This window comes from Choristoneura fumiferana, chromosome 23, assembly GCF_025370935.1.
Source record: "Choristoneura fumiferana chromosome 23, NRCan_CFum_1, whole genome shotgun sequence".
Classification (NCBI taxonomy): domain Eukaryota; kingdom Metazoa; phylum Arthropoda; class Insecta; order Lepidoptera; family Tortricidae; genus Choristoneura; species Choristoneura fumiferana.
Window position 1 is genome coordinate 19,549,100 of NC_133494.1, and position 72,089 is coordinate 19,621,188.

The following is a 72,089-nucleotide window of genomic DNA, read 5'->3' on the forward strand; positions in this document are numbered from 1 at the left end:
TCCTCTGACACTTATACTATTTAATACGAGAGCGAGAGGGATGGTACGATACGAACTTCGAGTTTCGAGTTTCATAGTAGCCGCAAGGTTCGCCGCATGTTCGCCGTGAGTAGTATAGGTTTATACAACGTGCCTACAATTTGTATGGCAGTCGCGGTAGAATCTGGACGAAGCCGTCCGCTTCCATGAGCAGCCGAGGCCCGCGCCAACCAGCTTGCGGTCGTAGTACGAATGTGAAATCCGCTCAGCAGTGCTGCTACGAAACTCGAAGATCGTGGGTTGCGGTCCCTCTGACACTTATACTATTTAGTACGAGAGCGAGAGGGACCGCACGACACGAACTTCGAGTTTGGAGTTTCGTAGTATCCCTGCTGACTCGGCCCGACTCCGGCCGGTCGATTAGTGTGTGGTAGGTACTTACCGTTTAGGTACTCTAATGCTTCTCATATGTGCTCTGAGTTCACTTAGGCGTTTCCTCTTTCGCTTAACTTTTTTAATACTGCGATTACCCATATTATTTGCTCTCAAAAGTAGTACTAGCGCGTTAGAAAAATGTGCACAGGTCCGTCGTCGACTACGTACACGCGTGTACTGGCGACTGGGAAATACTTGGCCGCCGCCGCGCGCTAGAACCGTTTTATTTTGCCAAAGACGAAATAAATTGGTATGATTGATGTACTCAACCTATTGAAAATCTATGAAGCATAAATCTAAATCTACTAAAAACTATTTAATAAAGCAAATTTTGTGTTGATATTCATAATAGTTTTCATAATATTTGGTTTAACGTGTAAATGAAGGCTCTTTTTCAAAAAAATAATCTATCGAGGTTTTTGTCAGCAATCGTGTTTTTGATGAAGTCAAAAACTAGCTAATAGACTGAAAATATACATATAAAAAAATTGCAGTTGTAAGTATTGTGTAAGTATATTTTAAATCGTTTCTAAAATTGTAGTTTTCACTACGTACAGCGCCTTAATGAATCTTAGATTCAATTTTTGAAAAACTCCACGAAGTCGCGGGTAGGTACCTAAAGGCTCGTATTTATGCTAGTGCTATGTTTTTCAATCTCTTTGTAAATTTATTTACTAAGCGTCTGGTTATAATTTAGAAACTGGTAATTTTTTGTACTTTTCGGAGGCAAATCAAATTTTGAAAAAAAAAATGTTTGCTCCGCGTGTTATTTATATCTAACTAAGGAGAAAACACGGGCATACGATTACATGTAACCACCGCCTCCGCCTTCAATAGACAACAAGGGGGGAAAACAACCAATATCACGCGAGATAACTTGGCACCCGAGCAGAGGGTGCCAATATTTCGAGTGTAATATCGGTGTTTTTCCCGAGTTAAACACTGCTTTTTATTTCGACTACAAGGAAATTAAAAAAATATACATTATGTGTAAGTATATGAGAAAAAAAATATCGAATAAAAAAGACTAAAATGAATAGAAAAAAAAATACAATTCATGACAAGACAATGGCACTTTTTTAGGCATATGTCGAAAGGTCAATGAGTCATTTAAAAAAAACCAATTGATTTTATTGTTAAGCAATAAATTATTCAACAAGATTTGAAATGTTTAAAATAATGATTAGAGACAAACAGTCTTTGATGAACGAACTACTTGATGATCGAAGCAAACAGTAGATAAAATAGGAATTTTAGTCAATTTATTTAAGTTATCATTATCAAATTAAACCAAAAGGAGTTATAAGCTGTAGAAATCGGCTGCGTGGGTGGACATATACCATATATCATACCGATTTTTTTTTTTTTTTCTTAACAAATTTTTAACTTTTTCGTTTTATATGTCTGCGTATATGAAAGTAAGGAAAATGAATAAGGAGTAAGTAGGTATGAGTCATGAAAACTGTCATCCTGCCTTCAGGCCGCTGATTTTGACATTAAATGTGTGAAAATACAAATTGAAATATTACCCATTAAAAATGAAAATGAAAATAATTTATTGCATAAAAAGCTTATAAACAAGAGTCTACGGCTCTGGATCCTGTGCTAGTAGTCCCTGAGTTACGGATCCAGGTTCCAAGACATAACTACTACTAATTACTACATACCCGCTACTGCTTATAAGTATACTTACTATAACCTAACTAACGGTTATTATTATATTATTTATGCTTCGTTTACTCAGGATTTAGCTCAAGTAAGCAGATTATCAGACAACGGTCGTGACATGTCACAGATAAGGCACTACTTACATCACGTTGTTGCCAACGTGAGATCCAAGAACACGTGGAATACATCCACGAAGTCATTGTACCAGCAGACGTTATGACCTTTCCAGAAGCTTCAACTGATGTCTACATACTGTACTTCTTAAGCGCCTCATTTAAAAGTAGTTTAGCTAGAGTGATGATGATGATATTGATCAATCCTTATTATTCCTTCAAAACAATTCCATCCAGTGTCCATCGTTGAGTTAACTTGACGATTAAACCAGAAATCTGCTTGGTTACAAGAACTTACGAATTGGCTCTACCTACTAATAGAAGCTTGCGCGCTAGCTCAGGATATGCCAGTTGGCTAAACGCATTGCATGAAACTTGTGGACTGGCTTACTTAACGCAACTTCAAAACTTATGGGCTGGCTCAGCAGTTATGAAGTGGCTCAACTCAGCGTAAAAGTTTGTCTGCTGACTCAGCATCACTTAAGTCGCCAGTACGCTCGCCGCTGATTGCATTTTCATACAAAAGTAGTTTCGTTCTAATTACACACTTACAAACAACACACTGTAACAAAATAAAACTTTGCGACTATAATGGGAGCAGCTATTTTGATGCTTATAATTAGTTTTCGTTCATATTCAATGTAACAAAATAAAATCACATTCATTTTAAGTTTCCGTTACATTTTATTTCAACCAAACCTAATTATCATCATCCCAGCCTATATACGTCCCACTGCTGGGCACAGACCTCCTCTCAGAACAAGAGGGCCGTTACGATACGCGGACGAAATAGTTTACGTAGCAAACCTACACTCACAAAAGTTGTTGCGCAAACTTTCCCCTAGAGGCGCTGTCCGTGTTTCCATACAAATTGAAGAAATTGAGATTGAGATTTTAACGCGAATCGTGACGTATTTTGTGAACTGTCGCGTACCGTCGCGTCGGATTCACTCCATTGGGCATTTCGGCTACCTACCGCTTCCGAGGCGTGCTCGAGGAGCCGGTGCCATGCCGTGGCAGCCGACTCGCGCCGTCCGGTTGGAGGACGCCGGTCGGCTGCCTCAGCGTGCTCGAGGAGCCGGTGGAACGCGGCGGCAGCCGATTCGGCCCAGTCCACTCAATGTGAATCGTACTTTAGTCGCCTTTTGCGAGACCCACGGGAAGAGATGGGTCCTTCTAAACCGGGCACGGCACAGACTGAATATGCGAGTTTGCAAAACGGAATATATAAGTACAAGGACATATTGAATGACTTGCGTGTTAGCTCTACAATGTAGAGCCCGAATTTTTTAAATCGTGGGTCTAGAAAAACTAGCTAGTAACTTGAGTAAGTACAAAAACTAGCTCTACGACACATGACAACATGCAAATAAAGTGTCGGAGTCCCCAATTTAAAAAGTTGTGAGTTCGCTCAACGCAAAGAAAGACACAAATAAAAAGTTGATCTGTTTAAGTAAATCGTTCTGTTGTGAACCCCCGTCGCAAAAAGAGAGGTGCGGTAAGGTTGACGCCAATGTCTATCTGTGGCATCGTAGCTCCCAAACGATGATGATGGACGAAGATAGACAGTTTTCGATGCGGTTTTTTACGTGAATGTGAGTTTCCTTGCAGTGGTTTTAGCTACATATATATATATAATAATACTGAGCGGTAAAAATCTGGCCCTCAATTGTATGCAGTAATAGGTAATTTTGTATGTAGGGTGGGCCAAATTTTGTGCCGCTGAGTATATGCTTGGTAAAAATTGGTTTAGCCGTTTTTGAAATATTGCACTTAAAATACAACGTCGGAGGGTTATCAGCTTTTATAGGTTGACTAGGTTATTATAAAATATATTCTTACTGTTTTGTTTTGCCTTAGTTATTATTAAACTTTGAAATGGTTTTTACATATTTATACGAATATTAATTAATCCATACTAATATTATAAATGCGAAAGTAACTCTGTCTGTCTGTCTGTCTGTCTGTCTGTCTGTCTGTCTGTCTGTCTGTTACGCTTTCACGCCTATACGCTGAACCGATTTTGATGAAATTTGGTACAGAGATAGAATAGACCTTGGGAAAGAACATAGGCTACCTTTTATCGCGAAAAAGAGGCTTTAAGGGGTTGAAATAGGGGATGAAAGTTTATATGGTGGAAGTTCGTCGCTGTCAAAGATAAAACTATGAAACTTGGCATTTAGGCACTTAATAAGAAATAAGTCTATATTTGTTTGAGTTTTTTTGAAAATTCGACCCTTTGAGGGGTGAAATACCCCTATTTCACCCCTCAAAGGGTCGAATTTTCAAAAAAACTCAAACTTTCATCCCCATGAAAGTTTATGTGGAAGGTCGTCATTATCGAAGATAAATCGATGAATCTTTATTAAACTTGCCATTTCGGCACAAGAAAAGAGATAAATAGATATTTGTTCCCACGTTTTTTAAAATTCTTCGTGTGAGGGGGTGAAATAGGGGATGAAAGTTTATATGGAAGATCGTCATTGTCGAAGATAAATCGATGGTTCTTTATGAAACTTGGCATTTGGGTACGTGATAAGAGATAAATAGATATTTTTTCGCGCGTTTTTAAAAATTCTTCCTGTGAGGGGGTGAAATAGGGGATGAAACTTTATATGGAAGATCGTCATTGTCGAAGATAATTCGACGGTTCTTTATGAAACTTGGCATTTGGGCACGTGCTAAGAGATAAAACATATTTGTTCGCGCGTCTTTAAAACTCTTTGTGTGAGGGTGAAATAGGGGAATGAAACTTTATATGGAAGATCGTCATTGTCGAAGATAAATCGATGGTTCTTTATGAAACTTGGCATTGGGCTACTTATATTTAAATATTTATGTTTTACCAAAGAACATCGGGTGGATGGATGGATGGAAGACAAAAAAATAGTTATATTTATAGCAATGTATTAAAATAGGTTATTTTCGGTAAACCGTAGAAGTTTCTATGTACTATATTGGCAGAATAGGTATCCTAAATAAATTAAATACTTCCCAAAATTACTATTCCACGCGGACGAAGTCGCGGGCAAAAGCTAGTTTTATGATAAATCATTTTTTTTTACTTAATTATTATTTTAGAACTTCACACACACCACAGCATTTAAATTGCTTCCCACGTGTGTACAAGTTTCGTCTATAAGAAAATACGTAAATAATTGGAAAGTAAATAGTTATTTTATTATGGAGTTAACGCCCGCCACAGTACTGTATTTAACCGACTTCAAAAAAGGGAGGAGGTTATGAATTCTTTTGTATTTTTTTTATGTTTGTTACCAGAACTCCGTCATTTATGCACCGATTTGATTTTTTTTATTTTCGTTCGTCTAGGAATTCTTTCAATTTGGGCACATAAGCACCAAATCAGGATATGATGATTGGATCCTAAGGAAATCGAGGGAACTCTTCAAATACCGTAGGGATGCCTATGGTAATTTTAATTTTGGCATATTTAGTACTCGCAGTAACTCGTGCATTTGCTTTTGAAAATCATCATTGGCGAAGTGAAACTGATGATGAAGACCACGTTTGACCAACGGAGCGACTACTCAATAACAAGTACTTCACGGGTTGAATTTCAATTACTTTACCATAGTTGCCAAGCAATTTAAGCTCGTTGTAATGTATATGGTGAAATGGAACGGGTGACGAAGCACCAGGACTAATCAATAATGAACGTCTCTACATCGGAAAAAGCAGTTCGTCAGAGGTGACGAGCAGTTGAAATTAAACTATTGCATATTAGATTTTTAATACACTAAAAAGCGTGGAAATTTTTTTTTTAACAAAAAATTGAACCGACTACAAAAAAACATGAAAATAATTTTCTGCCAGTCTGACTGAAGTCGGTGCTTCAGCACAGCACGAGCCAGCAGAAGTAAATTGAAGCACATAATATACGCGTATAGTGCGTAGGTAGGTGGGGTAGACGACTATAGGTCCACTACTGCTTTCTCGTGCTGACGCACCGACTTCAGTCAGACTGGTAGAAAATATTTTCATGCTTTTTGTAGTCGGTTCAATTATTTTTTTTATGCATGACCCTCGTCTTATTATAATCGGACTTTTCCCGCACTAATGACAGTTGTAGAGACGCGCGATCAGCTGACAGCTTAGTAGCGTGGCAGTGGGGCGTAGACGCGGATTGTGACATGCGCACTCGGCATGACGCCACACTGTCGATGTGCGTTAACGACGTTAAAGTAACGTTATCATAAAAATAGCGTATGTTATTTTAAATAATACAGATCTGTAAAAATGAATTAGCCCCTTGTCCAGAAATATAGACAGACTAGGTAAGTATGTAAATAATGTAGAATTTTATGATTATTAGATGTGACAGTGAACAGAACTCAGGTCTTGCTAGTACTTTAACTGACTGTGATAAAGTCTGTCGTCCGGATCGCTACCACTATTTTAGCCGCTAATCCTGCCATCAAGTAACAGTTTACTTATGCGCTGTTGCGTTCCTGCGTAGAGAGTAAAATGCTGGTGAAGTTACTGGCACATGGGTTTCTATCTTAGCCCTCTAGTTTTAGCACCCACGTAGGTACTTAGCTGTTCTCACTCACCATCAGACGAACCACTTAGTTTTCACCAAACTTATTTGACATAAAAAAAAACATTTTATACATACAAATATAAACGTTTCACGCGTTCTCTTCCACAGCAGTTTCTGTCTGTTTCAGTGCTTAGCAACGCTAATTTAACGAGTTATATTTAACGTTATTTGAGAGCACGACACTAGCGCGCCACAAATATAAACGCACGTGCGGACCAACGCTCAACGATCAGTTCTGTTTGTGTGATCAGTGTCAGTGCATCGCCACCGGATAGCGCGCAGCCACAGGCAGCGATCTTTTTTCTTTTTTATTTGGCTTCTAGCCGTTGTATGGGTGAGTTTCATACACGCATATAAACACAAAAACATTCTCTATTTATCCTTATAAATAAATTTAGTAATTGCTATCTGTGTGCGTGCGTAATGATCGGTATTCGAAGCGCAACACGGATTGTTTTACTTGACACGTAAACAAGGCCCATGTTTGTTTTCTTGACATTCTTTGTGAAAATTGTGTTGTAACTAATTGATTTTACATTTATCGATATATTCACATTGCATTACACATTAAGATAGACGGATATTCGATTGGCAAGTCGTTTTTCATGCCGCGTTTGCGATTTTACGCTTTTTCGAGCGTGCATTGCATCGCCGACATTGCCGTGGTATTTTATGCGTTTAGTGATTGTATTCGCTGGAATGGCATAAGTACATTTGTTGTCATAAACGTAGCGTGACTTTTTTGTATAAAGAGCTGACCATACTTTCACTACACCTTTCATGACATACTTTAAGTACCTACCGAATTAAGACGCAATTTCGTCGGACGTAGGTACCTACTTATTAACAAATACATTATAAATAAATTGTAAATCTAATAACAGAATTATTGCGTGTCTTAATTATACCAAAAATGCTTGCATTTTAACTAGGTATACTTATGGACTTTGAATTTTTATTCCTAATTTTATATTTCTAAATTTACAATTCTAAATTGATTAATTAATGTACAAGTCGGGAATAATAATAATAATAATATGACATCTATTTAAAATATTTAACTAACAACTTTTTGTGATCTGGGTTAAATTATTTTTTAATATAGTTCAAGAAATAACGGAATTATCAGATATATCTTCAAGATCTGATAAAGATAATTCAGTTTCTAATTAAAAAACACTGTCCAAGTTGTAGCTTTGTCTCTTATTTGTATAACTGCCGTCGTAATAGTTTTTAATGCACTAGGTAATTAGGCTCTACATTTTGCGCAAAAAATTAATGAACCTATATAAGTATACTAACTAACCACGACAGAACCACGACCTCATGTCTGGCAGCAAATAGATATATTCATCATCATCATCCCAGCCTATATACGTCCCACTGCTGGGCACAGGCCTCCTCTCAGAACAAGAGGGCTTGGGCCATAGTTTCCACGCGGGCCCAGTGCGGATTGGGAACTTCACACACACCATTGAATTGCTTCGCAGGTTTGTGCAGGTTTCCTCACGATGTTTTCCTTCACCGCAAAGCTCGTGGTAAATTTCAAATGTAACTCCGCACATGAATTTCGAAAAACTCAGAGGTGCGAGCCGGGGTTTGAACCCACGATCCTCTGCTTGAGAGGCCATAGGTCAAACCACTCGGCCACCACGGCTATAACTCGGACTCGGACTCGGATTTTTACCTTTTCCTATTATAATGAAATGTAAAATGCCATAGTGTGTAGGTATAGGCAAACCGCGTAACTGAGTCCTCAAAAATAGATACATTAATCACATATTAATCATGTCAATAACTCGACAAAAATAAACGGCAGTAGATAATTACTTTTAGATCGTATCAGCTCCTATACAAATTAAGCCTGGTCTGCTACCGTGCGTAGATAAGGTACCTTTTTGATTTATTTTCAGTCATTTAAGGGTCACTGTTATAATTTAAGCGGATCTGCCCTATCTCATTCGCGTCGCACGACGAATACCTATCGTAATCGATGATTTGTACGCTTATCAAGATACGGCGTGTTGATGACCGCGTACCTATATCTTTTAGCGTAGAAAATGACGAAGCACGGTGCTCCTCAAAAATTATACAAATATTAGCTTGTGCCCGCGACTTCGCTCTGTCACTCTCTGGCCCATAAACTATGTCTATGCCAAAATTCTCGTCGATCCGTCGCTCCGTTTCGACGTGAAAGACGGACAAACATACAAACACACTTTCACATTTATAATATTAGTATGGATGGATCTATCATAATTGTTTTTATATCTTACTGCCCGGTGACCACTGACACGGTGAACATTTTTCCTATGCGCGTCTGAGATTCTCGCCATTTTTTAGGGTTCCGGAGCCAAAATGGCAAAAACGAAAACCCTTATCATTTCGCCATGTCTGTCTGTCTCTATGTTTTCTGTCCGTCCGTCCGAGCCATTTGCTCAGACCCTTATGATTGAGTCTGTCTGTTAATTCCGTCGCGATATTTATTATGTAAACTAATTTTGCACGACAAAATGTTACAATAACAAAAAACAACAAAAAAAATTTTTTTGTATACCTCCCATAGACGTAAAGTGGGGGTGATTTTTATTCTCATCAACCTTATAGTGTGGGTATCGTTGGATAGGTCTTTTAAAACCAGGGGTTTGCTAAGACGATTTTTCGATTTAGTGATTTGCAACTTTAAAGTGCAAATTTTCATTAAAATGGAGGTCCCCCCCCCCTCTCTAAAATCTAAACCGGTGGGTGGAAAAATTTGAAAAAATTCAGGATGGTAGTAGGTTCAAGGAAAACTAGAACGGCTAAGTTTGCTTGAGAATTATTAGTAGTTTATGAGTAAATAGCAGCCTAAGGTATAAAATATACCTAAACTTGGAAGATTCCGTATAAAATACGAAATTCTTAGAAAAATATTACTTAATTTTTTCGTAATGGCTACGGAACCCTATTTTGGGCGTGTCCGACACGCTCTTGGCCGGTTTTTTTACCTAGTAGGGGTCAGCATCAAAAAGTAGCTGCATACTTTTTTACTGTGTTTCACAGCAACGTACTTAACACCGTACAAATTTTTACAAATGTGTTAAAACGACAGAGTAAAAAAGTGTTCCGCTACTTTTGATGCTCACTGTACAGTCACCAGCATTAATATCTGCCACAGCGGAGCGTGCAGAAATATCTGACACGTCCTTCCGGCCCTAGAAATAGAGTCGTATCAGATATTTATGCACGTTTGTTGTGTCAGATATTGGTGCTGGTGACTGTACTAGTACATAAATTGTTACCGTTCAGCCCTTAGTCTCATACTGGGGCCTCGCATATCCAGCGACGATCGAGTATCAAGGTTTTTCAAGGGCATTGCCAGGCTCCGACCATCCTCACCAAAGTATGACGTAACCTGGGACCCATCAATACTAAATTTCTTAGGCACCCAATACCCAAATGAAAAATTAAAATAGAAGAACTGACCAAAAAATGCTTGACACTGCTCACTCTAGCGACAGCGCACAGGGTCCAAACTCTTGCAAAAATTAATATCCACAATATTGAACATTTTTCATCTCATTTAGCTATAAAAATACCTGACCAAATTAAAACTTCCAGGCCTGGTTCCAAAACAACCGATTCTCATGTAATAAAACGAATGAACAGAAAACAACCGATTCTCACATGAACAGCTACTCACGTGTTTTATCGGATAACTAAATAACTGATACTTCATTATTACTATCTCGCTACTTTTCTGCCTCGTGACATAATTTATCTCGTCTCGTAGGCTTTTACGATATAAATGTAGATGTAAAGTTTACATCATCTCACCAGAGAAACTGATTTAGCTTTTCACAGAACTATTACCAACGAAAACTGTGTAATGTTTGCAACAAACACTTTACATGCATTCAAGGAAAAACTTTATTAGTACCTATGTAAATCATGAGTCATGTCATGTCATGACGTAGGCAAGCCGGCTACGAGAGCAAAGGTCAGAGACAAAACGCACCTTGCTACTCCCACGCAGCCAGCTGGCGGAGGGATGTGGGAGTCTGGAAGTGCACCAGTAAAACCTCTAACCTTTAAGCGTAAGGGCCTGGGGGTAGAAGCAATTAACTAGCTGGTTAATATTGTAGGAAAAAGGAATACATGAGGGATTTACGTGTAATAAATATAAAGAAAACATGTATTAGTAACGTTACAGGAGATACAACAAAAATTTAAGAAATAAACTTGGGAACAAATTGTAACGAAATTAAAACAAAACTCGGCAAAAGATCTCGGCAGAAGATGGTATTGTGCTACAATATCTTCATTGATATTGATTATATTGATTGAATGTAACGTCTGAATTAATTAATTAATTAAATAGCGTAAAATAAGATATTACAATATCTTAAGAAGCTCCGAAAGCAAATTTAATATTTTGCTTAAAATATTTGCTGACTTGATAAATATTGCTAGTTTTAATAATTATATGTCATTCAAATAGTTAAATACAAAAACATGTTACAGGCTTTCGTGTAAGAAACTACAAGAGCTACAAAGCTACCTCTAAGATACAATAAAACTGGTCAGTTTATTAAAAAAGTTTTTTGAAAATCAATAAATTCCTAAGAACCGCGGAAAGGACAAAAGGCATGGAAAACCATTAGGTAGACTTTTAAGGCCTTCGCAGGAAAATTCAATAAGTTTGTAATTCCTCAATTTCCAGAAAACAGTATTACGGGGGCGGTCCCCAAACCAGTTCAGAAGTGGATCAAAAGCTTCCAAGATTTGACCCAAAGAAATAAATAAACAAACAGGGCAAGCTAAAGAAAAGCTGTAAAATAGTACGATCATATGACTGCTTGTGCTTGTCTATATAAGAAATTATGACATTTCGCACACATCTTAGAACAATATTAATTGTCTCGTGAAGCAGCTTCACGATTCACACTCATACGTAAATAGCACGCGCACACTTCCGCATCAGATTACTATAGTTATTTTGGTGGTCACGCTTTGTTAATTATAATTAGCTTTTACCCGCGGTTTCGTTTACGTAAACGATTAACACAATCATCAAGAAAATCTTACAAAAAAATCTACTTATCTACCTCTTCGTATTTTACTAGATTTTATGTTGCAAGCAAAATAAAATCTCTGAAAACTTAGCCTTATTTCGGGAGTTTACATTGGCACATTCCAATCTTGATAAATCGAGTCTCGAATTTTACATTTGAAAATTTACTCGGAACTACTTATTAAAGCTCTTATGAGACATGAATGACATGATATTACTTAAACAAAGAAATTAACCCGTTCAACACACGCTCACGCAGCGACTAGATTAACCTGGAGCTCATGCTATACGTCTCTACTTTCTTGTGAAAGCCTTGTGCAATGTCAATGCACTGAGCTAATTTTGTCTGTTTGTAGAGCAACGTGCTTTGTTGCCATGTAGATCTGAAACAAATACAAACTTAATTTTCCAAATTCTTTTTATCATGGAAGACTGAGATTACACTTAACATATCTCAATGGCATTTTGCCAACAGTATTTCATCTCATTCCTTACTCTGATTTGAACAAAGTAGTTTGTTGCTAGGTCAAAACATTTCATGTCGTAAAATTAGACATCCCTTTGGTTATAGAACCAGGAAAAACCACAGCAGATAGTCAGCAATCACGCATATTCACGGAATTTCTTTTTATCTTTAAATACTTATCTTGAATATGTTATATATTTCTAATTACCCGACTGCAAGGAGTGGTATTGTTTTTTTAATAATTCTCATTACCTACGTTAGTCAAAAAAAATGTGATTGAGTTTTCAGAATCTCTTAGGATTATTTTTTCTGAATTGTAATCAAAAAGCATAAGTTAAATATAAAATATGACGGTACGACGTACGACCTCAGCAATCAATTTAAGTTACCATGGGGAAAAGAATAAAAGTTTCGATTTCAATCCGATCAAAGCAGATGAATTTATAGATAACAATTAATTGTTTCTGTCCGGTCAAAGCCATACACATCGATCTTCAGCTGTCTATTAAACAGCTGTTCACATTCAAAACATTCACGTGGCACGGGCAGTCGGGCAGCACGCACAACGACCTACTTAGCGGGTCACGTGCACGCTCACGTTTCGCCCAAATCGACTTAGAATTAGATAGAACCAGAACTACAATAGAAAACAAAGTAGTGTTCCATTCACGGATCTAAACTATGAATTGAATGGTGATCACGTGAGAAATTTAGCGACGATGTTTGGACGTTTATTACTCAATTGTGCAATAAAATCTAAACTGATAGTGAAATCTGCTCTATCTATCTCTCTCTCTATTTATGCTCTATCGTCTGTTTTTTTCGTGTAATTGTCACGACTAAATGTTTATTTATTTCTTCTTTCTTTCAAATGAACGATAACACACGAGCTCACGTCTTTAATCGAGTTTAGCTCGATATCATCATCATCATCATCATCAGGATGCCCTACACTACGTTTTCCCGTCCGTGGTTCTGCATTTGAGGACTCGTCTACTCAACCGACACCGTTAGCTCGACATGTTTCGGACTAATTCGCAACCCTCCTCCTCTCCGAGCTCCGAGAACCACAAATTAGTCCGAATCAATTCGAGCTAAACTCGATTAAAGACTATGAGGGAGTCTCTCGGTAGTTTAATGTCCAAAATCTGAATTGATTTAAATGAAATTTGATGTGGAGATAGATAATTTGATACCTTGGGTAGGACATATAGTTACCCTGGAATACTTGCACAGTTCCTACGTGATAGCGATACGGTTGAGAACTAGTCAATAATAAAAGCTAAAGTAAAGAATACGAGTGTATGACATATTTAGATCAACAGTATCAATAACGGAAGGAAGTGATGAGCAAATTTCAAAGAAATGTTTTTGGTACCTAGGAAATCTTGGCGTCGTGTCAAATAATACGAACACTGACGGCTAGAAGATAAGTTATTAGAACAAGAGATCGCAGAACTGAAAGCAGCTGGGCTACTACGAAAATCGAAGTTCGTATCGTACCGGCCCGCTTATAATACGAGAGTGAGAGAGACGGTACGATACGAACTTCGATTTTCGAGTTTCGTAGTAGCTTAGCCAGGACGTGCCAATGATTGATCTAACGGGAATACCAACTGGTTTCAACCAAATTTTGTGAAGTATTTTAGTTCTCTGAAAGGATCTTGTCACCGACAACTATCCTAATCTAATCTAACTACTTAATATTACTTATACTTAATATTAATTATAAAAGCCGTGGTGGCCTAGTGGTTTGACCTATCGCCTCTCAAGCAGAGGATCGTGGGTTCAAACCCCAGCTCGCATTACTTTTGAAATTTACCACGAGTTTTGCCGTGAAGGAAAACATCGTGAGGAAACCTGCACAAACCTGCTAAGCAATTCATGGTGCGTGTGAAGCTCCCAATGCGTGGGAACTATGGCCCAAGCTCTCTTGTTCTAAGAGGAGGCCTGTGCCCAGCAGTGGGTCGTATACAGGCTGTGATGGAATATTACTTATGAATGCGAATGTGAAATTGTTAGTTTGGGCTCTATATCGGCTTGCATAATTGTTGAAAGTCATAAATGTACCTATAACGTTTGTAATAACTCTCTTTTTTTCTCTGAATCTATTTGATTTTTATAAAATTTTCCTCGCGGATTATTTTTTCAACGAGCAAATGGGTCTCCTGATGGATAGATGGGGAATTAAAGTGAACCCTAACACATTATAAAACCAAAAAAAAACTGGCCTGGAATCGATTTCAATCGATCCGCGATCGGATCGGTGTTATTTACAAAACAAAAATTATGTTATGTTATTCTGTTTTTGTGTAATTTATTTCTGTTAGCTAGGTTAAAACATTTAAGTTTATGAAACATGCTGATAATAATAACCAAAGCGGAATAGAAATAGCCTCGTCCCGAACTTCCGAAAAATGAACGAAGAGCAAATCAATTTGAATATTTTGACGAATTAATCAAAGTTTTTCTCTGTTTCCGTTACAGCCATTACGTTAGAGTTCATTTTTCGAATCTTTCATATTTACCAATGATTTTCACATGTATAGTTATATAGAAATATCATGTTAATTTTATGGTTTACGTAGCTGTTGCCTATTATTCCTGAAGATTTCTTTTATCGCTATCCCTTAGAGACTGTGCAATTTTCCGGGATAAAGAATATCCTATGTGTCTTTCCCATGGCCTCAAATCTTTCCAAATTTTATTTAGACAGACAGTCATTGTCACATGACAATATAACTTATACTTATATCTATATTATTTTTTTCCTACCGGTCTACGGTAGACTCGAACGAAATGCACATCAAATTGAAGAGCGTAAAAAATAGTCGATCCGAGTCGGCCACTTGTATAATAAATATTTCCTTCTCTTGTACCATTACTTAAACCACCTGAAACTCGTATTTATAATTTATTCACAACACAAGATACAACAATATGATAGGAAACATTATGATACTAATGAATTTTTTCCCCCTACACAAAGAAGAAAGTAAAGAAGTAAGAAGGATGGATATAGGAAGAGTCATTCACGATGACGCGTGCCGTGGTCCTTATTGTAATGTCTAATTTTGACAAAATCACGGTCTTCGTGGATGGCACTAGGTGTACCTATAACAAAGTAAAGAAAGAAATAACTCGTAAAGGAACTATAGGAAATACTCCAATTTTCTCCGAATAAAAATACATTTCCTGAGGTTCCATTACGTATTCATTTATTAGCATTAAATTAATTTCGTAGACATTTTTCGTAAGTAACATTCTCTACTTACAGAATATTTCGCACTCCTGGATCGAACAAAAGAGTATTTCAACTCAAGCTTTTAATTTTAATTTAGACCTTCCAGAAATTAAATGGTCTAAAACGAAATGGCGTATTATTTTGAATTGATACACTTGATTTAGGAGTGAAATTTTATAGTAGACCTTGATTTCGATCAATCTACACACAGTTCAGACGATACGCTACATTTTGGTAGCGCTTCTTATTTCCCAACATAACGTAGTAAAATATATTAAGTACAGAGAGCTGCAGTGCAGTCCTGTTTTGCCGCATACAGCCGCCATTTGTGAGAGTAGGGACCGTCCCTCACCCTCTCGACGAACCCTCCTGTTTTAGAGTTCCTCAGACAGACAATGCATATTTTAATGAATGTTCGGCTACTAATATACAAGGTGTCTTCAGATTTTCCAGGAATATTTCAGAAGGTGGTTAGGTCCGTTCGAATCAACACACCACTCACTGGTCAAGAGTGCGTAGCGACTTAGGAGAGGGATATACTTTATTGGTTAAAGATTATGTTTATTAAAGTTTTAACTTGTAATTTTATACTTTTGATTTTACACTCACTTGGTTACCATTTCCATTCACCTTTATTATCTTATCTGTGTCATTAATTCGTCGGTTCAATTACCTGAAAGACCTTCATTGTTGCTACCAACCAACCAACCAACTGGCCAAGTGCGAGTCGGACATGCACACGTAGAGTTCCGTACAAATTTGTAATCTGAAATAACAGAGGAGATCAAAGTGTACAGCCAAATTTAGTTATTTTATTTTAATACCTGTAGATCTGCCCGTCGGAGGTCAACTTTGCTTTGTCTAGAGGGACAAAATATGAGAGAAAATGGTGGATGAACGATGACAGCACAAATCCAGCAGCCAAATTATTATTATTTTTAAATTAATGTCTTTTACTCTTGCCGTTTCAGCAAGACGTAAGTATTTTACCAATGTGGACGTAAAGATATTACACACAAGAGGAGACTGTTTAGTTTATGAAATTTTGATCTCGCGGGAGCAAACAGCCAAATTAAAAAGTAAAAAGAATTTGACAGATTCATTAGACGGACAACAGACATACGTCATTTGAGACTAGGCTTAAGTAGCTAATCGTGCTAATGAGCATATTTCCAACACATGATAATAATGATAAATATAGCAGCTCCCAAACCAGAGAGAGGGTTGCGTAACGTTTCTGACACTCGCGATCACAATAAAATGACAGTTTTCGTATACAAAAACGTTATTTAATTGTGATCGCGAGTGTCAGGAACGTTACCGTTAACCACCTCGCCAACCACGTTACGTTACGTTATAACGTAGCCCTCTGGTAGTAACTTTTGTCAAGGAAATCATACTTAGTGAAATTAATTATTAAAAGGTTTCACCCTGACCATGAATCGGTATGTTCGACTGTACATTGGCAAGTAATATCTGTAAGCTGCTGCTTACTAACCAGTTTGCATCAGTATGAACCAGCGATGCGTGAATCAGTCAGTGTCCGATGACGTCACGCCGTACGATACAACCAATATCTTTGTGAGTCACTGCCAACCTAACAATGACAGTGTACTTAGTTGTATCTCTATAATACAGAACAATTGAAACGGCAACCCTTCATCATGCATTTTGGAAATTAAACCTCCTCAAGGGTGAAATGAGGAATGAATTGGAATTATGTATGGAAAATTTAAACCACTAACGCTAAGCTACAGATGTCAAATAACAAATGTCAGTTTATTATTGTAAATGAAAAAATATGCCATTCAACGCTTTTTGTAAATCAAGCCCTATATGGATTTCGCGCTGTCATCGTTCATCCACCATTACCTCTCATATTTCGTTTTCTAGATTTTTTTACCGTACAACGGCAAAAACTACTAGACACTGGCAAAATTGTCCTCCAATGGACAGAGCTATATTTTTTTTAAAGCAACAACAAACCCTATATTCGAGCGTTGTGACCGTTGTTAAACGTCATCACCATCCTATAGATTTGCACAACGGAAGGACAAGTCGCAAGTAATTTGGTGACGCTAGATTTAGCATCGGTATTGATTAGTTTTCATACAAAATGAACACTGTGCTTCATCTATTTTATTAGTAGTTGCCAAAACGGTACTTAATGAGGAAAAAAATCGCAACAATAACGCTGATAGCGCTAAACCGGCGGTGCAAGGGATTCAATATTTTCGCAGTAGTTTCGCCTATAGAACCCGAATCCCACCGGCTTGCCCATATTTACGAAATAGGACAACAAGACGTTCAGAATTTGTGAAAGAGTAAGCGATTTTGCTTCGGCTTTACCATGGAAACATCTGACGCTTCGCCATTGCTAGGTACTTAGTTGAAAATTAGAAGGAAGTTGCAGCGGAAATTGTGGTTCAAACAACGATTTGACATTGGTATGTTGGGTGCGCCGAGTACCGTGGAACAATAGGCCGTTGACGTTATATAAGATCACTATTAGACATGCGCATGCGATCGGTTTACGCGAAAAGGTAAATATCACGGGCTCTTGACACTTAGTTGACATTTGTGCTGGTCATTTCTAAAAGTAAAATAAGTTTCCGTTAAAAAGTTCATTTTTATTACCTTACCTACAAACTTTTTTTGACTGTAGATACTTGCATTGTCATCCAATATATTTCAGGTCTACCTGAACCCTGGAAATGGGTCTTGCAATTGGCAAGTCAAATAAAAGCTTGTAGAAATAGCACATTTTTGTAGTGGCTGGAAAGTACATAACCAATAGATGAACGAGTTACATAGTTCGAAGGCCGACCCAATATGAGTTTATCTATTGCGCTTTAGGCCTAAACTGGGCTTTAGAGAACAGGCCAAACCCTCACGTAAAATGCAACAAAATTATGTAAATTTCATTAATACAATTATTTCTGTTCTGACCTTCCATTCCATTCACCGCCTTTCTAACCCGTACCTACGAACTGCCTGGCAATAAAACTAATTGCAACCTTGTTCCGGTGTTGTCAACATTCCAAGTATATGTATGTAATTGGGGCAATGCGCGAATTATGTTGGCATTACGCATTACCTACCTTACCATATTTTCACGATATTAAACAATTTAATTTGCCTACAGTTCTTTAAAAACAATAAATTTAAAAATCAAAACCCGACTGCGTTAAAAAATACTAAAAAGAAGAAAACAAGACGTGGGCGTAGTGGGCTAGAACTCTGTTAATTAGCTAACTTAAACTTCAACAGTCCGGGGGGACCCATGGGTAATTTTTTAGCTGGTCGCGATTTGAATGGATTCCGACTGTTGAAGTTTAAGTTGGCTACTTAACAGAGTTCTAGACCACTACGTCCACGTCTTGTTTTCTTCTTTTTAGTATTTTTTAACGCAGTCGGGTTTTGATTTTTTAAATTTGTTGTTTTATTTCACACTTTATGTTATTTTTTGAAAACGGTAAATAAAAGCACATGACTTTTATATATTTTTGTAATCTGTTTTTAAATCCCTTCATTTTTAAGAATTCAATGTACCTAGTGTCACTCGCGTCATTGAGACGAATCCATAACGTATCATTTATCAAAATCGTTTCAGCCGTTGAGTAGTTACGAGAGGACATAGGAATAGACATACATATACATACATACGGGTCTTCTTCGCAGTCGAGTAAAAAGAAAGAGCATTCATTACTTACATAGTTTTGTCTCTTATTTGTACAAAGGGCCATTTAACTCTGTTTCGGTTCAGGGGTATTTTGTAAAACCTACAGACGACGAGACGACAATGAGTCCGTCTAGTTGTTGCTTTAGGACAACCTTTGCATAATTTATGTAGAGTACTTACATTATACTGACGAGAGATCAGAAGGTACAGTATCCAAGAGGTATTCTCATTTCTTTCTGAAACGACTTAGAACATTACAATAGTGTTCTCTTATTTTATCCTAAATCCTATACACGACAGCAATAGAAAGTAACAGGAAGTAATAGGACAGTAATAGGAAGGAGATCTGAATTGTTTTCAAGACTTCAACAATGTTTTTATTACCTACTTTAAGAGACTGGCTGAGTTTATACGCAACATAACAGTGCCTATCCGGGTATACAACAACTGCAAGGGTGTATAAGGCATGCAACTTGCTTAGTTTCAGGATCACGTACTCGTACAGCGAGGTTATATCGAAATGCTATGGCCCCAATGACCTGGCCCAGTTTACGGCGGCCTTTTCTTCCGCGGAAGGTATTTGGATCGTCACGATGGCAACAAAGTGGTTGCATGCTAAGTCAATAATGGCATTATGGTATTAACCTTAACATGATGAGATAATAATATAAAAAACTTAAAAAGTATCTTTTGCGTGTAAAATAAATCCGCGTAAATTGAAAAGCGTGACCCCATACGTGTCTCTACCCTCTGGACAAAGATGATTATTTATATAGAACATGTTTATTACGGCATTTCTGACCTATGTATAAAGCCTCACACGAAAGCCACAGTAGCAATGGAGAAATGACTGACGACTTAATACTTCGGAACATATTAGTCCATTAAGAAAATGTACACAGTAAGGAATGCTCTACCCACCTACTTGCCTACGAGTGAATATATCACAACGCGTAGAACTTAACTCTACATTGAGCTTACTTTCCAAAAAAACAATTTACTGAATCACAACAGACACGTTACGCTTAAGAATATCGGTGAATCAGATAATAGCTCTCGATACTGATACATTCCCTTGATCGAATTCAGATGCAACGGCCTAGACTTCTTAAAAATAGTTCGATCGCAGACAGCCGGTGACGCGGGCGCATGCCAAACGTTCATCATCTCATCACTATTTCCGAGGTTTATAGCTGATCACCTCCCACTCAACGCTGTAAAGCTGTGCCCCATCCAGCTGGTCACTTTGTGTCCACATTACACCCGCTTTTAGGCTGAATTTCCACGAGAGATGTGCGAGAATGTGTTGCAACATCAGGTTAATTTTCAATTAACTGCAACATTACATGTTTAGTATCTTTAAAACAAATACTCAGTTAGGAAATAAGTTCCATCAAAGCTATAGAGCCATACAAAATCTATGGGAGAATCATGTTTCATAGAAAGTACAGATCTAGTGAATATTTTTCCATCGTATACTGTTGGAAAATACCTACGAACTTTTCCGACAAAACACGATGGCTGAACATTAATTCACATCTGTACCTATGCAGTTGGTTGATTGTGACATCATGCCAATTCAATTTAAAGCCAGGCCCCCTCTTCCCCACTGGGCACACTGGGCACGTGCCCAGGGCCCCGCGATGTATTGGGGCCCCCTAGACCCAACTCCATTACCAAACGATAACCGATACCTACGCCACTCTTGCCTGAAAATCAGGCTTACCGAACGCAGCATGTTGTGCCCAGGGCCTCTAATAGATGAAAGACGGCCCTGTTTAAAGCCGGCCACCACGCTAAGTTTTGCGTGTCGGTTCTGCGTGTGCAAGCAACACCAACAGGCTTGACGTAACGACAAACCTGCACCAACTCTCAGTACCCTTAGTGTAAGTTTTCGGTTACAGAATACGTCTCGATCGCGTTCGCGTTTAAATCTCAATTTATATGGAAACACGAACAGCGCCTCTAGCGGAACGTTTGCGATGCACAGTTCTAACCATCATGGCACCGGTAAAGCCGGCCACACACGCTACTTTATAACCGATGATTATGCCAGCACAGTTCAGTTCATTTGTGCAGGCATAAGCAAAAAATACCACTTTTGCATACTTGTTTCAAATTCTGCTGGCGCAGGCAAGGAGTCATGGTCATGCTCATGTCATACACACGTAGTTATGCCTGCACAAAGGAACTATTCAGGCATAACCATCGGTTATAAAGGGGCTCCTAGATGGGCCATATTTTTAACTGCAATATGTGGCCGGCAACGGCGGCAACTATTGGTGTCCCTGTCTAACATGTGAGTAAGAGAGAGCCACCAATAGTCGCCGGCCACATATTGCAGTGTAAATATGGCCCGTCTAGGGGCCCCTTAACTTATAACCTAGCGTGTGTGGCCGGCTTAACTGTCATTTTGAAACAACAGTTTCAAATCATTTTCACATTTAGACTGCATTATTAAGAAGTCAAAGAAGAAGTGTGAAGTTCCCAATCCGCACTGGGCCCGCGTGGGAACTATGGCCCAATCCCTCTTGTTCTGAGAGGAGGCCTGTGCCCAGCAGTGGGACGTGTATAGGCTGGGATGATGATGATGATGATTAAGAAGTCAGTTTGCGGAAGTCTATGATACTCGGTGGCCTTGAGCTGTCCCGAAGATCGGTTGGCGCGATAACGCCTGAAATGCTTGACAGCCTCCGCCGCAGTTATCTACGTGAAATAAACGAGGTGATAGCTGAGGACGAGGTGTTGAATAGAACGTAAACAGCTGTTAAAACGTTTGCCAAACAACGCCTCTGATCCTGATTATGATAGTATCGGAACCCGTTTTTAGGGTTCCGGAGCCAAAATGGCAAAAACGGAACCCTTACAGTTTCGCCATGTCTGTCTGTCTGTCTGTCTAAATCTAAACCGGTGGGTGGAAAAATTTGAAAAAATTCAGAATGGTAGTAAGTATATCAAACTTTCAAGGAAAACTATAACGGCTAAGTTTGCTTGAGAATTATTAGTAGTTTATGAGTAAATAGCAGCCTAAGGTATAAAATATACCTAAACTTGGAAGATTCTGTATAAAATACGAAATCCTTAGAAAAATATTACTTAATGTTTTCGTAATGGCTACGGAACCCTATTTTGGGCGTGTCGGACACGCTCTTGGCCGGTTTTTATTTTTATGGTAGGGGGCAAACGAGCAAACGGATCGCCTGATGGTAAACGATTACCGTCGCCCATGGACACCTGTAACACCAGAAGTCACTTTTAGGTATCTCAAACACCCGCATTTAATCGCGATTTTTTATAGTTACGAGTAAAATATACTTTTGTTTATTATAAACTAGCCGTTACCCGCGACTCCGTCCGCGCAGAATTCGGTGGAAAGGGATTGTTTGAGGAAAACCACGAGTTTTGAACTCCGAGGAGTTGGAGGATTGTTTTGTTTGCACAGCATACCGAGAGCATTACACACACACTTTGAATTTAATTTAGAAGCTGACTAAACGCAGCATAATTTGCTAGAACTTTGCGTTTATCACATTATTCCATTTATTACCTATAAAAATGTCTCTTGGACATTTTAATGCAAATTTTTATGATTATTTTCTCATTTAGAATGATATGTTATCAAAATATGTTGCCTCAAATTAGAAAAAAAAAATGTTTGGTAACGAGGAAGTTTTTTAAATGTGTCTATATACTTTACGTACTAAAATCTTGTTTTTGAAATGAATGTATCTCGAATTGAGCCACAATCCATTCTGAAGGTGAGTGCGTGATAAAATCCAACTAACGTAGTTTTCTCTTTGTAGAGCTTGAAACATCGTCACCATTCGTGATAGAGAGGCAGCGTGAGGCGCTCTCGGGCGTCGAAGTTGCTTACGAGGGCCGCGACGATGCGGGGGTCGCGGGGGGCGCGGAGGCCGAGCCGGCCGCCCCCGCCGTCGGCCGCTGGGGCGCCGAGTGGCCGAGTTGACTCGCTCAGGGGCCGCGGGCGCCCGCCGCTCGCGACGTGACCAGACCGCCCCTGCCGCCCGCGCGGTGGGGCCTCCAACGGACTCCGTTGGAACTGACCCTCGCCACCCACGAGGAGTTAGGTGAGGATACAGATCGCTTCTTGATTGATTCAGGCGTTGCAGAGGTCCAGATGAACGAACTAACTTTAGGTAGGTACTTTACTTATTAACATTAAGATATCATCTAGGCCTAATGTACCATCAGCCAAATGGTCTATCAATTTTTAAACAAGTCTATAATGAATATGTCGCTAAAGTCGAACTTTTAAGTTGACAGACACGTCTATACTCATTATCTATCACATATTATTGAACGATTATCAACTTTAGGCTGGTAGACCACATATTTACGCCATGATGGTACACACCACCTATAGTATTATATTGTAGGCCTTATGTATTGCATGTTTTTACCAAATAATAAACATCGAATACTGAATCCTGACCTTATCTATATTCATTTTAACTAACGTCTGCCATTAAATAATACATTTATTATTTATTGTAGTAACACGCACGGAAGCTTCCCTTCGGCGTCTCCTCGTCACAGACAACTATGACTCCGTCAGCAACTTCATCTCGCTCTTCGACGCGTTTGAGAAGAAGCAGCAGCCGCTGTATGACGTGTATGAGATGTACAAGCCGCCCATCAGAGCCAAGAAGCACACGTGCGTGGGCTTGGCCTACGAGCTGATACGGCGGTGGCGCGCGCTGGACCCGCAGTTCCCGGGGCTGGCGAAAGCAACGGCGCTACTGTCGTGCGAAGAGGCCGTGGTGGATGTGCGCGGGTGAGCATCTTACAACAACAATACAATACAATAACTCTTTATTGCACACCTACACATAGTATCCAGTACAGAAAACATAGGTATATGGATTTGCCAAGGTAAGCAATAGGCGGCCTATCGCTTCTGAGCAATCTCTACCAACCAGCGGTGGCCTTACCCCATTGAGAGGCTCCGGCGGCAGGTCTTTGAGAGGCCCTTTGTCCTTCGTGAAAAGTATGTAATGTGATGCGAAAATATAGTTAAAAAAATCTATATTTTTTATAATTTGCTTGGGTTGTTTCGCGAGGCCCCTGCAAGAGCTAGGCCCCGGGCCTTGCCTTGTTCGCCACCCCCTAAGACCGCCACTGCTAACAACAACCATAAGAGCCCTGCATCACCGAGACGCCAATGCGGCGTAAGCTTGGCTATATTTCTAGCATCCAAAGGTCACCAAACTTAGTAGCCAATGGCTACTTTCCAGTCGGTTCGACAACGTCCTTAGGAATGGACGTGGGAAGATTGTCGTCTAAAATGGCGGCCGTTAGCGACTGTGAGTGAGGTGCGCAGCTTATGCGTGTGGGTACATCCATGACAACTTTCCAGCCAGTTCGATGACATCGTTATGATTGGACGTAGGCGCCTAGAGGAAATTGTTTTCCAAAATGGCGGCTGGTTGGCCACTGAGTGAGTGAGGAGCGGCTTATCCGTGTACATTTTAGTAGCGACGTTGCCAGACTGTCAGAAGTCAAAACAAAGCTCTTAAAAGAGAGTAAAACTATGTGACCCTTTGAAAATCTCATTACATCTGCCATCATTACAAATGTTCAGCCGTAAGACTAATCAAAACTAACAGCATCCTTCTTCTCCAGATATGTGACGGCAGGGGAGAGCCCGGCGTCAGTGGGCGAGGCAGAGAAGGAGCACGTTATGGTGGGCGTCCAGGTGCGGGTGGAGGGGCGGCCCGGCCTGCTGCTGGCCGACCCCGGCTACCACGTGCCGCGCGTCGTCACCGTCATGCAGGACACCGCATACCCCCACACCGGTGAGTGCAAGTGCGGTAACCGCTTACCCTAAAAGCGCAGTGGAGCGGCGGCTCGAGTCGATGACCTTACGGTAAGTCTCTAAAATCACTAGGTAATGGCCTACTAATTGGTTTGTGGCATTTCCCAATTAACAATGACAGAAGTATAGGTAGGTACAGTCGGTCCCGTATCCAGTTTTTCATACTAGTTGCATAGAAAAATGGATACTTACCTACTTATGTTAGGGGACCTTACTTTCTTTTTTCTGAGATAGAAAGTCTCTGAGCGTCAAAATAATTCCCGTCTCCCGTTATCCACCCAGATAGCTTCGTCCAATTATAGACATTATTCAACCTACCATCATCAGTTTTGGGACTTATCTAAGCTTTTATTCGCAGGCTGGTTCACCCAATCCGACGACCAATTCCTCAAGGAGTACAGCTACGCGTTCAGCCCACACAACACGAGTTACGTCGAGTGGCGTGAGCAAACCACACGCGACGGCAGCGTCAAGCGACAGACATCGCTGGTGTTCGCTGCGCGGCCGTATCTGGACGGCGTCAATGTGACAGAGCGAAGGAACCTCGTGTACAACTTCAGGTTGGTTGTAAGAGCTTGGAAGTGGAGACTTAAAGACTTTATTGTTGTTTTCTGGCTTCATCTTACGCCCAAAGCTTTTATAAATTCTAAATTTCAAGTAGAAAACAGTACATCCATTATCAAACACCAAGAGTCAGCTACAAAGACCTTTTCCCTTGTGAAAGGAGGTTCCAATAGAGATCTCTCTCCAGGCTGTTATGCGTGGGGACCGAAGTCCGAAAGAAGAGCCTCCTTCGATAACACCATGAAGAACTTGGTCACAGTTCTATACTTGCTCACAGAAAATGATGTGTTCTTCTAAAATTGAACGTAATATAATAATGATATGTGTTTGCTCTGTTGGCGTCTTGAATAAATGAATAAATGAAATGAATGCCTGTCATAACATAATAGTATCTTCTGCAGGAGCCTGTTGTCCCGCGACCAGAAGGGCCACCTCACAGCCGGCCTGTACTTCCCGGTGGGCGCCCGCGGTAAGGACGCCCAGTTCACGCTGTTCTTCGACAACGGCACCGAGAAAAGGAAGACCAAGTACAAATTCAGTGTGTTCGCGGACGACGGCGAAGTAAGTCGCATTCTAATTTAATACCAGACATTCTTCACATTTGCACATACCCCCCTCACTAATTAACACATTGTATTCTTTCTTCAAAAACAACTTGGAAAATAGTTGACTTGACAGTCATTCTCCAGATTTTACTAAGAACATTATCATACTTAGGACTTAGTATTTCCCTGTAAGGGGTTCTTCATTGGATATGAAACACTAGCTTTTTTCGCGACTCAGTCTGTGATAAATACGTTTATCGCTATACCGCGCGAATTATACAATTTTCCGGGATAAAAACTATTCTATGACTATTCTAATTTAATTTGAATCTGTTCTGCGGTTTCATCTTGAAGAGGTAACAGACAGACGGACAAACAGAGTTACTACCGCATTTATGTATTAGTTTGGAAGTTTGGATTTGGATTCATCGACTTCATTTATTAATTCCTGAAAAACTTTTACAGAGTTTTTTGTCAGTCCTGTCAACCATACGAAATATTTCGGATGAGTGTAATGTCGCATATTGTGACCTTTAAACTGAACTTTGAAAAGTCAGATTTTCACCCCAAAGCCCCAAAACCCCAAACAATAACCCCAAATAAGTAGGCACACATTCCACGAAATGACTTGCCATTTTGTATTCAGTATAATTACCTATGTTCCGTTCGTAACCACTAATTTCAATCCTAATGTACAGTTTTGAAGCAAATGGAAAAGGTTAAAGCATCGTACGCCATAATTGGCCTTTGTGGCACTAAATGACATATTATGTTATGCTTAGGTACGTACATCGTGAATAAACAATGACTTTAATGAGGCACTTTTACTATACAAAAGGAAATGTTTAGCAAGAATGACTTCAAACAACTGAATTCTATAATTTACAAAACACGCTCTTTGTCTCAAATGTTTCTCAAAAAGAATTACCTTTAACATTTTATTTTAAACTAGCTGTTGCCCGCTACTTCGTCTACGAAGAATTCGTTTATCGCACGCCCACAGGAACTATACATTTTTCCGGGATAAAAAGTACCATTTAATTTTGTCCTTTTTAGGGTCTCAAGCTATATCTCCAGAAACAAACATATGCGCATTACTTAGGAAGTTCAGATTTAAAATTAGTTGATTGAAACTCACCAAAAATTTCTCCACAGATTCCACAATCGTTATCCGACGAAATAGAGCTCTGCAACACACAAATGAACTACAAAGAGGGTGAACTGAAGCGAATAATCCAAAAACTTGCCCACGTCATCTCACACCAGGCCTTCATCGACCAAATGCTCGAGATCAACGAAGATATCTGTCGCATCAGCCTCTGACGCACACAAAATGGCGTCCAACACAAAATGGCCGACCAGCCGGACGCCACTGACAAAAAAGACAACTAAATTTGTCGCTTCTTTGTTGTATTTTTAGCTTAGTCTCAGTATACTTTGGCTTATGTACCTACTTGCATTATTTAAATTCATTATATTTTTATTGTATTCATGTTTATTTAGATAATTTTTCATAGGTAACCATGGTTTTGTTTCTTAATTTTGGTTGATGGGATAGGTTTATATTTGATTATTTTGTAGAATAAGTCTTAATTGATTTAATGGGATTCTATTATTTATTCGGGTTTAGTAACTTACTTAATCGATTTTATTATTTATTGCATTTGCTTGAAGTAATACAGTTTATTTGATGAAGAAATTTTGGTTTCATTTACCGCTTACCTATATCTATTTAATGGCTTAAATAAAACACTATATGCGGTATATAATTTACTATTTAATCCTAGCAATCACACGAAAGATATTAATTAAATCTAACACCAATACTATGTCTAAAAATATTTTACCATTCCTGTATTACAATAACTGGAATTTTATAAGCAGAACGAACTGAGTAACAAGGAAATAAATAAAACTACTTTATTGGGAAGCTTGTTGACGCTTTCTTTGTGCGAACTCAAAGGAGCCGGGAATAAACAAATTGATTAAAAGTTATAAACCTAATAAACTTTACTAGTCTACGACCTATATTTTACGCTTATTTGATAACTTATTTAAAGACACTTGAGATTGGGTTAGCAATGTTAGCATACCCGTCATGAAGAATGTCAAATTATCATTTGTTTCACGGGATAAATCACGCTCGAGTCTATATAAGCAATAACAACACACTGCTTTGCATTTGTGTGAAGGATCGGCAGTGACCAATGCGCGAGCGGATTGCTATGTGTGAGTAAACATATTTAGTGTACACCTAGATTCAATTTGTGACACTATATGTAGGTACTTCACAACAAATGGAAAGCTCAACATTATGTCAGTTGCGTGCAACGCGTTAATTACAGTTTTACATTCTCATACCAGTCAGCCATCTTATTTACTCTGAAATAAACCCTACTATACTTTTATCTTGAACTTTACGTAGGTAATACTAACATTTCTCTAGATCTTCGGTAGACACTCATGTGATTTTCCCATTAAAACAGTTGGTCTTAGTTAGTAAATTAAAACTAGAATTAACATAGCAATAATGGAATCAAAAATTTACATCTGATTCAATCAGAGGCGCTCGATTCGTTCGTAAAACATTTTCGTACGTTACAATAGAACGTTTTTAATAGGGCTTGTTCTTAAGCTTATTATACATCGTCTAATTGATGGTCTATCAATGGTAGATTTGTGACTTACTTTAGTTAACTACAGACACACATTTATGGTGGGGAGCTCGATTACTGAGGCAACGGCAAGTGGCTTAACACGCGTCCTTGGGGTAACCGTGAAGCGGGATTTAACAAAGATAGAGGGTAAGAGCCGGTTTTTTTTTATTCCTATGAAATCTTTTTGTTTTCTTAACGGGTTTCGTCTCATTGAGATAAGACAGGGACGGATATAAGGGTATTTATCATGAATATCACTACCGTGGACATAATTAAGCTTTCTAATATTTCAAAAAAGTGCTAATGGTAATTAGAAATACCCATAAAGAAGTAAAATATTCCGAATACTTTTTAATGTGCTAATAAACACCATTAGCAGCAACAGTCATTTATATTTTATAACAATTAACCGGATTAATTTTTAACGAACGTTTGAAGTTAGATAGAACCACTTACCGCTCCAACTATGAGTACATCTACGGACACGATACGTAACACCAACTTCATACAAAAATAATGATTCATGGATGAGTATGCCCTAACTCGAAGTAGGCACTGTTTGATGACATGCGTTTAATTTTATTGTATTATTATTTTCTATTTGGAAAAAATAGAGCGTTTCAACAGGTAGGTTTTCTATCACATTTTTTTAGATGATATAACTCTGCCACACATTTGTCTGACGTGTGAGAACGCGTCGCGTCAGATAGATATCTGATTCATACGATTAATATGGGATGGAAAGAGAGACAGAGCATAAGTCATCATAACACATTGCGTCAGATAATATGAACGCAAACGCAACCACATTACAATTAAATGTATGAACCGATATTGTCCTGATGCGTCACGACACGACACGTTAGATTAATGTAAATGCTTTACAAGATTTCATGTTTCCATTCACTTCTTTTAAATATGTATTGCTCCTTTTTCAAAAGTCGACGGATGTATTTTCCGGGAGTTAGTTATTAAGTAACAAAGTAAGAGCAGTTTACCCCACAACTCCCACAAGTCAATTTTATTAAAACAGATACCTACTTAAATGAAAATTATGGTTTAAAATTAAATTTTAGGAGAATATAAATCAGTGACCTCGCTTAACATAATGACATAACATATGATCTCAAAGGTTCTTGAACGTTTACAAAAATGTATGGTTTAAATTCATTTTATTCAAAGACAATTTCGAGCCATTTCATAAAATAACCTTAAAATCGCCAATCAACAATTTTCATCATTTACAGAGCAATAAATAAACATTTTATTCCATCAAACCATTCTCAGGCACCCGCCGCATGACGTACACAAGATCGTGATGATATGACAAAGGCATTCTAAATATAATTAGGAATGGGATTTCAAAGGATTTCTTACATACAACATAATATGTATACTTATTAGATCTTAAAATAAAATATCCTTTCTACACGCTTCAACCGCAGATTCACTGATGATTATTTAGTCAACTTTAAAGTGGATTCCCACTTCATTCGCTACAATTACTTTATTTTATGCGCAGTTGGTGAAACGTTTAAAAGAGTACATATTATTATAAGGATGCCAACTGCATGTTTGTCAACCACATGCTTTGTCACAAATAAAAGCGATATTTAAATTATTATTGTCAAATCAAAAGAAAATTTTCAAATAATTATGTCTTTTTTGCTTTAATATTTTTAGCGTAGGCTGGCTGAACACAGTTTGATTTATAATCGATATGATTTTCTAAAACCTGGGGCGGTAGTTTTCAAAATCAGTCATTGTTCTACATGTTTTGGCCTAAAGGCTCTGAACACATGGCCTACTTTACAAATAACAGTATTTAAATTAAAAATAAACTACAAATAGTAAAATGAGTTATTAATCTACCCTTCAACTTCACAAGTCGCATGAAATCTAGACATAGACAGTAACAGAAAGATTGCTGTTGAACTAGATTTTATCCCAGTCTAGTTGTTGGAAAATTTCAAGGTAATAGCACAATAACTGTCATCAGGTGTATTGTCATTAACGGTCATTAGATGGTCAGAGTTTATCATTACCGTGACCACCAGAGTTGGGTAGCGGAGTATTCTTTTTCGGCGGGTTAAGTAAGAGCTCTTGCAGTGCCTGTTCTTGTTCAACGTCTGGGATAATTGGAATTAGGGAAGCCATCATTGTCGTCCATCACAATCGGTCACTAGGTAATTGACGGAGCAATCTTTAAAATTAGATTTTATTTTCATTACCTGTCACTAGATAGAAAAGAAGGGTAGATATAATTAGCTGTGAGCTAGCAAGGGACGTCGCTTTTGCTACCAGACTTTCCTCGCTATCAAACTTCTTCAAGGAACTAGGGTAGCGTAGGGTTGCTAGGATAGATAAGATAAAGAGGGCGCTGCGGATTAGGGTAAGGTAGGGATTACGTTTATCTTGTTGGAGCTAAGAATTAAAAAATTTATAAGGCTACTAATTGTAACTGTAAACAAAATTACAAACAGGCTAGCTGTCATTGGGTTGTATCTAGTAGCCATTACAGATTACTATACGGCCATAGTTGTTGAGTGACACAGCAGCAATAGGGTCGCTTGTTTCACTTGCCCTTTGTACACTATTGAATTAAGGGTAGCCAACACAGTTCACTAGTAAAATTACTGTCGAATCGGAGCAGACACCGGTAGATGGTCAGGGGTTACCGGTGGTTTCAGCAGGGGTTGTTAGTTGTCTGCGGGCGCGGGCCGCTTGTGGTGCCGGTGCCGGTGGCGCTGCGGGTGCGGCCCGCCGTACACCTCGCGGACGGAAGCCCTGCAACGACACAAACAATCTATTTATTATATACTTCTATATGCAAGTGGACAAGACGCCAACAGATGTCAACAATCTCGTTACATTATCTCTGGGATAACAGTAATGGACTTTTGCACACCGTGTTTTTTATTAAACGAGTCATCGACACGCGTTTGTAATTGTAACGATACAACGCGATACTCACGCGAGTTGCATGGCTGCTCTATGGAAAGAAAAACGCGTATTCTACGCATGTTTCTAAAATGCGTGTCTACGGCGCGTTAAAAACGCGAAGTACAGTCAATTGCAAAGATATCGACACTTACAAAAATATGTACTTATAGGTACCATCAGCCAAATAAGTGGTCTATCAATTTTTAATCAAGTTCCTATCAAATGAATATGTCGCTGAAGTCGAACTTTCAAATTGACAGATACCTCTATTAGCATTATTGTTTTATGACATGCAAACGATTATCAGCTTTAGGGTGGTAGACCACATGTTTGGCTGATGGTACAAGACCTTAATGTTAAGTGCATAAAGTCGTGTACACATATTTTTTAACTTTGGCCGTGTGCAATTGACTGTACAAGTTATGTTACAAGGCTCTATTTTCGAGTGTCAGCCCGAGTGTCGCCCAGGTAATATAACTAATTTTATATTATACATTAATTCATTATGTCACATGCCTTAATTAGTTTTAAAAACACCCACAAACTAAGCTGGACAGAAAGAAATGAACATGCTAAAATGAAAGTGGCAATACGACTAAAAATAAATATATAAATGGCGGACCATAGCAAACATATTTACAGCATAAACAGCTAAATATATAATGAGATATTACTATTAGTAGTAACGCCTCCTTCGATATCTGGAAATGAATGAGATAAAATATACCTTATTATTAAGGTAGATAAGTTTGACAACCAGTTCAATGTTGAGTCGAGTTATATGTGTAGTGTTAAATGTCATTATGAAGAACATGAACGGTGTGAAGAAAAAGTTTTTTGAAATAACATTTTTGATAATATTAGCTTTTTGCTGTCTGCACTTGCGTTCCATCTCGAGTTCTACGCATGTACAAAATTTCAAGTTAACACGAACAATGGAAATTGGCCATAATTCGCCAACAATGCTCTCGTCTAACAAGGCAATTTAAATCTGAAGTATGTATTATATATATTATTACGCAAAAGTGCCCGGACGGCTCAAATGGGTACCAAAGGGTCGCAAGCTATTTTATTTTATTTTATTCGGGGCATCAACATCAAAACAGTAACTATAACTAAACAAATTAGCTTCGCCATTCAACGAAGATTAATTCTAAGATACCAATTTATTGTTTTGAAAACTCTCTCTCTCTCTCTCTCTCTCTCTCTTAAAAATGCTGCGCCCTTCCGGGTTTCATAATGTTAGTGCTATATTGTACTTTTGACATGTGAATTGCATTTAATAAATAAATAAATAAGAAACTCTGCAGACGTTCATAGGTTTAATTAAGTTTAAAGCAATTAGATTTTATTTTATACTATAATTCATTTTTAGTCAAAATGTAGGTATTTGTTTAAAAGCAACTAAAAATCTCTATTTTTAGTTAATTTTAAATTAATTAGGTTTAGAAAGCTTTGAAATGTTTTTTTTTTTAGCTGAGGCTTGGAATTATCGTTTGAGGTTTCTCTAGATTTATTAACGCGGAATCGATTTAAGCTGATTAAAAAGGTTTATTTGTTTATGTCAAAGCAATAAGAGCAAAAAAGACGTCAATCGAATCGGCTGATTGAACAGAGCCGATCGACTTCTTTTTAGCTTTTACCGCGAGGAAATATAGTAGATTGTTCAACAAGTGTTCATAAGTCTCGGGTAAAAGGAGTTTTATGAGCAAGTTACAAACTTTAATTCGGATAGCTTCTCTGATGGATTCTCTTAACTGATAAAAAAGTATAAAAAAACATTCTGTGCCGCCATAAATACGAAATTTACGAGCACGAAAAACATAAAAAAAATCTGATTAACCAAGTCCCCACAAAGCGAGCCGCCTCGCGAGGCAGCCACTTTCGATGCGATTGCCGATTTTGAACTCTGTGTCGAACAAAATCATGCCTCACGCGCTTGCCTAGCGAGGCGGCTCGCTCAAAGGATACCTAGCAACCAGCTTTCTCACGATGCGACAGATAATGAGGATAGTAGGAGTAAAGACAGATGTTCAAAGAAGTTTATTAAAAGTAAGATAGAAGGCACCTATAACAATGCATACAAAAACGAACTTAATAAAAAAAACATTAAATTTGGACTGTAAAATAAGCTAATAGGGCTAGAAATGTAGGACTAAAGCCGAGTTTAGACTAGCAAGAAAAATCGTGCAAGTTCCATTACATTGCGGCGCTCGATTGACCACTACAAACTCGTTGGCTTTACGGCGTCGCAATGTAATGCAACTTGCACGATTTTTCTTGCAAGTCTAAACTCGGCTTTACGATTGTGCTTTCAAGATCCCTTGGAGGGTTAAGTAAAACAGGATTCAAGTGTACGATAAAACTGGTTACAAAGAATAACTGATTCACTGAACTGTGAGAACTATGTTGTAAGTAGGTTTTTTTTTTTATTTGACTGGATGGAAAACGAGCAAATGGGTCTCCTGATGGTAAGAGATCACCACCGCCCATAAACATCTGCAACACCAGGTATGAGCACGAATACGCATTTAACATTTAACGTCAAAAATTATAAAATATTTGGAACTTTAGCACGTCTTAATAGTACGGTTGCTGAATAGAAAAAGACAGACTATTCGAAAATTGAAATTTGAGGAAGAGGTTGAAAATCAACAAGGCTCGATAAGCCTTGTTACAGCTTAAACCCATTCCGCGTCACCATCACTCTATCGGGGCCCCGTTATGTCGATATCTCTGTTATGATGATGTTGATGATGATGATGATGTTGATTGTGTCAGTCAGTTACCTGGTTCCGGTGAGGGGGCTCGGAGTGGCGCGGAGCGGGCGGCGCGGGGCGGGGCGCGCGGCCAGCGGGGGCCGACTAGGGCTGCAAGACATGCTAGCTACATACATATATACATATACGGGGGGTGGCTGGATACCTGGGACCTATGTTAGATGCTTTCATGGAAAAACATGATATTTATAAAATATCATACCAGCAAAACACGCAATGGGCTAGTTTTCTATAAATTAACGTAATGAGGAACTTTAACTGGCTATATATATCTTCATATTTTTTGTTAATTTGATAAAATAAAAAATACGTGTTTCAATATTTTTTGATAATCTAACTGATAGACTAAGCGGCTGTTTAACCATCCATTGATTAAATTTATCTGACTGATAAATGTGATACCGTTTCTATTTGTTTTGTTCGAATAGACAGAGACAGCATCACATTTATCCGTTAATTAAAATTAATCAATGGGTGTTGAAACAGCCTCTTAGTCTATCAGTTAGATTATAAAAAAATATTAAACACCTATTTTTTACTTTGTCCATTTAACAAAAAAATATGAAGATATAGCCAGTTAAAGTTCCGCATTACGTTAAATTCTTAGCACGGCGTGACGTCACGGGCCCTCATTCCCAAACTTTGACGCGATACAACAAAATAACAAAAAAAAGTTTCCATACAAGTTTTTTTGTCGGAACCCTTCGTTCGAGTCGCACCTTTACCGTTTCATTTGTTAGAACTATACACGTCAAATTTCACATTTTAAAAAAAACTAACGTTACAAAGTGAAGTTAAATAATAGATTATTGTGAACTAGTGATTAATAGTAATTATTAATTAACGTTAAGCGTATCTTGCTTTGGACAACATCCAACCACCCATAAAATAAAATAAAAATAGCAAATTTATAATTAACAATCTACAGTGCGAGACAGTGTAATAAATAGTGGAAAAGTATAAAAGAATCTCAAGAATCATGCTGTCTGAATACCTCATACATATTTATACACACTACAGGAACTACGAAGCTTTGTCCAGAAACATTCAAATACCAAAAGCTTGAATAAAATATCTTAAAACCAAATATCAAAGTCACTCAAGCAATGACAGTTTCTGTGACAGGCTAGATGGCGCTAGTATCGCGAGATCCGTTTGACAACTTTGACATTTGCGTCACGCTTGTGATTGGTTAAAAACTAAATGAGCCAATCGCAAGCGAGACTGTAACGTCAAACAGACTTCATGTTACTAACGCCATCTAACGATATTTCGTCCTCAACCCTTTTTACTTATAATTACCAGTAAAAAAATATGTAGCGTAAATTTACACCATACCTCTAAACGCGCTTTTTGTATGTAACATACAAAAGTCACCTGCACACTTTGTTATTATAGGTAATGTCAAAGCGAATTTGAATTTTGAGAAATTGTATTTCACACGAAAAATAATAATTTTATCCAACCATGATCAGCGTGCAATCTTATATACTGAGCGGCAAAAAAATCTGGTTCTCAAATTTATGCAGTAATATGTAATTTTGTATGTAGTTTTTTTTTTTTTTTATACGACTGGATGGCAAACGAGCAAGTGGGTCTCCTGATGGTAAGAGATCACCACCGCCCATAAACATCTGCAAACCAGGGAATTGCAGATGCGTTCAACCTAGAGGCCTAAGATGGGATACCTCAAGTGCCAGTAATTTCACCGGCTGTCTTACTCTCCACGCCGAAACACAACAGTGCAAGCACTGCTGCTTCACGCAGGATTAGCGAGCAAGATTGGTAGCAATTGCACAAGGTCCTACCACCTGCAAAAGAGCAAGAGTGGGCCAAATACGGTATTTGACAACTCCTGATTTTGCCATATCTTAATATTATTATGAAAATATAGATATACAGATAGTGTTTAGCGAATAGAAAATTTAAATCGGTTGAAAATTGGATTTATAGTGATTTTTTGAAAAATCTATATACCGGTCTCTTTCTCAAACGCTTTTCTCTATGCAGCAAGTATGGCGATACTGGCGTGTGACGTCACATGCCAGTATGTCTTTCTCTGTCTAATCTTGAATTTCAAACCTTTATAAATTTGTTATTTGTAAAGGTAGCTTAAAAATTGTTTTTCTATTCGACAACAGGCATTGTGTAGTTTTAATTTATAAAACATATACAAAATAGTCAAATACCGTATTTGTGCTGTTGAGTAACTATCTAGAGTAGTCAAAGAAATGTCTTCGAAATAAAAGTTTTCCTTTTTTTAAGCCTTTTCAATTAATTTGGAAGGAGTCATTGACTTATGATAGTTGCGCAAGATGGCACCACTGCTGACAAAAAAAAAAGGCTTCTGATCGATTATTCTTAACCTTTCGTATGATGAATGTAAAAAAAACCTGCGTTCTGGCCACCTTAGTTTCGAATAATATTAATAGCGCAGATAAAGATCAAAGTACAAAAATATAGCCTTAACTCTTTTAATGGAAAGTTGAAACAAGCGTACTGAATTCAAACCTCCTCGTTGGAAAAATAACTTTAAAAAAAATACAAAAAGATGACTATGTATCATATATGATACAATGCCAAGAAAAGGGTTAAATTTTGGACTGATTCGGGCAAGGCATACGAAAGGTCAAAACAGTATGTAGTGTTAGTTACCCGGCGTCGTGCGCGTGCGCGTGCGCGGCGCTCGATGGCGAGGCGCGCGCGCGGCGCGATGGCTGCGCGCGCGCCGCCGCTCACAAACGCGCCCGCCTTCGCCTGGAACTCCCTGCAACGGGACAAGCACATTGTAATAGTAGATTGTTCAACAAGGGACTAAAACAAGCCATGCTCGGGTGGCTATAGTACGAGTGGCATTATGGTTGTTTAGTCTGGCGTTAGACACTCTACTACTGTGGTTTCACGGGATACCCGTAAAAGTAACAAATTTGGAGTTGAAATAAAAAATACAAAAAGACTCCAAAAAACCAATCATAATTTGATTGCTTAGTAGCGACATCTCTTGTCTGGGTGAGCGGTTGGTTCCGAAAGAGTGTGACGTCTCTCGATGAGAGCGGAACATAGATGTCGCTAGTGCTGCTGCATAAGTAGCGTAGTAGAAATAAGCAACCTGAGATATATATGCATAGGAAAAAATCGTGTCTAGATTCCTGTCCAGCGGTGGTGTAGGGGTTATAGCACGCAGCACGGATTGCTGAGGACCTGGGTTCGATTCCCAGCGCTGGTCTCTTTTTCTGGTTTTTCTGTGCATCCATGTCAAGTGTCCCATGATATTTATTTATTTATTATTATTATTATTATCCCTTGATAATGAATAAACAAAAATTCAAGGTAGTTTTATGTGACGATCCTTAGTTATTATAAGGTTTGGCTAGTGTGAGCAATGCAATTTATTTTTAGTTCATTAAACCTGGAGTGGAGTTATTGACATTTCTTCTTGTTTTTAGGATTCCGTTTGTTATTGTGTCCTTGGTAGTGTGGCAACACAGCAGGTACCTGTCAAACTCGTCTGCCTCGTCCTCGTCCAGGTTGATGAACTCCTGCGTCTCCTCTCGGTCGCCGCTGTACAGGTTCTGCGCGCGCTCCACCACGTGCGCGCGGTCACCGATGTGATGTCCTGGAATACGCTCCAAATTAATATACAGTATACAAGCCGCAAAGAAGCCGTGGTGGCCTAGTGGTTTGACCTATCGCCTCTCAAGCAGAGTGTCGTGGGTTCAAGCCCCGGCTCGCACCTCTGAGTTTTTCGAAATTGCTGCGTTGTTTTTCGTAAAATGTGCGGAATTACATTTGAAATTTACCACGAGCTTTGCGTTGAAGGAAAACATCGTGAGGAAACCTGCGCTAACCTGCGAAGCAATTCAATGGTGCGCGTCAAGTTCCCAATCCGCACTGGGCCCGCGTGGGAACTATGGCCCAAGCCCTCTTGTTCTCAGAGGAGGCCTGTGCCCAGCAGTGGGACGTATATAGGCTGGGATGGATACACGCCGCAAAGGGCGTTTAAAGCCTTATCACTATCACACTTGCGATTCGCGGACGAGTTAAAAGCGAGGCGAGCGAACGAGTTCACCGCCAGCGCGCAGCGAATTCGTCACGCCTAGGATTGGGACGGCATGCTGTTCAGCCACGGACTTTACCGCGAGTACGCAGCGTATTCGTTGCGCGCTTGCTGTGTAAACATTACGTGCTTGCGCCGAACTCGTTGCGTGCTCGCGGTGAGAACATTCAGCTGGGTACTGACCAGCATGTTACGCATTGAGCATGTTCGCTGTTCTAAAAATCGGCGTAATATTGCTCGTCAAAACTTGTGCTTGTGCTCCATATTCGCCAGCCACTCAGTCTTAACAAGTCAGACTTGTTACAGCGAACTGACTGAACCCCGTAACAATTTCGAAAATACAAACTGAGACATGGATGCACAGAAAAACCAGAAAAAGAGACCAGCGCTGGGAATCGAACCCAGGTCCTCAGCAATCCGTGCTGCGTGCTATAACCCCTACACCACCGCTGGACAGGAATCTAGACACGAATTTTTCCTATGCATACATATCTCAGGCTGCTTATTTCTACTACGCTACTTATGCAGCAGCACTAGCGACATCTATGTTTCGCTCTCATCTCATGTTTGGTCTCTTTTTCTGGTTTTTCTGTGCATCCATGTCTCAGTTTGTATTTTCGATATGGTTTCACGGGATACCCGTAAAAGTAACAAATTTGGAGTTGAAATAAAAAATACAAAAAAGACTCCAAATAACCAATCATAACCCGTAACAATTTACAATTTGCCAAAATAACCGACAGCCGGGTGGATCACTCAAAGCGAGCAACGAGCAGCTCGTTGCTCGCTTGTTTCCCCGTAACACTAAGTACTAACTGCATGAATGCTCGCTGTGTAACATGTTACATTACACCTCGAAACGTTGGTCAGTACCCAGCTTTACGCGCTTGTGGCGAATTCTCGTCCGCAAATCGCCAGTGTGATACCATGTACCATCGACGCCTTTAGGTCCTGCGCTGCTTCTGGTGACATTAAGTTTAAAATTGCAAGTCACAATGAGGGCTATCGCGTATGAATTCGCCACTAGAGGCGCTAGTGTAGCGTGAGGGCTCCGAAATGTCAAATCTCATAGTTTTTGGGTGAGCTACGCGGGTTTATTTATAATCAGAATAATTTTATGAATATTTTGCAATATCTGAAATTAATTATGGCAAATATGCGTTCCGGGGCAATGAATGTCTGTGTTTTGAGACAGTTTTGTCTTTCGGAAACCTTTGTCCTCCCTTTTTTCCGAACAAAACGGGGACTATGCAACACTGTGGCATGCTCGATATTTTTATGGTACGGTTTTAAGGTGTATTAAATATGCTTTTAATCTAAACTTTGTTTTCACGCCCGTAATAACAGACTTTGAAAGCCATACTTAAAAACCTCACGCAACAGTGCGCCATCTAGTGAGTGAAAAAACGATAGCCCTCATTGTGGTTGTTACGAGGTCACGTGCGCGTGCGATACTGACCGATGGACATCTTCTTGGTGCCGGAGCGCGAGTCCTCCAGAGTCTTGCGCGTCTCCTTGATGCCGTCGGGGCCGATCTTGGTGCTGCTCGACGAACTGTACACCTGCCAAACAAAACATTTACGTACTTTCATTTATTGAGTTACTAGCATTTACCCGCGGCATCGCACGCGTAAATCTTTAGATACAGCAGTTGAATTGAAATTCCGGGAATTTATTAAATTCTAGTGGGAATTCCCTAAAATTACATCGTGGTTTTCATTGACGTTAAATTAAAACACCCATGTCAAATTTCATCACTCTAACTAAACCCAGCAGTTGTTATTTCGAGATTTTATGTAGCCTATGTGTTATTCCAGATGTCCAGATATCACATACCTACCAAATTTCATGACTTTCGGCCCAGCGGTTATTAGTTCGAGATTTTATTCCTATCCCATGGGAACATCGGGATAAAAAGTAGCCTATGTGTTATTCCAGTCCAGAGGTCCAGCTACCTACATACGAAATTTCATGACTCTAAGCCCAGCGGTTGTTATTTAGAGATTTTATCCCTATCCCGTGGGAATATTGGGATAAAAAGTATCCTATGTTTTAATTCAGGTTACAAACTAACTTTTTGGCAAATTTCATCCAAATCCGTCCAGCCGTTTCAGCGTGAAGAAGTAACAAACATACTCACTCACTCACAAACTTTCACATTTATAATATTAGTAGGATAGTAGGAATATGTAAAAACAACTTTTTCGGGGTGTACCACGCTAGCACTAATAATGTTGTTGTCTTGTGTTGTTGTGAACAAATGTATTTTGTGTTCTCTCTTCAATAAAGCGTTGTCATCTCTGGTATAGATAGATGTCTAACCTGAGGCTTTCCATTGGGTCCGCTGGACGACATGACAACGGTGCTGCTGCTGAATGAGCTGCCGGGAGCGCCCATGTGTCCCTCTAGATCTGCCGACAAATTTTAAATTGCTTCAATCAAAGAAAACAATAATTAAGAAAATATTCTCTAATACTTTTCAGCGCATAATATACTAGTGCCTGGACGACCGAGCCTTGCTCGGACTAAAACTAAGAACCACGTCGAAGATTGTCACCCCGAGTTCCGTAGCACGAAAGTGTAGCGCTGACCGTTACATTCTGCGTATGTGGCGTGACAGTCGCATTTACGCTGGCCCCGCCCGCCTCGCGCATCGCTCAGTCCCCTGCGATACCTTAATTTGTACTGCTGCGTAGTGGCGGTCTTAGGGGGTGGCGAACTGGGCTCGCCCGGGGCCTTGCTCTTGCAGGGGCCTCGCGCAACAACCCAAGCAAATTTGAAAATATAGATATTTTAACTATATTTTCGCATCACATACTTTTCACGAAGGCTGCTTGAACTATTATCTATTCTTTGACGAAGGACAAAGGGCCTCGCAAAGACCTGCCGCCCGGAGCCTCGCAATGGGAAGGCCGCCGCTGCTGCTGCGCATTAATTCACTGTTGCAATTACCTACAGTCGGTGCTCTAACATAAGTATCCATCCACTGTTCTTTACAACTACATAGTAGGTATGAAAAAGTGGATACATAAGTCAGGGAACTGACCGACCGTACCATAGGCTGTATCAATATGACTCACCCACCATAAGCGCGGAAATTACGCGACATAAATACGGTATTTTACTGTTCTTTATTTTTTTTATAAATTAAAGATTGACAATGCATATATTGAACAGAGAGATAAGTTTTAAGCTACTTTTACACACTTAAAAAGATTTGAAATTCAAGGTTAGACAGAGAAAAATATAAAAGGTTCTTCAAAAAGTAACTCACCAGAGAACAGCCGGTTCATCTGAGGCATCTGCGGCATGAATGGCATCATGCCCATACCGGCGGGGCGCGGCATCAGAGACATGGGCGCGCCCAGCATGCCGAACGGGTCCGAGAACAACGAGTTCATCATGTTGTTCATGTGACGCATGTGGCGCATGTGGGACCTGCACATACACCATCATAGGATAATGGCACTAATTATGGACACGTTAGGGTACAGTCAACTTTTTAGTGTAGCTTATTGCCATGGTAACATTTCCTGAGTTACTTAAAGTAAGATTATATGGGGTACAAGTACAAATCGACTTAAAGTTAGGAAAGTTAGGGTTTTTGCAGGTGGTTGGACCTTCTGAAAGGTCCACCCGAATTGCTACCACCATCTTGCTCGCTAATACTGCCGTGAAGCAGCAGTGCTTGCACTGTTGTGTTTTGGCATGGAGAGTAAGACATCCGGTGAAATTACTGGCACTTGAGGTATCCCATCTTAGGCCTCTAGGTAGGCAACGCATCTGCAATACCCCTGGCGTTGCAGATGTTTATGGGCGGTGGTGATCTCTTACCATCAGGAGACCCACTTGCTTGTTTGCCAGTTAAATAAAAAAAAAAGTGACAGTTTTAAGGCAATTCTTTCGTAGCTCATATCCTAAGCATGCTAATAGTATACAGTGTATCAGTGATGTCTCCTGACTAACGGAACAGAATAACAACACTAAAAAGTTGATTGACACATAAGGACAATGATACCCTTGATGGGTGCCGGGAGGGGGTGCAAGGAAGTGCATTTGCACCCCCCGGCGTGATGGAAATTAGATAGAACAAGACTAAGATACAGAATAAAACAAATGCAAATGCACGAATGCATACAATGGTTAAAAGGAGAAATTGACTAAGTGACATTTTTTTATCATTGACATGTTCGGAATCAGTAAATTTTTCTCTGTTGTTTGCGCAATGTCTCAAAATTTTCACAAAAATGTTGCTTAGGCCATTTTTCCTTCAACTTCAACTTCAACTTTGTAAGTTGTAAATAAATAAATAAAACTTAAAATAAAATTCGCACATCCACATGGGAACTATGGTCCAAGCTGTCTCATTCCGAGAGGAAGCCTGTGCCTAAGTGAGTTGTATATAGGCTGGGATTATGACGAAGAATAAAGCTTTCTGCAGGTGAAAGAATATTTAAAATGAGTACAGTAGTTTTTGAGTTAATCTTTTAAAAACAACAAACACAATCAAATCTTTGTACTCTTTACACAATATATTTCAAATATTATCTTATATTAGTTAATTTGATCTAACAGCCGTGCACCTGTGTTCATGCATTTAAAAAACGTAGTGCAAAGGCCTTTGGAACAATTCACCATCTCTTTATATGAAACAGAAAAAAGGGAAAACTATTGTGATTCCTTGTCTCAAATGTAGAGTTAAGTAGATCCCTATCGAATTTATACTGATTTCAAGCCCAGGGTAGTTGCATTTCATTCTCGAAAATTACCTACAATAAATGACAATTTATATACACAAAGCTTTGAATTACACGAATACGTGACTGAGGCACGTGAAGAGCAACGTGTTTTCTCAAGTATGTTTTAGCACTGCTTGCTTAATTAATGATGTAAGCAAGCGGAAGAATACCAAAAAATACACACTTACCCGAAAAACGGATCATCTTCGACATCTCCCATCAAAGACCCGAAAAGAGACATGATTTTAAGCTCCTAAAACACAAGCACAATCTTATCTACTATTTGTTGTTACCGGAAATGCAGTATTCTCAAGTGATAATTGATCACACAAACAACAGAATTCACAAATCCTCGATTGCTTTGGTAAAATCGAATTATCTGGCAATTTCAGTTTGCGAAATTTCACTTCACAAACACGCACGACACAACTAATGTCAAACTATGATAGTGTTGCATTGAAATAAAATAACAGTTTAATAATCGATACTTTTGAAGTTGAACTCATGATATTTTAAGAAATCAATCGTCCTTAACATTTATAAAAGTGTTTTTATAATATGAAAAAGGAATTTAAATAAATTGACGCACGTATATTTGCTTTAAATGTTTATTTTTTGTTTTGTATTCGTTTCCTTTTTCAGACGATTATTTGGAAAATTTCAACTCGATATTATCGATTGTGTCTTCAAACAAACAAAAAAATGACACATCACTATCAAAGAAAAATAAAGCTTTTTAGTGTTGTTCCAAAAAGAGATCGAATCATTTTAATTTTTGTCTATGTTTTCAGAAAATCCAAAAAACCCTCCAGCCAGACCCACTATACCCCTGGCACTACCCCTGGGGGTAAGGTGGGACTGAACCATACATACTGTGACCGTAGTGCTGTAGTAAGCATTGCTATGCCGTAGCATTGCCGTAGAGTAGACCACGGAACACCAAAAAACTGGTTTTTTCTGTTTCGTGGAGTAGACCAAATACGCAAATGACCTGAATTTCTTTTGCGAAAGACTATACATTTGATACAGTGATTTATGATTTAGGTACTTACCTATTTGTAAGTTGTACAGTCAGTTGGATTTGAGAAACGTCTGGGCGGCTTGCCCTTCGGGCATAAGAAGTATAGCTAGCTACATATTAGTAATTTGTGATAAGAAGCTACTTAACTAACCTAACTTACCTAATACCCGTAGATTACTACAGCAGTACAGTGGGTATGGTTCAGTCCCACCCATCCTACCTCCAGGGGTAGTTAGTGCCAGAGGTATGGTGGGTCTGGAGGGAATTTTCCCTCAAGCGTGTGAAACCGCGGTTACAGGCTAGTATATAATTAAAGATCTCAGATTAAAGGAGAGAGAGAGAGAAGAAGGATATATGATCTACCGGTAGTATCAATTTTTTCTTCTTAAAAGCAGACGGTCTAAAATGCGGCTGGTATACCTAGTGCCATCCACGAAAACGCGTGATTTTGTCAAAATTAGACATTATTGACATTGTGATAAGAACCACGGCACGCGTCATCGTGAATGACTCTCCCTATAAGTGCTCTAAAAAAGCAACTGGTTCTAATCCATTTTTAATCTGTTTTTGTCGGACACTTTCATTCATTTTCTTACAGATCAACTGTCGTACTTTTAACGCTCGCCATGTCATGAATAACTTCATTCCGATTTCTACGTAGAAATAGATCTTAGGATTTATCTAGGTATATTAATACCAGATAAATTTTCTATTAGCTATAAATATTATTATGCAAGTTGAAAACATATGTGGGAGTTAGGTCAGAGTTGGTTGAGTCAAGGTGCGAAGCGCCTCAGCCACGTGAAGGAGCTCTGCGAAGCGGAGCTCCGTCGACCAAGTCAAAGAATGAGACCACTTCCTTTTTAGACCTTTGCTACTTAGACCAGCTGATATAATAACCGATCTACCTAAGGCTTAGAAGAAAAATACAGAATAATCTCAAATTACTTTATTTTTAGGTTTACTGATTTTCTCTTTGCGAACTATACCTAAGGTATCCACTTCACACAAATTTACATCCACTTGACTCCAACAATATCTCAAGGGCACAAAATAACTATAATTACCTAAGTTTTGTAATTTAAAAATCTACTACGGCGCGGTGCCGATGACATCTAAAACGGCTGACGGTGGTTGTGCCCGTGGAAAGACCACGCGGAAGACTGCGGATAAGACGTGAACACCAAGTCTTGTAGTCCATTTCGACATTTAGAAATTTTACTTGGAGCCACTGGCTGAAAACATAAGTAACAAATGTAAACAAATATTTAAAGAACCACAACCTATGAACATGTATGCGTTCATGTCAATAAATAAACGAATCTTATTCATGAAATTTGCAGAGAGTACTTAATTTATTTCTTACCTTTTCTGGACGCCCATCACCATAAGGCTGATTGGCAGCAGCATCTAAAACTTCATCTATGAAATGTTCCCCTTTAGGAGTAACTTGATCATTAACGAGTTGATTATTCGCAATCGTATCTCCTCCGACTCTTTCTACAGGCACTTGACGAACCGGTGATAAATGTTGATTGGTACGCAACCGACCATCAGATGCACTAAGTTGGTGCGGAGACCGAACATTCTGTTTGGTGCTAGAAACAGAGCCTTTGTACGTATTATACACATGCTGCAACTGTCTCCTACTTGGTGTTTTTCCTACAGGATTATTCCCGAATAGAGAAGTCTTGCTCACGGTATTCTTAACGACATACTTCGGTTGCACAGGGTATCTTAACTTCGAAGGAACAGGCTGAGGTGATAAGGTCTGAGGTAAGCTTGGTTCCGTACGGCGGTAGCTCCTCTGAGGCAACGGTTCGACAGGCTGTCCTAAAGTGTTGTATTCGTACTTGCGGCCATGCATAGTCGAAGGGAACTTTGTAGTATCCACAGGATATACCGGGTCCTTTATAAATTCTTGCCTAGCAGGCAGCTGATTAGGATATCCTCCCTGTGATATTTCACCAATACCGACTGGTTTTTGTTGCCGTAGCCCTTCCTGGTTCGCCAATTCATCTGTACCAGCAGTGTAAACCACTTGCGGCTGCATTTGATTCATTTGGCTTGTAGCAGTTGCGGGGCTACTGACAAATTGTTGATTAACAGCTTGATTAGGAGGAAGAAGTTGCATTTGATTGTTTGGTGTTGATGGAGTTGGAGTAAAGTTTGTATTGACTGCATTAATTCCATTCATTACAGGCTGCATCTCAACTGCATTCCTATTCAACGGCTTATTAGTAGCACTATTGCTTGACATAATTTTTTCGATTGCGTTCATAGTGGCCTGTTTTTGATTAGCTGGGTTCATTTGAATTGCTATTGACATTGGATCAAAGTCTAGATTACCTCCCATCCCCTGCGTAACCCCAGGGAACATTTCATTGAACTTTGCCATACCCTGACTATGTTGGCCATAATTTCCGCGCTGAGGTGCTGGCATTTGCTGCATTCCTGAATTTGCGTTCATATTGCCCACCTGTGCATTTGGGTTTGCATTGTTGGCCATGACGGGCATTGCGTTAACTTGTGATGTACCTCCTGCGTGCATGTTTGGTTGAGTCATATTATTATACTGAGCGGTTGGATTTTGCATTTGAGGATAAGAATTGTTTTGGCTTCTTGCCATTCCCATATTATTTGTGTTGTACTGAGCTTGATTTGGTTGCATATTCCCTGTATTAAATTTACCTTGATTGGCCCCCATGTTGGTATAATTAGAATTGTATTGTGATGTAACTGGTACCATACCTCCCATATTGCTACCATATTGACTTTGATTAGCTCCCATCTGCGCATTTGTAACTCCATTTTGATTAGATTGTTGCCCACTCTGTCCTGTCATATTCATAGGCTGTGATTTGTTACTTGACATCATCATCTTGAGTATTTCATCTCCCATTCCACCCATTGAATTCTGTTGCTGCTGTCCACCTATTGCCATCGGCTTCATTGTATTTTGAGGAGGTATACCACCCATACTCTGCATTGGATTTTGACCACCCATCACATCACCTATGGGAGTTTGACCCACGATCTCTCCCATGTTGCCCCGAACCACAGGAGTTTTTGGAGTACCCTGTGCAAGTCCTAGTTGATTCCCCATAGGGTTATTCATAATAGTATTTTCAGGACTAATGCTTTTTAAATCATCGTACACTTCTCTGATGACGGGTTGCATAAGGTTTTGATTAAGATAGCTGTAGGTCTCGCTATAGAGCTTGGGTGGGTTGCAATTTATGCCCATGCATGGTGTGCAGGGCATCGATTGCTGGTGCGTAGGGTAAGACGCTCCGGAGTAGTGGTGTCCATAGCCCTGGTTTTGGCAACAGCTATGTTGGCATCGACAACCACCTGATGCTCCCATGCCTTGTGCTTGTCCGGGATTAGAAAACAGTTTACCCATGCATCCACTGAAAACAGACAAAATTTTAACAGCAGTTTCATTTCTTAAAATAGAAATAAAAAATTGAACTTGCTAGATTATATCTATCAAGTAAGCCGTATGAAGTTTGAGTTCGGTTGGGTGAAAGTTAATTCTCTAGGATACAGGTGTACCGTTAAGCAACAGGGGAGTTTATCAAATTAGGTATTTGACTAGCGCTACAAGCATTAGCTGACGTAAGGACTTAAATGGTAGTTGCTCAAACAGTATGCTATGAGCAGTGAGAAAAATAGAGCGTAAAATATAGCTACGAGATATAAACAAAGATTCATACCAATCAGCACTTTGCAGCTGATTTACAACATTTCCTAAATCACTCAATATCTTTTGCTTATCTAGAGCCATTTCTAAAATTATTACGTCACTCGAATAATTTAATGTTTCCGAAAACTGAAAATAATTATAAAATATATATTTAGAAACTTGAATTTAATTCATACTGAAAAATCTAAACGATTAATTGTCAATGATAATTGTTTTGTTTTAATTCAAAATTTTGTACCCGTTTCTTTGTCAAGGCTGCCTGCCAGGATATTATTAGTTATTGCAACAGTACGGATTTTAGTAATATTTATAGAAATATATAAATATTGAAAGAATTAAGCTGTATTCTTTAGTACATCAGTAATTATTATTAACTTTCTTTATAGTAGTTTTATTACAGAGGACATTAGAAATCCGTTTTGAGATGAATGATGAATGCATAAAAAAGTACATCACTAGCGAGCGGTTTTTTTTTTGACAGTTGTACTTGTCAATGTCAATCTGACGACAAAACAACTCTGCTTATTCAAAAGTGGCACTGGTGCCATTGCAGTCTTTGATCCATTGTGTTTAAGTTGATTTTCACGAGAGATTCTTTCTATTACAATTATTGAGTGCGAGGCGTATGTTTGTTGAAGATTATAATGTAGACGTCATAACACAAATGTCATTAGTTCATTACCTTGGATGTTGGTTGGTTGGTCAACGGTCACTCATTTCACTTCTATAAAGTCTCCATCACGCTGCTATTCGCAGTGCGAATGTACCCTGTACTCAATAATTAGATATCTATCTGTTCGGAGCATATCCGCCTAGTGAGTCCAACACCGTACAGCTTTAGATAAATAAGTTTTATCATCGCTGTGTTATCTATCAGTGGCCGAGGGATAAAGTTTTCGTGTGCCGTTCTTTGTGCGCGACCCACCTAACTCCGCAGTTCGCAGACATCGCAAGAGGTAACTAACAACTTTATTAACGTTACTTTATAAAATGGGTCGTAAAGTGTTCGTAGTCGGTGTCGGTATGACGAAGTTCGCCAAGCCGAGCCCCGATCGCGACTATCCCGAGATGGGTAAGGAGGCGGTGGAGGCGGCGCTGGCCGACGCCGGGGTCAAATACGAAAAGATTCAGCAAGCTGTGTGCGGGTACGTGTTCGGAGACTCGACGTGCGGACAACGCGTGCTATACCAAGTCGGCATGACCGGTATCCCAATCTACAATGTCAACAATAACTGCTCGACAGGGTCTAACGCTCTGTTCCTCGCTAAGCAACTGATTGAGGGCGGCATTTCTGATATCATACTGGCCGTAGGCTTTGAAAAGATGGCAGGGGGCGCTCTCGGCGCCGGTCCCTACACTGACCGCACAAACCCCATGGACCGGCACACGCTCAAAATGGCCGAGATGGCCGAATTAGCTGCCGCTCCCATGACCCCGCAATACTTTGGTAATGCTGTCATGGAACACATGAAAAAATATGGCACCACAGAGCTACACTTGGCTAAGATAGCAGCTAAGAACCACAGACATGGTGTCAAAAATCCGCGAGCACAGAATTCAAGGGAGTATACGGTAGAGGAAGTCTTGAATTCCAGAAGGATTTATGGTCCACTGACGAAGCTGGAATGCTGTCCAACCAGTGATGGAGCAGGAGCAGCAGTTCTTATGTCTGAGGAAGCAGTCATCCGGCATGGACTCCAAAACAAAGCAGTTGAGATCATAGGCATGGAAATGGCCACTGATACGGAAGCCGTCTTTACTGAGAATAGTTTGATGAAAGTTGCCGGGTATGACATGACCGGGCTAGCTGCTCAGAGAATTTATGAAAAGACAGGTATATCACCAAAGCAAATAGATGTGGTTGAGCTCCATGATTGCTTCGCTGCAAATGAGTTGATCACATATGAAGGGTTACAATTGTGTGGGGTAGGAGAAGCAGGGAAGTTTGTAGATGCAGGTGACAACACATACGGTGGGCGCGTAGTTGTGAACCCGAGCGGAGGGCTGATTGCCAAGGGACATCCTCTAGGAGCCACCGGGCTGGCACAGTGCGCTGAGCTGGTGTGGCAGCTGCGCGGAGAAGCTGGCGACAGACAGGTTGGTCTTTACACAAGCCTGTCTGAGCTTGGCTAAACACATATACATGCAAACAACTGTTATTGTTGCATTATTAATCATATAGAGTTCAAGGGTTCATGACATAGTGAGATAGCACACAATACAACAAAGAAGTTCAAACTTACATGATTGTTTGCTTTGTGGTTTTGGTATGGTGTTTGTTTTGATTTTATGGATGGGTGTTGGGGAAAAAATTATCCACACAAACTATGTTGGACTTTGATCTTTATGATTTTATAAACTAGCTGGTGAATATGAGGTCTTCACACATTATACCTACAACAATACCATGGTGCATCTCATTCATTTGTGTAACCGAAGTCTATGGAAAGATGTCCATGTCTATATAATCAGGAAGGTTTTGCCTAGGGCCCAAGAAATATCAAAATATTTAATTTAGTACACGGAACGTGTAACCAATCTTTTTACCTATGTTAATATCTGATAAATCTGGAAGTTGTCATACTTAGCAGATAAGTATTGTAATTTTAGTTAAGTAGTTATCAATTAAGGCCTGATTGATCAGTTCTACCTTAGATAACAACAATAGTAAACAGCATTCTTTATTACATAAGACTCCCTGCAGGTAAGTTTTATATTAGTGAGCTGCCATTATTGTATTTACACATTTAGGTAATTTATACCCTTTAGAACTTAAACTACTGTAAACTCAGGTTTCTATAGTCCCAGCGTTTATCAATAGTCCAAACGGACTTTTTAACATTTCAAACAATTGGACATAGTTATTGCAAACAGGGTTGGCAGTTGGCACCCACCCACACCTCCCCCCAAAGTCTAGATAAGTATATGCAACAAGTTACTAAAGTATATCTATTGATTGATAGAAGAGAAGGTGCATTTTAGTAACTTGTTGCATACTTATATAGACTTTGGGGGGAGGTGTGTGTTGGTTCCTGTTGGCATAACTACGTCCAATTACGGAACTGCTAATGTCATCTAGGAGGTTCATCGGAGCCTAATCCTATAGATAATGCATGATGAACCTCCTAGATGACGTTAGCAGTTCCGTTATTGTTTGAAATGTTAAAAAGTCTCTTTGGAGTCCAAACTTTGGACTATTGATGAACTGCGGGACTAGAAACCTGAGTTTACAGTACGCAACTGATTTTAGTGGGGTTTGCATCATCAGTTAGAAATAAATTAATTAAATCATTTTTAATACAAGCTTTTTTGCTGATGGTACATATTATTGACTGTACTTGCATTATCATCCAAACTGCATTTTCATATCAAATTTCAAGTCAATATGTCATATACAGTTGAAGAGTTCTGTCCTGTGGAGGCGACTCTGGCCGGACTACCAGGATGTCACTAGTCACTACCACCAGATTAATGTACCTATTGTCACCGGACTTGCATGAGTAATATGCCAAATTTTAAGTCAAACTGACCGCTGGAAATGGGTCAAAATTCGGTTCCAACATTTGACCCGCACACACATACATGCATACATTGCAAATTAAATAAAAGCTTGTAAAAATATCACGAAAGGTTTATTTTATACATATATGTAGGTAAATGTATAATATAATTAGCGACGCGCTATACTATAGCTTCGTGCGGATGGATAGGAACTTTGTTTCAAATAGTTCAAAAAACATTAAAAAATTTAATAAAACTTCTGAAATGGTTTAGCCGTTGACTTGAAGGTCTAGAGTTCAAATCGAAGACCGGACTAGACTTTGTTTTATTATATTTCTCTTTATTTATATTAAAGCTTATTTAAAAACGTATTCTCTAAAAAAACTCCGAGCAAAATTCAGTCGCCCACGTAATATAGCTTTTAAACCAGTAAACCCACAGATTCAGGTTTTACGAGTCTTTAATCTAGGACATTGGTTCTCTCGGACATGTTGCACCATTCACTTTCCATAATGAAATTAAATGAAAGAAAAATTCTTAAACTACGAGGTGCATAATTCGAACTTGGTATCTTGCCGTCCCGCTGCCGTAATTTCGTAGTAATAGTAACCCCCCAATACTTTGTTTGCATATTTTATCAGAGTACATTGAATATATTGAAATAGAATAATCAGTAAAAAGTATTGACGACAGCGCCATCTGTTTTAGCGAGAATACATCACATAACTGTTCCACACAGGCAGGTTATTCGTTTAGTACATACGTACATAGTATTTACGTAGCATACGATAGTACATATATTCGATCAGTGCCCTTAGTGTAAGTTTTCGGTTATAAAACACGTCTCGATCGCGTTCGCGTTAAGATCTCAACGCGATCGAGACGTATTTTGTAACCGAAAACTTACACTAAGGGTACTGAACTATACGGATCGTCGTATAGTTCAGACCTAATGGGAATATTTTAGTCAGTGAGCAAAATTTTATGCACAATTCACGAAAAACGATGCGGAATAACATACCAAAGTCTGCGAACAAACTAAAATAAAATATGGGTAGTATAGGAATAATAAATTGCTGATTTATCACTATTTCTCAGGGTTTTTGCAAAATTATTTGTACATACTATTCTAAATAATACAACATTTTATTGCCCAATATTGGTGACAAATCAGCAAATAATAAAGTAAAACAACAGATTAAAAAATCATTTCCTTCTTTTAATAAAATAAGTTTTAGCCATTACATAAACATCATCAGCATGGTCATAATCTAATCTTTTGCCACATAACATTTTCTTTGCCTCCTTACACCAATTGGCTAAAAACAATCTGCTGGATAAATCAAACATAAAATCAACGCTGTCCTTTTTATGCACATTACAATACGGTATTTGACTATTTTGTATATGTTTTATAAATTAAAACTACACAATGCCTGTTATCGAATAGAGAAACAATTTTTAAACTAGCTTTACAAATAACAAAGTTATAAAGCTTTGAAATTCAAGATTAGACAGAGAAAGACATTCTAGCGTGTGACGTCGAAAAGCGTTTGAGAAAGGTATATTTAATTTTTCAAAAAATCACTAAATCCAATTTTTAACCGATTTAAGTTTTCTCTTCGTTAAACACTGTCTGTGTAGTTATATTTTCATAATAACATTAAGACATGGCAAATTCAGGAGTTGTCAAATACCGTATTGATGAAATTGTAGTCAATTAAAACATAATAATGTTTTAATATAGTTTTTTATTTCCTTGTCGTTGGGTCCGATTTAATAATGTTGTCCGAACATCCGACATCCTGTATGTCCGAAAAACAGGATATCAGCTCACGGGAAGGATACGAAAGACATTTCCTTGATAAATGTTCTCTTAGTTGAATGTACCTGTTGTCCTTGTTTAAATTATAAAAAAAATGTTTGCCCTGGTTGCAATTTTTGAAAACACATTTTTTTGTTTTTCTTAATATATAACCGGTTACATACTCTAACTCTGCCATTAGCCGTGTGTCAATTTTTATTTTGCAGTCCCACAATCATGTCTATATTTAGCAAGTCAAAATCAATATCAATTTTTGAAGGACCAGTACTAGGTGTGGATTTATTATGGAAAAACAAGTTATTTAATGATTGAAATGCCGAGGCTGAATCCATTTCACAATTAAATCCTGGTGAAGGATTGCCACTTCAATTATTAATTAGTAAAGCAGCAAAGGCTGCTTCGAAGCCAATATGTTTGAAAGTAAAGTAAATACCCATTATGCGTCTAAGATTCCTACCGCAGCGAACAAAAGAGCTGATGATCTTGAAACGGCTGAACCGATTTTGATAAAACATGTCTAAGAACCATCGCTAGAAAACCTGCTTTCAAATAAAAAAAACCGCATTCAAATCGGTCCACTCGTTTAAGAGCTACGGTGCCACAGACAGACACACATAGCGGTCAAACTTATAACACCCCTCTTTTTGCGTCGGGGGTTAAAAATGGCGGTCGCCACAATGTCGCGCGAACGTCTGACCCATGCCTACTCAATATTTTACCCGCGCAAACGTACTGCCTTATTGGCAAAAATGGTTTCGCCTGTTATTTAACTTTATATGACCTTGAATTTTTCGAACGTTAGTTAGTCATTGTATGTTAATGTAATGTCGGGTCATTTTTTCTCCTATTGCTTTCGTCATTTCAAATATGTATTCTTTTAAAACCTGTCTTTACGTAGGTAAAGAACTGTGTAATTTCTAATTTAAGTTGGTTTCGAGGTTAAGAATCTTCATTCAAATAGGCAGTTTATTGTGTTGGTGTCTGTGATAAACGCGTGTAAAGATAATTAGCAAACCAAGGTACGCTGCTAAGCCAGCTTGCTAATTAAAATTGTAATTTACATTTCCGTGTTTTACCTCGCAGTTGGAAAAGGATCTTAATTTGATAAGTGCGGCTTGAATGAAACAATTGCTTTAAAGTTTTTTTACGAAACTTCGTTAAGGTGGCTAGGCTAGTAAGTGAAATAGATTTTTGCAAAAACATACTTGATTTTATGTGAGATTTATTTTCTTACTTATAATAATAAAATCATTTATTTTCTCCTCACAAAAGTACATAGGTACAAAAAAATGCATACATATACATACACTCGCGAGAAACAATCGACTCTATATGCATGACTTGACTTAATCCATCCATTAAGTGTATAGCTGTGGTGTATAGGAAGTAATGTAATAAAAAATGACCAAGTGCGGGTAGTTCGAAGAACTCGCGCTGCTAGGCTAACTTGACACCCCACACTTCAGGCTACTCGTGACCACGGCCACTGTAATGTTGCCGAAACGTCGAGGTAAATATTACTCGTATGTGTTAGCGTGATAAGTCTTGTGCGTGGTATTTTGACTACCATTGACATAATTGTAGTGTATGTTGTACAGAGGCGGTCTTGCCTTTAGTTCATCACGCCTGGAATCTAGTTCACGTCTACTCTCGCCCTCGAACTCATACACTTTCTCCTGCACGTGTTTCCTCCACTCAGAGCGCCCTTCATCATGTTATATACATCGTATATGGTGTTCGAACGGCCAAAGTCCTCATAGCATTTATATTCGATTCTCAATTTGTAAGCAGAAAGGTAATTTTAAATGAACATAACGTGATGTAACCGGTCATTATGAGTGGTAGCGTCGGTCGCTACGGACGGTTTTTTTTACATAATTTTAAAACCGTGTGGACCTCTTAGTGCTTAAAATTTATTTAAATAACTATTTTTGTGAAGTGTAAGGCGGTTTTAACTCGTATGTTATTATTGGATACAAAGCACCAAGGGTACGTATTTTTAACCAACTAGAAAATAGGAGGTTTGACATTCGCTAAAGCTTGTGTCGTGGCTACTAGGCAACGGGTAAACATACTTAAATAGATTCAGTGAATTTGAAACCAAATAGTAGATTGTACAACGAGAGAATAAAACTATCCATTTTACCCAAGCCGTTCATATAGCCACCCGAGCTGGTACCGCGAGGGTGGATAGACACGTCGAGGGGAAAATGGGTTTAATGCTCCAGTTTTACACTTTGCTTTTCACTTAGATTGCGAGGAAATGAAATAACAACAGTGGAAACAATCGTTTACTTTCTATGTATAATTATATATTTTTTAGTTTTATTGATTTATTTTGATTGGTTTGATTGATTTTTAGTTTATAAATATAAATTAAACTTTTTTGTTTGTGGCTGTTGACACCTGATTACCTACCTTGGTCTTAGACGAAGATTTTACTTTATGCACAAGAGCATTAAAAAAGTCATTTTATGTCGTCTATATAAACACGAATTATACGAGCATGAGAAGTGAAAAAAAAACTAGTTGAGTTGCTTATCGTACCTACTTTGTCCAAGGCTATGTAGTTGTAAGGCTATGTAGTTTAAATACATGTGTAAGTAAATCTAAAATGGTAATCTTGGGAAAAAAATGGAATTTTTACTTAAACATAAATCTCGAAAGCCGTGGTGGCCGAGTGGTTTGACCTATGGCCTCTCAAGCAGAGGACCGTGGGCTCAAACCCGGGGTCGCACCTCTGAGTTTTTCGAAATTCATGTGCGAAATTACATTTGAAATTTACCACGAGCTTTTCGGTGAAGGAAAACATCGTGAGGAAACCTGCACAACCTGCGAAGCAATTCAATGGTGTGTGTGAAGTTCCCAATCCGCCCGAGCCGTGTCATTCCGAGAGGAGGCACGTGCCCACCAGTGATACATATATAGGCTGGGATGGATTAAATATAACCTTGAACAGTTCGTTAGGCCACTCATCAACGTCACTTTTGTTTCTTTTTTACCATATTTAGTTTTATAAAAATAAATAGTATTCGGTTACTTCAGCGGTACGACCTAGACTGACCGACCACCGCTCAAAATCGAGACAAATCCCCTTATCCTTTTAGGGATAAGTTCGCCTTTGTACTCTTTTGTTTTGTTGTTTTCTTTTTGTATTATTTTTGTGTTTTATGTACAATAAAGTACATACATACAAATGGAGAAAATGAGGGGACACTTTTGCCCAGCCGTGGGACACTCCTCCAGGCTAATAAATATCTAAGTAATACCGGGTGGGCCCTTTAACAGGACCAAATAATTAAAAGATAGATCGTACTCGCTCAACTGAACGATATTCGTTGAGCGACTTTTAGAAAATAATTCCGCAAAATAACAAAAACAACTCCAACTGAATGCGGGTGACACGCTTGCTCGTTGTATTTGCCACCCTATTTCATTAAAAAAGCCCCCTCGGACTAATAATATTGCGACAACTTCAAAGAGTTTCCTCAAACAACCATTTCAAAGAGTTTCCTCTCCCTTTCCAGGTACCGCGCGCCCGCATCGCACTCCAACACAACTTAGGACTCGGAGGAGCAGTAGTCATCACCATGTATCGCAAAGGTTTCCAGAATGCCGCCCCCAACAGCGTCGCCGCTGTCTCCAGCAACCCCGAAGAGTTCGAGGTCTTCAAATACATGAAGATCCTCGAAGACGCCATGGCTACCGACGAAGACAAACTCATCGAGAAAGTCAGAGGTATCTATGGATTCAAAGTCAAAGGAGCCAGCGGAGCGGAAGGATACTGGGTCATCAATGCCAAAGAAGGCAAAGGCAAGGTTACGTACAACGGAACAGAAAAACCCGACGTAACTTTCACTGTTAATGACAAAGATGTCGTCGATCTAATTTCTGGGAAACTCAATCCCCAAAAGGCATTTTTCCAGGGAAAAATCAAGATACAAGGCAACATGGGGCTCGCAATGAAGCTCACAGACTTACAGCGCCAAGCTTCAGGAAGAATAGAACAAATCCGCTCCAAACTGTAAAAGAACTGGTTGAAACCAGTCAAATCTAGTTTCTACTTCTCTCGGTAACGGATCTTAGGGTCTTGGGCATTTAAATACTTAGCAATTTGTAAATGTTTTATAAATATTTATGATCTAATATGAATTATAACTTTATAACCATGACGCGATTCACAAATCATTATACAGATTTTATTATGCACGTAGTTTAGGTGCAATGAAATATTTTATAGCTAAGGCAATAATGTTATCATTCCGTGGATATTTTATAGTGGTACTATTTTGTTAATAAAAGTTTTCTATGAAAATGTTGACTATTGGAGAATATGAGCACTAAGAATGTTGGGCGGATGTGTATATCAAACACTATATCGTTATGATCCCGAAGACAAACGCAAATTGCAGTATGACGTAACCGTTTATAAACAAAACCCAAAGTTTACATTGCACGTAGGCCGTAGAGGACTGTGTAAGAATCTTTTTGACTCTAACAGCGGTTTCGGAAAGATCACCAAAATGAGATACACCGCGAGAAAGGCAGAAAGTACTTTTTCTGAAATGAAATTACGGTTTCTATTATTGCTACTTAGCCAAACTGAACATTGAATCTTTCTAATATATAAGTTCTCGTGTCACAATGTTTGTAACCAAACTCCCCCGAAACTGTTATAATTTTTTTTTGTGTATATTCGGTAGCTCTGAGAATAGGACGTAAACTATTTTTTATACTTCTATGCCAACGGAGGCGCGGGGAACAGCTAGTAAAATAAATAAAAAAGTTGGGCACCAGGCACCAATGTACCGAGACAAACAAAAGTATGCAATTGACATTTATGGTTTCTATGTGTTTGTATGAAATACATTCGGAAGGTATACAAAAAATTGTATCATAAATTATAATTTATAAACTACACCCTTGATGGTAAAGTCGTGTAGAGACAACTGTATTTTTTTTGCTGCAGTTTCGTTAAATTTTTCTACTTTATATCACACTAGCGTTTTCCCGCGACTCGTTTGCCAAGAATTGGTTTATTCTTTATTGCTATCCCGTTGGAATTATGCAATTTTCCGGGATACAAACAATCCTATGCCCTTCCCAGAGTCTCAAACTATCTCTATCATTTCATGTAAATCGGTTGAAGAGGTAACAGATAGACAGACTTTGTTTTCGCATTAGTGGTATTAGTTAGGAATAGTTTGCCTGTGAATTAATCTACGTAGAATTATCAAAGTTATTTTCCGCTTGTATACCTAGTTCTCGTGACAGCGAATTCTTTATAGACAGTCCACTAAGAAAACTGCCTTCCGAAGTTCCGAGGCATTACCTAGAGCGAGTGCGGCCTATTTGCAGTTATCCACGTTCCATTGTTCACACAAACTATTAAAATTATCATTTCCAGTCATTCACACCGCGGGCAAGTGAGAAAAAAAATCCCAGTACCCAATCACACCTTTTCAGTAGAGTAAATTAAATACACCCGCGGCAAAAAGTGCAAATAACTGCTGTATCTTCCATAGCGTTCCTCAAAACTGTTAGTGCTCATAGGCTCTTTGTTGTGTCATTCAACCCTCCTAAAGGCTGCGGAATTGACGCCAGTGGGCAGCGAAGCGGCGCGCGTGTTCCCTGTTCATTGCGCGGCCGAGAACATAGCCGGCCAGTGGTCACATGGCAGCATACGCAATGAATAGAAAAAACGGTAATCGCATCTGCCTGCTAGCCGCTTTGCGGCTGACCTATAGTCTAAAACCTGATGGATTAATACACTAAACCTAACCAACAAAAAGTCGGAAAACCCCCGACATTGTCACTTCAAAGTTCAACTCAAAAACGGAGGAACCGATTTTGATAAAAAATGTCTAAGAGCCATCGCTAGAAAACCTGCTTTCAAATAAATAAAAAACCGCATTCAAATCGGTTCACCCGTTAACCCTTTACCAGGCGAAGGGATATATTCCTCCCACATCTTATATCGGTTACCGTAGTCAGGTTTTAACTCCAAACCTCCTACAAAAATTTTGTCGATCCTGAAAATAGTATTTTATTATCTTCATTCACACACGCTTCTAAATCGGTAATATATCTTTGGCAGCCGTTTAGATTCACTTGAAATCTAATTTCAGTAAACTACGGAGAAATTGGAACACTTTCCTTAATTTCTATGAAACAGAAGTACATAGATCGAACAATTTTTTGATATTTTAATTTATTAAACATTGCTAAATATTCATGCATTTTTTGTATGACCAAAATTAGGATGTGGGTTGACTTATCCCATGGCCTTATTAGAGTTCAACTGTGCGGGAGCTATTCTTCCCATGGCCTGGTAAATTGTCTTTCGTGTCATTAAAACTCCGTAAGTAATAAAACTGTTTTTGTGTTCAACCTAGAGGCGAATTCATGTACCTAGCTGTAAAATCTCCTTTTAAAGACTTTCCCTGAAGAATAAGATGTGGGAGGAATATATCCCTTCGCCTGATCAAGAATATAATAAGACAAAACCGAGTATGACAGTTAATTACTTAGACAGGCGATGGGATAACCGTAACCCACATTTTTATTTCTGGTTTAAAGGAACATCTCCGACTTTCGTAAATACATTTTTTACAAGGCGTTAAATACGGTTGTAACAGTATATAAAGTACGTATGAAGACACGCTAGATCCAAGGGGCTTGGTAAAGGGTTAAAGAGCTACGGTGTACGGTGCCACAGACAGACACACATAGCGGTCAAACTTATAACACGCCTCTTTTTGCGTCGGGGGTTAAAAATTAAGATCAAAGATCAAGATTCATCGCACGTTGGCGGATTTCTCTTTGGCTAGCCTATACAGAGGCTTAGGGCCGGCCTATCCTCCTAATATCTGGCTGGGGCAGCTTCGTGACAAAATTATTCGTCAGTCTCAGTAAACTATAATAGGTCCTGCCTGGGTCCTTGCGGCCCGGGTTCGATTCCCGGCCGGGGCAGATAGGTACAGATATTTGTATGAATAATAGGAATGTTTGTTCTTTGCCTAGTTTGGGACTTGGTCAAACAATTATGTGATATTTGGACACGGATGACTAAGTGGTTAGAGAACCTGGCTACGAAGCTTGAGGTCCTGGGTTCGATTCTCGGCCGAGGCAGATATTTTGTATGATATAAGTACGAATGTTTCTTCTCGGGTCTTGGATGTTTAATATGTATTTAAGTATGTATTTATATATACATAAGTATGTTTATCCGTTGCCTAGTATCAGTACAAGCTTTCCTTAGTTTGGGACTAGGTGAATTGGTAGCAAGTGTCCCATCCCATGATATTTAATTATTTTTGGTGTCAATATTCCAGAATTTTACAGCACTGTAGGTTGAAAATGTTAATGAACTCATTAATAAACGATGGAATCGAAGAGTCAAAGGTCGCTGCCACTATCGCTGCGCCAGCGTTGCTTTTGTAACGAATGTTTATCCTACTTAATCTGATAAATGTAAAAGTTTGTGAGTGAGTGAGTAGTAACTGGACGTCTGGAATAACACATAGGCTACTTTTTAGCCCAATGTTCCCACGGGATAGGGATAAAATCTCGAACTAATAACCGCTGAGCTTAGTCATGAAATGTGTTTTTTTTTTTTTATTTTTATTTTACCATTTTGTCGACATAGTTTACGTATTACGTAACGGTATATAATGTCCATTGCACAAATGACAGAGTTTCTGCATGATGAATTGATGAGCAAAGTCCGCGGACGGACGGACGACAGACAGACAGACATGGCGAAACTATAAGGGTTCCGTTTTTGCCATTTTGGCTCCGGAACCCTAAAAATGTAGGTAGATTTCGTAAGTAAAGTATAAGTCAACAATATTTACATTGCCCTTTGATTCACTCAAGCTAGTTGTGTTCTTTGCATGGCGATAAGCGGTCGCTAATATTAATATCATACGTAATATATATATCGCACCTGCTATTTATACACGCTCACTTTTATTTATTCGGTAGTGTTGTTTCGCGCTAACACAATAGACATACGTGCTACTATTTCGTATAAAAACACCAAAATGGCTCAAAAAGTATTTGTTGTGGGTGTCGGGATGACGAAATTCACAAAGCCCAGCCCGGACCGCGACTACCCCGAGATGGGCAAGGAAGCTGTGGAAGCGGCGCTCTCCGACGCCGGCGTCAAATATGATATAGTGCAACAAGCCGTCTGCGGGTACGCCAAAGGAGACTCCACTTCTGGCCAGCGCGTGCTGTACCAAGTCGGAATGACCGGCATTCCCATCTACAACGTCAATAACAACTGCGCAACCGGTTCCAGCGCGCTCTTCCTTGCCAAGCAACTCGTCGAAGGTGGCATCTCCGACGTCGTCCTCGCCGTCGGCTTCGAGAAAATGGCCCCCGGAGCTCTCGGCGGGAGCCCTTACAACGACCGCACTCACCCCCTTGACAAGCACACCGCTAAAATGGTCGAACTAGCTGGCATGGCAAAAGCACCTATGACCCCTCAGTTCTTCGGAAACGCTGGCATCGAATACATGAAGAAATACGGTGCGACAGAATTACACGTAGCGAAGGTGGCCGCGAAAAATCACAGGCACGGCGCTAAGAACCCCCGCGCACAGGTTGCGAAGGAATACACGGTCGAGGAGGTTCTTAGTTCGAGAAAGATCTTTGGACCGTTGACGAAGTTGGCTTGTTGTCCGACGAGCGACGGCGCCGGCGCGGCCGTGCTCATGTCGGAGCGAGCCGTCGTCCGCCTCGGGCTCCAGAACAAGGCTGTCGAGATCGTCGGCATGGAAATGGCCACGGATACAGCAGAAGTATTCACTGAGAAAAGTCTGCTGAAGGTCGTAGGTTATGATATGACTGCGTTAGCCGCGAAGCGTCTGTACGAGAAAACGAAAGTATCTCCTAAGGATGTGAATGTTGTTGAGCTGCACGATTGCTTCGCGACTACTGAGATGTTTACCTACGAGGGTCTGCAGCTGTGCGGAGTGGGGCAGGCCGGCAAGTTCATCGATGACGGGGACAACACGTACGGTGGACGCGTGGTGGTGAACCCGAGCGGAGGGCTGATCGCCAAGGGGCATCCTCTGGGAGCCACCGGGCTGGCGCAGTGCGCTGAGCTAGTGTGGCAGCTGCGCGGGGAAGCTGGTGATAGACAGGTTAGTAGCGTTATAAGCTTGTTATTGTTTCACTGTCGGGCAAAGGCCTTCTCCCTTGAGCTTCTAATATTTTTGTCTGTACTTACTACGCATACATATATCTAGACAGTCGCTCCAGAACTTATCTAAGTCTTGCTGCAGCAGCAAAATAATAGATTAATAGGACGATACTGAGCGAGCGCACAAGTGCTCACTTCTCTAGGTGTACCCGGTATACGTGACCAACCCAGTCCCACATAAGCCTGGCTCTTATCTTACGTCTACGCTTCAAGTTTTGGAGCGCAGCGTGGTGTTCCGGATCTGAGGCCATATTGTCTACCCCTCTAACGTTTGCGATGACATTCAGCATCTCTTTCTACTCTCGTCTTATACCGTGTGACAGAAAGAAGTAGTGAAAACGATTGTGATTCCAAGTGTGTCAGACAATAAAGCCTCTGATCCTAAAAAAATATTAAGCTCAGCTTAGATCTGCAAGAAAAATCGTGCAAGTTGTATTTACATTGCTCCGCTCGGCTGACCAAGTGAATTGACGACCATAAACTTGTTTGCTTTCCGGCCTCGCGATGTAATGCAACTTGCGCAATTTTTCTTACAGGTCTAAACTGGGCTATATGGATGTCAAGCTGGTTGTTGCGTGCATGTGCATGTGTGTGTTATGTCAGATTTAGTACTACCACGCCACGAGTCACCAGTTAGCGCTTGTTACCATACATGCAAATTTGGCCATAGAGTTGCCACTCTTTTTCTCTTTGCTCCCAGACTTCAACTCGGTCGTCCGCAGCTCAGTCAAGGGCATGTTTGGGCACCATTCCGACCGGGCACGTACAAGTTATCGACAAGTTTTTCCGCTCGAGTTATAATGAAAGGATTGTCTACATGAATATATTAGTTGCATACATTTGTGTAAATAAAACTTTTCCAACATTCATTAAAATGTAGCTGGCCGTGAAGTTTCCGTTAAGACAGAACGAATCACCAAGAAAAAACTTGTGAAATTTGAACTGAAAACGTCATTACCGATTGCCGTCTCCACTCCAGTGACAGCGAAAATGTTTCCTGCGTTTAGCTTTTTTCTCGTAGTTATTACTTTATATCCTGGCTACGTGAGCTCATGGTACATGTACCCGAGCGAAGACGTGTTGACGGACGAATACTTACTGCCGCGTCAGGACATAGGGGAACCATACGAAGAACCTGACCATGGCAACAGTACCCTTAAGAATACTCCGTACCTCTACAACGACCATAACATCAGTACCCACGAAGAATCTTTAGCCACTCCTACAAACTGTCAACATACGGACAAGATGCGATGCCACTTCCCGCAAATAGATGCCATGCTTCGACACTTGAAAGAAGACTGCGTCGACGTTTCGCTCGCTTCGCTCACTCCATTCAACAGAGGCGTGTCGCTCTTCGCGCGATCTCGCTTCTGCATCAACACAGCCGGCACTTAATTTTTTAGATGTATCTGTTTTAAGAAATGAAACGTTAGTTTGATAGTGCTATTGATTAGTTAGACAGTATTATTGTGTATCCAATTTTAATTTATGATAATGATTTTAAATATAAGGTACTTACCTACTTTTAAGTAAACGTGGCGTTTTCTGTATCTCCTGTTTTTTAACAGCAGATAAGTTCAAGATAAGATAAGGTAAGGTAGGTAAGATAGATATGTGCGTTCAAGGTATTGAATGCACTAACGCATCAGGGGAACTGGACACGGGACCACCCCTCATTTCTAACCATCAGAAATCTTCAAAGGATTCCGTCTATTTAAAGTAAACGTGACGCAGTAGTTTGAAATTTGGGGGTAAAAGTCTGCAAAAGGAAGGAAAAAATCCAGCAATATGAAAGTAATGCTGAGCGCAACTACACTTGGGAGCAAAGAAATCGAGCTACCCTTGCAAATTTTTACGTTACCATGATAACACTTACGACCTAAAAAACAGAGAGTGGCTCGATTTCTTTGCTCCCAAGTATAGAAAAATTAAGTAATCCTACAATTCGCTTCGCTTCCTCGCGCATCACTGGTGCGGTGGATCACGACCTTCTTTTGAGAACTAAAATGTTTTATGAAATTTAAAAACGAAAACAACAGATTCGTTTCAATCGTAAAGATAACGGCTGGCTCTCTGATTAAGTATCTTAGTTGTGACGATAACGTGACTAAACCAAATAAAGTCGTTATCGTGATAACAATGCTTCGTGCATTATTATTATATAAGAAAAGATACAAAATATTATTTTCACAACGACTACATTCAAGACATAAAATAAAGACAACAACGCGTCTTCGCTTGTTCACTATCAATCGATACGCGCTTGTGTCAACAGGTGTTTCGTAAAACAAAAACCAAGATGCCGAGAAAAGTGTTCGTTGTAGGAGTTGGTATGACCAAATTCCTGAAACCAAGTCCTGACCGGGATTACCCAGAGATGGGAAAGGAGGCCGTGGAAGCGGCCCTGGCCGATGCGGGCATCAAATACGACAAGATCCAACAAGCCGTCTGCGGATACGTGTTCGGAGACTCTACGAGCGGTCAACGCGTGCTTTACCAAGTCGGTATGACTGGCATCCCTATCTACAACGTCAATAACAACTGCTCCTCCGGCTCCAACGCTCTCTTCCTCTGCAAACAATTGATCGAAGGTGGCATCGGCGATGTAATGCTTGCGGTAGGCTTCGAAAAGATGGCGCCTGGACCCCTTGGCAACGGCGCCTACAAAGACAGAGCTGATCCTCTAGGACTACACGACAAAAAGACAGACGAGCTCATCGGTCTCGTCAAAGGCCCGCTAACTCCTCAATATTTTGGCAACGCTGGGATCGAACACATGAAGAAATACGGAACGACTGAAGTGCATCTAGCTAAAATAGCAGCCAAGAATCATAGGCACGGGATGAAGAACCCACGGGCACAGAGCACCAGGGAATATACTGTGGAGGAGATTTTAAATTCTAGAAGGATCTACGGACCCCTAACTAAGCTGGAGTGCTGTCCTACCAGTGACGGTGCAGGAGCAGCGGTGCTCATGTCGGAAGACGCCGTGATTCGTTTAGGACTGCAAAGTAAAGCTGTTGAGATCATAGGGATGGAAATGGCGACAGACACGCCAGGAGTTTTCACGGAGAACAGTTTAATGAAGATTGCCGGGTATGACATGACCGGGCTGGCTGCAAAACGCATTTATGAGAAGACTGGTGTATCGCCCAAGCAAGTGGATGTGGTTGAGCTCCACGATTGCTTTGCTGCGAATGAAATGATTACATACGAAGGTTTGCAGTTGTGTGGGGAGGGCGAAGCGGGGAAGTTCATCGATGCTGGTGATAATACGTATGGTGGGCAAGTTGTGGTGAACCCGAGCGGAGGGCTGATCGCCAAGGGGCATCCCCTGGGAGCCACCGGGCTGGCGCAGTGCGCTGAGCTGGTGTGGCAGCTGCGTGGCGAAGCTGGCGATAGACAGGTCAGATTAACAACGGCAGATACACATTTATACTGTGAGAACACACACAAACCCACCTTGATTGGTGGTGATCCACCGCCACATTCTAACGACACATTTTGAACTCAACCAGAGTTCATCCTCAGATCAACACAACCGTTCAGACAATAGGTACCTACATAAGACACTAGACGTTCAGACAATAGACGTTACCATCGTAAGGCCGCGGGTGAGCTAAGTCGAGGTACGACGGTACGAGTAATTGTTTATAATTTCTTGAAAAATTTGTCAGTGTCTCTGGCTAAGATTTTGAACCGAATAATCTTCTTAGTTATAGGTGCCGCCAGGCTCTGTAGATCTTTTGTTGGTAGTGTTGTGTTGATGTTATGTAGGTATGTAAAAAAAGCCGTGGTACGGTGGTAGGTAGCCTAGTCCTGGGGTTTGTCCAATGTGGAATTCAAATCCAGGCTCGCACCTCCGAGCTTTCGAAATTACATTTGAAATTTACCACGAGCTTTACGGTGAAGGAAACCTGCAAAGCAATTCAATTGTGTTTGTGTGTGTGTGAATTTCCCAACCCGCACTGGGCTCTATGACTCTCTCGTGGGAATTATGACCCAAACCTCATACTGAGAGGGCCGGTGCCCAATAGTGGGCGTGTGTAAGCAGAGATGAGAAAGATGATGTAATTTGTGTCGTTCGTAATTTTGTGGAGTTTTCCGGTCTGATTATGTATGTACACACCCATAGCACAGTATGTATAACAAGTTTTCCCTACAGTAGGCCGACACCTTTGAAGTTGAGCGATGCCTCAGCCTGTATAGGTATACTCGTATTTACGCAAGTAAGGAAGGGTTGTCACAAATTGAAAATTTGGAAGGTAGGTACCTATGTCTTTTACGAATCGGTACATATTGGTATTGCGAATATATAAAACAAAATTAATTAGGGGTGGCGTACTTAACTTACTAGGGGTAAGAATTATTAAGTATAAAAATTTAAAAATATACTAAGTATTTTTGAAATAAAAAACTTTTTTCTACAAAATATTGTTTCATAGATTAGTAACCGATAAATACTTTCGGTTTCCAGACTTAACGGACTTAAAGTTCCTGTTATTGAATTTAATTAATATAAAAATATAATTATATGAAATAAAAAAGGAAGGTAACAAAATAAATAAAAACTACATAAATATACCTAACTATAAAAAGAAAACCTTTTTTGCCATTTTTGAACCCCCCCCCCCCCCTATATACACCTATGGGGAGGACTTTGTTCACAGATTACCCCCTCTCTGTGACTTTGTTGTAGGTATTTTATTTTGCTAACGTTATATCCATGCAAAATTACAGCTTTTTAGCACTGAATGCACTAACAGTCTAAGCTAAGCTGCGGACGGACAGACAGACAGACATGTCGAAACTATAAGGATTCCGTTTTTGCTATTTTGGCTACGGAACGGAACCATAGGCGGCCAAGTGCGAGTCGGACTCGCACACCAACGGTTCCGTACAAACTTGTAGGTATGGTATTTGACCACCGAAACTTCTGTTGCAGGTGCCCAACGCGCGCATAGGCTTGCAGCACAACCTGGGGCTTGGGGGTGCCGTCGTCATCACCATGTACCGCAAAGGGTTCCAGAACACGTCTAAATTATAAGCTGAAAAAATGTATACTTACGTATCAAAATATATAAAGTTTAAATACATAATAGTTATTTGCTATAGGTAATGCAAATTTCTCAGAATTCGTCGTCTTAACAGGATTTTATTATAAAATAAATCTAACCTAAGCTTAATCAATCATCTGTAGATTGCACAAACATAAAAATATTCCAACAGTTTCACCAAATTATGTTATGTCAAATGACCATTATGTATTTCGTCCATTATTTTTTTTCAATTTTCCACCCACCGGTTGAATATTTGCACTTTAAAGTTGAATATTTTGCAAACAGCTCACTGAACCGAAAAATCGTTTTAGCAACCCCCTAATGATTTTAAAATACCTATCCAACGATACCTTACACTACAAGGTTGGATGAGAAAAAAAACAACCCCACTTTAAGTCTATGGGAGGATTTTTTGAAATTTTTATTGTACCATTTTTTCGGCATAGTTTACATACATATTCGTGCAAAATTACAGCTTTTTAGCATAGATAGTCCCTGAGCAAAGCCGCGGACGGACAGGCAGACAGACAGACAGACATGGCGAAACATAAGGGTTCCGTTTTTGCCATTTTGGCTCCGGAACCCTAAAAATTATTGGAATATCGCTTCGCAGCACTTCAACATCTGATTATTTTTGGTGTTTGTACTTATAAAAAATATATGCTATAGGTACATGTATATACTAGCTTTTGTCCGCGGCTTCGCCCGTGTGGAATTCGGTATAATAAAAAAATTTTAACAAAAAAGTAAAACCGACTCCCAAAAAATAAAAAATACAAAAAATGGAACCGACTACAAAACCCTTGAAAATATTTTTCTAGGTAAGTAGGTACGTACTAGCTCGAAGTCGGTGCCTCAGCACGAGCCAGCAGGAGTGGGACAATTCACAATAGTCGTCTACCTCACTTACATACTATGGGTTTCAATCCCTCCTGCTGGTCGTGCTGAGTCACCGACTTCGAGCTAGTACGTACCTACTTACCTAGAAAAATATTTTCAAGGTTTTGTAGTCGGTTCCATTTTTTGTTATTTTTTTATTTTTTTGGAGTCGGTTTTACTTTTTTGTTAAAATTTTTATTTATTTATCACTTTTTAGTGATTTGTAGCCAAAGAACATCTCACAACGATTCCATTAAGCTCAAACACGACTTAGTTACGTTGTTTTATAACAGAGTTCCGTTGCCTACCTTCTGGCTTTAGCATCAGATCAGTTCGAAAGAATCATCAACTTAAAGCTTCTTCTTAGTAGCTTATCTAGGTAAGTATATTAATCATGATAATTTAAATTTAACCCGTGCAATACTTGTTATTGATAGTAGTAGTTCCGTTGGTCAAATCTGGTCTTCATCATCAGTTCCACTTCACCAAATTATGATTTGCAAGAGCAAATGCACGAGTTACTGCTAAATATATCCAAATTACTATAGGTGTCCCTACAATATTTGAAGAGTTCCCTCGATTTCCTTAAGATCAGATGATCAGATCCTAATTTGCTGCTTATGGGACCTAATTGAAAGCATTCCTAGACGAACTCAAAAAAAAATTTCAAATCGGTTCATAAATGACGGAGTTCTGAGGTAACAAACATTAAAAAATAAAAATAAAAAAATACAAACGAATTGATAACCTCCTCCTTTTTTGAAGTCGGTTAAAAAGACAACAACGCGTCGATTTCGATTCGATTGCCAGTGCTGGTCTCTTTTTCTAGTTTTTCTGTGCATCCATGTCTCAGTTTATGTTTGTTTAGTTGTATTTATCTCGCTTTTTTAACTCAACTAGCTTACTGAATCCAATTGAGAAAGCGAGATATACTTAAATATAAAATAAATACGAACTTTGCCGACAAAATACGATGGCAAAGCGTTATTTACTACATCTGTATAGCCTATTGGAAGATAAAGCAGACGTCCGGGTGCTCGTCAGTCCCATTAGTCGTCATCTTTAATTTTGTGGCATTAGTGGGGTGTCTTCTATTGGGCATTTGGGCATTAACTTTTTCGTGGTTTTGTGGATTGTTTTTTAGTATTAATAAATCGTTAAGCATTCGTGTGACTTTATTTTTAATATACCCATAGCTAACCTACTCAATTTACTAGCGGTGTTAGGGGCGCCAGCCGTGGCACTTTGTACCTATTCCATTTTGACCACGCGCTTCCTAGATGGCGCTAAAGTAATTATTGCACACGGGCGCTACATGGGCTAAAGACGCCGCTCTTGGCCCTTGAGGTTTTTAAGGAGCTGGGGCGACGATTGAGGGAGAAGAGCAACGACCCCGCTCGGGGTCCTGCCTGCAGGGCTACTACGAAACTCGAAACCCGAAGTTCGTGTCGTGCGGTCCCTCTGCAGGCTGGCTACTACGAAACTCGGAACTCGAAGTTCGTGTCGTGCGGTCCCTTTTGCTCTCGTATTAAATAGTGTAAATGTCAGAGGGACCGCACGACACGAACTTCGAGTTTCGTAGTAGCCCTGCTGGTTAGTTCAGCAGGTCTCCATTGCTATTCAGCGGGGTAATGCTGCTGCTGCTGGTGTACCTAATGGGGACCTTTGGGTCGGACAGGATTCTGGACGGGCGGACGGGGATCGCGTATGTTAAAATTTGTTGTGTTGTTTATTTGTGTAGGTATTTTATACAGTTTGACGAAGCTTGTTGCGGATGTATCAATGTGTTGGTAAGGTTTTTAAATTATTGTTCCTTTTTTATGTTAACTGTTATTTTTTCTATTTCAATTAAATGAGTATTAATTCCAAAATTAATATTGATTTACTAGTTACTTATAGATCAGTAGGTAGGTACTTAGGGTACTAGGTAGTCATGTGTAGCTACTCCTGGCGCCATCTAGTGAGCAAGTATTGATTTTTGATTGATTATTTTTTATATATTCAAAGAAAAGATTATTGCTAGCTCAATATAATGTCATGGGCAGAATCTCCCAGAAATCGATTTGGTACGTAGTTAAAACCAGATATATAAATCAAGAACCATTAAAAATATTGAAATCCTTCTTTAACAAATATTTTTTGGGATTTTTCAGTAGAGTTTTATGCAGTTTCTGTTTATTATGACAAAAATAGTCGTGATGTGATCAATTTATCGCGGTTAATTTAAAAATACCAAAGATATTTGCGCGATTACCTTGCAACTTGCAACGTTCATAATAAAGTTTGCAGGTTGTCAATTCAAAGCTACAAACCATTTTTCGATCACTATACTCCATTTATTTTAACATTTGAAACTTAACGGTAAAATTTGCACACTTAAATGAAACAATTGAACTATTTAAAATTGTGTGAAATTCTATAATAAAAACATAATAAATAACGCTAATAAATGTACACTAGGTATTTTTAGTCCATTTGTGTTCGAAATATCGAGAAACGTGTTACAATTTGACCGTTAATTCAAACCTTAAATTAAACGGAGCCATTTACCACTAGCCAAATAAGTGGTCTATCAATTTTTAAACAAGTTCCTATCAAATGAGTATGTCGCTAAAGTCGAACTTTCAAGTTGACAGACACGTCTATTGGCATTATTGTTTTATGATTTGCAAACGATTATCAACTTTAGGGTGGTAGACCATATATTTGGCTGATGGTACCTGGTATCTTACCGGTGTCAATCCGGTAGTGAAATTAGTTAGTTAGTTAGTCCGGCCAGGATCTTCTCCGCATGACAGAACTTTTACGGTTATTTTTGGAATAAAACATTGTTTGGAAATCATTTCATTTTATTGCTCCACAAGGTATAAGCATTTTTTTCAAGTAAAAACACACTTCGAACCACATTACGAGCATGTGTGTGCCAACAGAACCATTTACCTTACATCTAATCTATCAGGTACTTTACAATATACAATCTGCTCCTGTTACCACTAGGTTTTGGCTTTACAGTAAAATATACGGGGATTGACGGTAGTCAGTAACTAGAGTTTCAAGCGCTCTAAATTGCTCAAAAACTGGAACAAGTTGTAACTAATATATCTCAGGACTGACCATTTATTGCTAGAAATTACCTCTACTTTTCGACAACATTATTGCGGCCATCATAAGTCGACTCAATGTGTGGCCGCTGCAATGTGGTCGAACGTCGAAGTAATTTTTAGAAAAATAATAGTCACTCAGGGCCTCAGGGCAAATTAAAAGTAACGACTGAGTTTTGGGTAAGGCTCACAAGCGTTTTGCCCGCCCGTTCCAGTGTGTTATGAATATTGATGCATACGTATGATGGCCCATTTCTACTAATATAAGGATGAATACTTCAGTTCAAAGAGAAACTATGATGTATCAGAAGTTGACGCAAATAGTTATTGTATGCATCAATATTCATAACACACTGGAACAGGCGGGCAAAACGCTCTGAGCCTTATCCTTTTACGAACGGCAAAGTGAGGCCGGTAAAACTACGCCCCGTAGTGAGCATACTTTACTCTGTGCAAC

At 39.4% G+C, this 72,089-nt stretch overlaps 5 protein-coding genes across 7 annotated transcripts; 3 read left to right on the forward strand and 2 right to left on the reverse strand.

Moving 5' to 3' along the window:
• The first annotated feature begins 23,182 nt into the window (after window positions 1-23,182).
• LOC141441340 (uncharacterized) lies at window positions 23,183-29,470 on the forward strand. Its single transcript, XM_074106047.1, has 6 exons — window positions 23,183-23,358; window positions 23,717-23,996; window positions 24,845-25,017; window positions 25,396-25,597; window positions 26,003-26,162; window positions 27,302-29,470. Exons 1-6 carry the CDS (start codon window positions 23,340-23,342, stop codon window positions 27,467-27,469), a joined length of 1,002 nt encoding a protein of 333 aa, XP_073962148.1. The 5' UTR covers window positions 23,183-23,339; the 3' UTR covers window positions 27,470-29,470.
• Mlf (myeloid leukemia factor) lies at window positions 28,985-43,769 on the reverse strand. 2 transcript variants are annotated; one of them, XM_074106045.1, is made up of 7 exons: window positions 43,511-43,769; window positions 41,858-42,021; window positions 40,906-40,994; window positions 40,043-40,145; window positions 38,022-38,142; window positions 37,182-37,293; window positions 28,985-31,590 (listed from the first exon to the last, which is right to left on the reverse strand). In XM_074106045.1, the coding sequence occupies exons 1-7, from the start codon at window positions 43,561-43,563 to the stop codon at window positions 31,471-31,473; spliced, it is 762 nt and encodes a 253-aa protein (XP_073962146.1). In that variant the 5' UTR covers window positions 43,564-43,769; the 3' UTR covers window positions 28,985-31,470. The 2 variants fall into 2 exon arrangements, with proteins under 2 accessions (XP_073962146.1, XP_073962147.1); XM_074106046.1 differs by lacking the exon at window positions 28,985-31,590 and adding an exon at window positions 34,535-34,616.
• A 1,508-nt stretch (window positions 43,770-45,277) lies between these two features.
• On the reverse strand, window positions 45,278-48,255 carry LOC141440722 (uncharacterized). Its single transcript, XM_074105262.1, has 3 exons — window positions 48,063-48,255; window positions 45,710-47,756; window positions 45,278-45,578 (listed from the first exon to the last, which is right to left on the reverse strand). Exons 1-3 carry the CDS (start codon window positions 48,131-48,133, stop codon window positions 45,459-45,461), a joined length of 2,238 nt encoding a protein of 745 aa, XP_073961363.1. The 5' UTR covers window positions 48,134-48,255; the 3' UTR covers window positions 45,278-45,458.
• A 759-nt stretch (window positions 48,256-49,014) lies between these two features.
• Window positions 49,015-57,693, forward strand: ScpX (Sterol carrier protein X-related thiolase). Its single transcript, XM_074105241.1, has 2 exons — window positions 49,015-50,149; window positions 56,906-57,693. Exons 1-2 carry the CDS (start codon window positions 49,043-49,045, stop codon window positions 57,404-57,406), a joined length of 1,608 nt encoding a protein of 535 aa, XP_073961342.1. The 5' UTR covers window positions 49,015-49,042; the 3' UTR covers window positions 57,407-57,693.
• Window positions 57,694-61,146: 3,453 nt separating this feature from the next.
• On the forward strand, window positions 61,147-68,418 carry LOC141440743 (sterol carrier protein 2-like). Of its 2 annotated transcripts, none has more exons than XM_074105289.1 (2): window positions 61,147-62,530; window positions 67,538-68,418. In XM_074105289.1, exons 1-2 carry the CDS (start codon window positions 61,424-61,426, stop codon window positions 67,637-67,639), a joined length of 1,209 nt encoding a protein of 402 aa, XP_073961390.1. In that variant the 5' UTR covers window positions 61,147-61,423; the 3' UTR covers window positions 67,640-68,418. The 2 variants fall into 2 exon arrangements, with proteins under 2 accessions (XP_073961390.1, XP_073961389.1); XM_074105288.1 differs by lacking the exon at window positions 61,147-62,530 and adding an exon at window positions 64,691-65,998 and having other exon boundaries at window positions 67,538-68,417.
• The last annotated feature ends 3,671 nt before the right edge of the window (window positions 68,419-72,089 follow it).

Coding starts and splice junctions, on each gene's coding strand:
- LOC141440722 (XM_074105262.1), bottom strand. CDS start 48,133: ATGGCTCTAGATAAGCAAAAGATATTGAGTGATTTAGGAAATGTTGTA. Junction 47,757..48,062: donor CAGCTGCAAAGTGCTGATTG/GTATGAATCTTT, acceptor GTCTGTTTTCAG/TGGATGCATGGGTAAACTGT. Junction 45,579..45,709: donor GTGATGGGCGTCCAGAAAAG/GTAAGAAATAAA, acceptor TTATGTTTTCAG/CCAGTGGCTCCAAGTAAAAT.
- LOC141441340 (XM_074106047.1), top strand. Junction 23,997..24,844: donor GCCGTGGTGGATGTGCGCGG/GTGAGCATCTTA, acceptor CTTCTTCTCCAG/ATATGTGACGGCAGGGGAGA. Junction 25,018..25,395: donor CACCGCATACCCCCACACCG/GTGAGTGCAAGT, acceptor TTTTATTCGCAG/GCTGGTTCACCCAATCCGAC.
- ScpX (XM_074105241.1), top strand. CDS start 49,043: ATGGGTCGTAAAGTGTTCGTAGTCGGTGTCGGTATGACGAAGTTCGCC. Junction 50,150..56,905: donor GAGAAGCTGGCGACAGACAG/GTTGGTCTTTAC, acceptor CTCCCTTTCCAG/GTACCGCGCGCCCGCATCGC.
- Mlf (XM_074106045.1), bottom strand. CDS start 43,563: ATGTCTCTTTTCGGGTCTTTGATGGGAGATGTCGAAGATGATCCGTTT. Junction 40,146..40,905: donor GACCCAATGGAAAGCCTCAG/GTTAGACATCTA, acceptor TTTGTTTGGCAG/GTGTACAGTTCGTCGAGCAG. Junction 38,143..40,042: donor CACCAAGAAGATGTCCATCG/GTCAGTATCGCA, acceptor AGCGTATTCCAG/GACATCACATCGGTGACCGC.
- LOC141440743 (XM_074105289.1), top strand. CDS start 61,424: ATGGCTCAAAAAGTATTTGTTGTGGGTGTCGGGATGACGAAATTCACA. Junction 62,531..67,537: donor GGGAAGCTGGTGATAGACAG/GTTAGTAGCGTT, acceptor CTTCTGTTGCAG/GTGCCCAACGCGCGCATAGG.